At 43.8% G+C, this 72,089-nt stretch overlaps 1 long non-coding RNA gene and 2 pseudogenes across 1 annotated transcript in view; 1 reads left to right on the forward strand and 2 right to left on the reverse strand.

The window, feature by feature from the left end:
* The first annotated feature begins 275 nt into the window (after nucleotides 1-275).
* Nucleotides 276-30,096, forward strand: LOC122907418 (annotated as a pseudogene).
* Nucleotides 30,097-53,058: 22,962 nt separating this feature from the next.
* Nucleotides 53,059-58,103, reverse strand: LOC122907419 (annotated as a pseudogene).
* Nucleotides 58,104-68,733: 10,630 nt separating this feature from the next.
* Nucleotides 68,734-72,089, reverse strand: part of LOC122906970 — a 9,537-nt gene continuing 6,181 nt past the window's right edge. The window contains exon 3 of the long non-coding RNA XR_006384651.1: nucleotides 68,734-68,772. This is a non-coding gene — a long non-coding RNA (uncharacterized LOC122906970). The remainder of the gene's footprint in view (nucleotides 68,773-72,089) is intronic.

The raw sequence follows: 72,089 nt of genomic DNA on the forward strand, positions 1-72,089 counted from the left end.
ATGTAGTTTAGGACAGAAACTTTGAAATAATATTTCAGGGCCTGTGAGAGGAGGGAGTCTGAAAAGGGCCCCGAGAAGGAGTAAAAAAATCAAGAGACAACAGAGCCTTTCCAAAAGGAAGTAGGCAATTCATTTGGGACATTTTTATTGAATATTTCCTATGTAATGGGCACTGTTCTAGGCCCCAGCAGTGAGGGACAAGGCCAACCTTCATGAGGCCATCAGTCTACAAGAGAAGATAGGCATGAATCAAGGAAGTAGGAAGTCCTGAAAAGATGGCAAACCAGTGCCCATTGCTAGCCCCCTTCACCAAGTACAACCTTGGAGATGCCAAAGATCTGCAAGAAAAAGGTATAAAGTTGAACAACTGAAGTAAAGATGGTGACTTACTCTTAGGGAAGAGAGAGGGGGTATTCATTTTGTACAGAGCGGCCTGGTCAGAGGCAGGCATAGTACCACCACCGGAGAAGAGACTAATATGTGTTCCTTTCTCCTCCATAGGACCTGGGTGCTTGATGCCTGCCTTACAGCCCCTGTGATGAGGAAACACCATAGTAAATTTGTGGCAACAATAGCAGCCAGGGGGAAGAGTGGGGGACACACATAACAACCAAGGAAAACTGATTAGCCCCTGAGCTTTCCTGAACCCCTGGCCCTGAATGCCCCACACCTCAAATACTGGGTAACTGCAACAAGGAAGACAGTTGCTAAGAATGCCAGGGGAGAGTGTAGTAAAGATCCATCTGAGACAAGAATGTCTTGTGAGGGACACTAAATGGGTGTCCTCAAGAACTGAACACAGTACCATGAGGTCTCCATCCTAAGGCACACATCACCATTGTAAGCCAGGTTTATCACCAGAAGGACATGAACAGGTAGCAGTTACTAAAACAACATCAACAATCCTCATATTATCTAAAATGTTTGTTTTTCCATTAAAAAAATTACCTGCAGGGGTGACTGGGTGGCGCCTTTGGCTCACATCATGATCTTAGGTCCTGGGTTCAAGCCCCTCCTTGGGCTCTCTCCTCAGCAGGGAGCCTGCTTCTCCCTCTCTCTCTGACTCTCTCTCTGCCTGATCTCTCTCTCTCTCTCTCTCTGTCAAATAAATAAATGGAATATTTTAATAAAATTACATGCTAAAAACAGGAAGTTGCAGTCTGTACTCAAGGGAAGGAACATAGTCAACAGAAACTGACTCAGAGGAATCAGATGTTTGATTCAGTAACAAAAATTTCAAAAGGGCTAGTATGAATATGTTCAAAGAAGTAAAGGAAACTGTCAAATAATCAACAGAAAATATTCTATCAATGACTGTTATGGACTGAATGTTTGTGTTCTCCAAAATGCATATGTTGAAGCTCTAACCCTCAATGTGACTGTATTTAGACATAGTGATAGTGAGGAATCCTGTCATGAACGTTAAATGAGATCACAGGCTTGGGCTGGTACCCATAGAAGAAGAGGAAGAGGCATTCTTCGTTCTTTCTCTCCACCAGTGCGAGAGCTCAGCAAGAAAGCAGCTGTTTGCAAACTGGGAAGAAAGTCCTCACTGGACATCCATCTCGCAGGTCCTTGATCTGGAACATCTAGACTTCAAACTGAGAAAATAAACATTGTTTAGACCACCTAATCTGTGGTATTCTATTATAGTAGCCTGAACATATTAATACAACGACTTCACAAAATCTCAATAGAGGAATAGAAACTATTATAAAGATTTGAACAGAAATTTTATAGTTAAAAAATACAATAACTGAAATTTAAAACTCACTAGAGAGGCTCAGTGGGGATTAGAGTTGGCAGAAGAATCAGTGACATTGAAGACTGATCAATGGAAATTATCCAAACTGAAGAACCGCAAGAATCGATTTGAAGAAAAATAGACAGAGGTTCAAAGTCCAGCAAGGTACACCAACATACATGCAGTGGGAGTCTAAGAAAAACAGGAAAGGAAGAGAAAGAATAGGAAAATTATTTGAAAAAGTAATTGTCAAGTAAATTTTTCAATCTCCAAAATTTTTATAAATATGATGAATAATCCATCAGGGAAATATCATATTAAATAGTGTATTTGCAACTGACAAGAGAGTCTCAAAATACATAAAGAAAAAACTGACAGGACTGAAAGGAAATAGAGACAATTCAACAATTATAGACAGAGAATTCAATACTCCTTTCTCAGAAATTGATTGACCTAGACAGAAACTCAATATGAATATAAAGACTTGAACATTCCTCCCCAAAATATCAGAATTAGACATTCAAATACACATTAGGGATTCTCCAGAATAGACCATATGCTAGACTCTTAAACAAGTCTCAGTAAATATAAGAAGAATTATTTAATAGCACATGTGTTTTCTAGTCCCCACAGAATTAATCAGATGTCAAAAACAGAAAGAAAATAGGGAAATCACCAATAATTTGGAAGTTAAACAATACACTTCTAAGTAACCCTGGATCAAAACAGAAATCACAAGACAAATTTTAAAATATCTTGAATAGGGGGCACCTGGATGGCTAAATCTGTTAAGCAGAAAACTCTTGATTTCAGCTCAGGTCATGATCTCAGGGTCTTGGGATAGAGCCCTGTTGGGGATTTATATTGGGCTTCACGCTCAGCTGTGAGTCTCTCTGAAGATTCTCTCTTTCCCTCTGCCCCTACCTGATTTGTACACTCTCCCTCTCTCTCTCTCTGTAAAATCAATAAATCTTTAAAAAATATCTTGAGGCATTAGAGAGGAGTAGGGAATTTGGGTAAATTGGAAGGGGAGGTGAACCATGAGAGACTATGGACTCTGAAAAACAGTCTGAGGGGTTTGAAGTGGCGGGGGGGTGGGAGGTTGGGGTACCAGGTGGTGGGTATTGTAGAGGGCACGGCTTGCATGGAGCACTGGGTGTGGTGAAAAAATAATGAGTACTGTTTTTCTGAAAATAAATAAAATTAAAAAAAAATCTTTTTTAAATTTTATTTATTTATTTTTTTAATTTTTTTCCAATTTATTTATTTTCAGAAAAACAGTATTCATTATTTTTTCACCACACCCAGTGCTCCATGCAAGCCGTGCCCTCTATAATACCCACCACCTGGTACCCCAACCTCCCACCCCCCCGCCACTTCAAACCCCTCAGATTGTTTTTCAGAGTCCATAGTCTCTCATGGTTCATTTCCCCTTCCAATTTGCCCAAAAGCACATAACCTCCCCAATGTCCATAACCTTACACCCCTTCTCCCAATCCCCCTCCCCCCAGCAACCCACAGTTTTTTTCGTGAGATTAAGAGTCACTTATGGTTTGTCTCCCTCCCTATCCCATCTTGTTTCATGGATTCTTCTCCTACCCACTTAAGCCCCCATGTTGCATCACCACTCCCTCATATCAGGGAGATCATATGATAGTTGTCTTTCTCCGCTTGACTTATTTCGCTAAGCATGATACGCTCTAGTTCCATCCATGTTGTCGCAAATGGCAAGATTTTGTTTCTTTGGATGGCTGCATAGTATTCCATTGTGTATATATACCACATCTTCTTGATCCAGTCATCTGTTGATGGACATCTAGGTTCTTTCCATAGTTTGGCTATTGTGGACATTGCTGCTATAAACATTCGGGTGCACGTGCCCCTTTGGATCACTACGTTTGTATCTTTAGGGTAAATTCCCAGTAGTGCAATTGCTGGGTCATAGGGCAGTTCTATTTTCAACATTTTGAGGAACCTCCATGCTGTTTTCCAGAGTGGTTGCACCAGCTTGCATTCCCACCAACAGTGTAGGAGGGTTCCCCTTTCTCCGCATCCTCGCCAGCATCTGTCATTTCCTGACTTGTTGATTTTAGCCATTCTGACTGGTGTGAGGTGATATCTCATTGTGGTTTTGATTTGTATTTCCCTGATGCCGAGTGATATGGAGCACTTTTTCATGTGCCTGTTGGCCATCTGGATGTCTTCTTTGCAGAAACGTCTGTTCATGTCCTCTGCCCATTTCTTGATCGGATTATTTGTTCTTTGGGTGTTGAGTTTGTTAAGTTCTTTATAGATTTTGGACACTAGTCCTTTATCTGATATGTCGTTTGCAAATATCTTCTCCCATTCTGTCAGTTGTCTTTTGGTTTTGTTAACTGTTTCCTTTGCTGTGCAAAAGCTTTTGATCTTGATGAAATCCCAAAAGTTTGTTTTTGCCCTTGTTTCCCTTGCCTTTGGCGATGTTCCTAGGAAGATGTTGCTGCGGCTGAGGTCGAAGAGGTTGCTGCCTGTGTTCTCCTCAAGGATTTTGATGGATTCCTTTCTCACATTGAGGTCCTTAATCCATTTTGAATCTATTTTTGTGTGTGCTGTAAGGAAATGGTCCAATTTCATTTTTCTGCACGTGGCTGTCCAATTTTCCCAACACCATTTATTGAAGAGGCTGTCTTTTTTCCATTGGACATTCTTTCCTGCTTTGTCGAAGATTAGCTGACCATAGAGTTGAGGGTCTATTTCTGGGCTCTCTATTCTGTTCCATTGGTCTATGTGTCTGTTTTTGTGCCAGTACCATGCTGTCTTGATGATGACAGCTTTGTAATAAAGCTTGAAGTCCGGAATTGTGATGCCACCAACTTTGGCTTTGTTTTTCAATATCCCTTTGGCTATTCGAGGTCTTTTCTGGTTCCATATAAATTTTAAAATTATTTGTTCCATTTCTTTGAAAAAGATGGATGGTACTTTGATAGGAATTGCATTAAATGTGTAGATTGCTTTAGGTAGCATAGACATTTTCACAATATTTATTCTTCCAATTCAGGAGCATGGAACATTTTTCCATTTCTTTGTGTCTTCCTCAATTTCTTTCATGAGTACTTTATAGTTTTCTGAGTATAGATTCTTAGCCTCTTTGGTTAGGTTTATTCCTAGGTATCTTATGGTTTGGGGTGCAATTGTAAATGGGATTGACTCCTTAATTTCTCTTTCTTCTGTCTTGTTGTTGGTATAGAGAAATGCAACTGATTTCTGTGCATTGATCTTATATCCTGACACTTTACTGAATTCCTGTACAAGTTCTAGCAGTTTTGGAGTGGAGTCTTTTGGGTTTTCCACATAGAGTATCATATCATCTGTGAAGAGTGATAGTTTGACTTCTTCTTTGCCGATTTGGATGCCTTTAATTTCCTTTTGTTGTCTGATTGCTGAGGCTAGGACTTCTAGTACTACGTTGAATAGCAGTGGTGATAATGGACATCCCTGCCGTGTTCCTGACCTTAGTGGAAAAGCTTTCAGTTTTTCTCCATTGAGAATGATATTTGCAGTGGGTTTTTCATAGATGGCTTTGATGATATTGAGGTATGTGCCCTCTATCCCTACACTTTGAAGGGTTTTGATCAGGAAGGGATGCTGTACTTTGTCAAATGCTTTTTCAGCATCTATTGAGAGTATCATATGGTTCTTGTTCTTTCTTTTATTGATGTGTTGTATCACATTGACTGATTTGCGGATGTTGAACCAAACTTGCAGCCCTGGGATAAATCCCACTTGGTCGTGGTGAATAATCCTTTTAATGTACTGTTGAATCCTATTGGCTAGTATTTTGGTGAGAATTTTTGCATCTGTGTTCATCAAGGATATTGGTCTATAGCTCTCTTTTTGGATGGGATCCTTATCTGGTTTTGGGATCAAGGTGATGCTGGGAGTTTGGGAGTTTTCCTTCCATTTCTAATTTTTGGAACAGTTTCAGGAGAATAGGAATTAGTTCTTCTTTAAATGTTTGGTAGAATTCCCCCGGGAAGCCATCTGACCCTGGGCTTTTGTTTGTTTGGAGATTTTTAATGACTGTTTCAATCTCCTTACTGGTTATGGGTCTGTTCAGGCTTTCTATTTCTTCCTGGTTCAATTTTGGTAGTTTATATGTTTCTAGGAATGCATCCATTTCTTCCAGATTGTCAAATTTGTTGGCGTAGAGTTGCTCATAGTATGTTCTTATAATAGTTTGTATTTCTTTGGTGTTAGTTGTGATCTCTCCTCTTTCATTCATGATTTTATTTATTTGGGTCCTTTCTCTTTTCTTTTTGATAAGTCTGGCCAAGGGTTTATCAATTTTATTAATTCTTTCAAAGAACCAGCTCCTAGTTTGGTTGATTTGTTCTATTGTTTTTTTGGTTTCTATTTCATTGATTTCTGCTCTGATCTTTATGATTTCTCTTCTCCTGCTGGGCTTAGGGTTTCTTTCTTGTTCTTTCTCCAGCTCCTTTAGGTGTAGGGTTAGGTTGTGTACCTGAGACCTTTCTTGTTTCTTGAGAAAAGCTTGTACCGCTATATATTTTCCTCTCAGGACTGCCTTTGTTGTGTCCCACAGATTTTGAACCGTTGTATTTTCATTATCATTTGTTTCCATGATTTTTTTCGATTCTTCTTTAATTTCCCGGTTGACCCATTCATTCTTTAGAAGGATGCTGTTTAGTCTCCATGTATTTGTGTTCTTTCCAAACTTCCTCTTGTGGTTGAGTTCTAGCTTCAGAGCATTGTGGTCTGAAAATATGCAGGGAATGATCCCAATCTTTTGATACCGGTTGAGTCCTGATTTAGGACCGAGGATGTGATCTATTCTGGAGAATGTTCCATGTGCACTAGAGAAGAATGTGTATTCTGTTGCTTTGGGATGAAATGTTGTGAGTATATCTGTGATGTCCATCTCATCCAGTGTATCATTTACGGCCTTTATTTCCCTGTTGATCTTTTGCTTGGATGATCTGTCCATTTCAATGAGGGGAGTGTTAAAGTCCCCTACTATTATTGTATTATTGTTGATGTGTTTCTTTGATTTTGTTATTAATTGGTTTATATAGTTGGCTGCGCCCACGTTGGGGGCATAGATATTTAAAATTGTTAGATCTTCTTGTTGGACAGACCCTTTGAGTATGATATAGTGTCCTTCCTCATCTCTTATAATAGTCTTTGGCTTAAAATCTAATTGATCTGATATAAGGATTGCCACTCCTGCTTTTTTCTGTTGTCCATTAGCATGGTAAATTGTTTTCCACCCCCTCACTTTAAGTCTGGAGGTGTCTTCGGGCTTAAAATGAGTTTCTTGGAGGCAACATATAGATGGGTTTTGTTTTTTTATCCATTCTGATACCGTGTGTCTTTTGATTGGGGCATTTAGCCCATTAACATTCAGGGTAACTATTGAGAGATGTGATTTTAGTGCCATTGTATTGCGTGTAAGGTGACTGTTACTGTATATTGTCTCTGTTCCTTTCTGATCTACCACTTGTAGGCTCTCTCTTTGCTTAGAGGACCCCTTTCAGTATTTCCTGTAGAGCTGGTTTGGTGTTTGCAAATTCTTTCAGTTTTTGTTTGTCCTGGAAGCTTTTAATCTCTCCTTCTATTTTCAATGATAGCCTAGCTGGATATAGTATTCTTGGCTGCATGTTTTTCTCGTTTAGTGCTCTGAAAATGTCATGCCAGCTCTTTCTGGCCTGCCAGGTCTCTGTGGATAAGTCAGCTGCCAATCTAATACTTTTACCATTGTATGTTACAGACTTCTTTTCCCGGGCTGCTTTCAGGATTTTCTCTTTGTCACTAAGGCTTGTAAATTTTACTATTAGGTGACGGGGTGTGGGCCTATTCTTATTGATTTTGAGGGGCGTTCACTGAACCTCCTGAATTTTGATGCTCCTTCCCTTTGCCATATTGGGGAAATTCTCCCCCATAACTCTCTCCAGTATACCTTCTGCTCCCCTCTCTCTTTCTTCTTCTTCTGGAATCCCAGTTATTCTAATGTTGTTTCGTCTTATGGTGTCACTTATCTCTCGAATTCTCCCCTCATGGTCCAGTAGCTGTTTGTCCCTCTTTTGCTCAGCTTCTTTATTCTCTGTCATTTGGTCTTCTATATCGCTAATTCTTTCTTCTGCCTCATTTATCCTAGCAGTGAGAGCCTCCATTTTTGATTGAACCTCATTAATAGCTTTTTTGATTTCAACATGGTTAGATTTTAGTTCTTTTATTTCTCCAGAAAGGGCTTTTAGATCTCTGGAGAGGGTTTCTCTAATATCTTCCATGCCTTTTTCAAGCCTGGCTATAACCTTGAGAATTGTCATTTTGAACTCTAGATCTGACATATTACCAATGTCTGTATTGATTAGGTCCCTAGCCTTCGGTACTGCCTCTTGTTCTTTTTTTTGTTGTGAATTTTTCCGCCTTGTCATTTTGTCCAGCTAAGAGTATATGAAGGAGCAAGTAAAATACTAAAAGGGTGGCAACAATCCCAGGAAAATATGCTTAAACCAAATCAGAAGAGATCCCAAATCGTGAGGGCGGATTTCTCCCCCCTACGATTGGGTGAGGGATCTCCTATGATTGGGATCTCCTTTGATTGGGATCTCCCAATCTCTTCTGATTGGGATCTCTTTCTGATTTGGGGATAAAAAGAGGTTCAAAAAGAAAGAAAGAAAAAAAAGAAAAAGGAATTAAAAAAAGAGATTGAATTAAAAATTCAATGAAGAATTTAAAAAAGAATTAAGACAAAAAAGATTGAAGAGATTAGGATCTCTTCTGATTTGGGGATAAAAAGAGGTTCAAAAAGAAAGAAAGAAAAAAAATAAAAAAAAAGAATTAAAAAAAAAGTAAATGAATAAAGAAAAGTATAAAAAAGAAAAAAACATATATATATTAGATAATCTAGTTAAAAAACGTTAAAAAAGAAAAGGGTAAAAGTTATAAAAAATTTTAGCAGAAGAAGAGAAAAAAAATGAAAAAGAAAAAAATTAAATTAATTGCAAGACTAAAATATCACAGGCAGAAAGCCATGAGTTCTGTGGTTTGTTTTCTCCTCCTCTGGAATTCTGCTGCTCTCTCCTTGGTATTGAAACTGCACTCCTTGGTAGGTGAACTTGGTCTTGCCTGGATTTCTTGTTGATCTTCTGGGGGAGGGGCCTGTTGTAGTGATTCTCAAGTGTCTTTGCCCCAGGCGGAATTGCACCGCCGTTAGCAGGGGCCGGGCTGAGTGATCTGCTCGGCTTTGCTTTCAGGAGCTTTTGTTCCCTGAGCGCTTTCCGTAGAGTTCCGGAGGACGGGAATACAAATGGCGGCCTCCTGGTCTCCAGCCCGGAGGAGCCGAGAGCCCGGGGTCCCGCTCCCCAGTGCACCCTCAGCGAACAGCTCCTAGTAACTCGCGTCTGCCTAATCTCCGGCCGCGCTCTGAGCTCACCGAGCCTGTGACCCGTTCAAGGCAACTCCGAGCTGCGAGCTCACTGTCGGCTCCGTCTCTGCAGCCGGCTTTCCCGTTCCAATACACGCAAGCTCTGCAACACTCAGACACCCCCGATCCTCTTGTGACCCCGCGGGACCTGAGGTCACACCAACCCCGCTTGGGCTTCGCCCCGGTTTAACCTCCGGAGCGATGTCCCTCAGCGGAACAAGACTTTTAAAAGTCCCAATTTTGTGCTCCGTTGCTCCGCCGCTTGCCGGGAGCCGGCCCCTCCCCCCGGGGTCTAACTTCCCGTCGCTTTGGATTCACTTCTCCGTGTAGATCAAAGAGATACAGAGGGTAAGGTATAGGGAAAGGTGCAGAAAGCTTCCATGCCCTCTCTGAGCTCAGCTCTCCTATGCCACTCTCCGTGTATTCATTCCTTTGGGTTTTATGGAGGCTTCATGCACATAAACACAATTGATTAAATCATTGGCCACTTGTTGAATCTCCAGTGCCTCTTCCCTTGCCTGAGGTGCCTGGTGCTGTGGGGGTGGGGCCCAAAATTTCGAATCTTTTAATCACAGGGCTGGTTCCCCTGGTAACCAGTCCCCATCTTTAGGTTGTCTAGGGGCTTTCCACAGGTCACCTTATTCACAACAAAAGACACCTTTATCAATCTCGTTACTTAGAAAAACCCCAAGGTTTTTAGAAGTTCTGTGCAAGGCCAAAGACCAAATACAGATTTCTTACTATAAACCAAAATATGACACCAAGACATGATGCAACTGAGATAAAATGGAAAAAAAATCCTAGGAAGATAAAATTGCCAAGAATGACTCAAGAACAAATAGAAAACCCTAAAAGACCTATTGAAAAGTAAATAAATAGAATTGGTAACTTAAAATATTCCCACAGAGAAAACCACAGCCCAAAGGTAGTCAATTCTAGTGGTGAATTTGGTAATTTCTGTAAAATATTTAAGGAAAAGGTAATACACATTTATACAAAATCTCCCAGAAAACTGAAGAGAGAACCTTTCCTATCTCATTGTATGAGATCTGTATTATCTATTACTAAAATCAAAGAATTATAAGAAAAGAAAGGCACAAACCAGAACATAGAATTATAAACAAAATATTAACAAATAGAGTCCAATGATATAGCAAACGGATAATGCATCGTAGCCTATTGATACACGTCCCAGGGATCCAAAGTTGGTTCACCATGAGAAAATCAGTTTATGTAATTCACCATATTGGTGGAATAGAGGAGAAAAATCACATGGTCATCCCAACAGATGCAAAAAATTTTTGACAAAATCCAACATCTATTTCTCATTAAAAACAACAACAACAACAACAAAAAGAAACCCAATGAGGAACACAAGGGAACTTCCTCAACATGATAATAGACATATACAAAAAATCCCTAAACTAAGAGTGAGCAGCTGAATGCCTTTCCCTAAGATGAGAACAAGGCAAAGATGTCCTCTTTTACCACTTCTGTTCAACACTGAACTGAAAGATCTAGCCAGAGCAGTAAGTAGGCAAGAGAAATAAATTAAAGGTTTGCTAACTGGAAGGGACAAAATAACGTTTTAATTTTCACATTATTCTATACGTAGACCCTCTATGGGATGTTTTTTCTATTATCCTACATATAGAAAATCCTAATAAATCTGTGAAATGAACTTAGCAGTCCAGCAGAATCCATGATCAACATACAAAAATCCATTGTATTTCCATATTCTATCTAATGAAATTAAGAAAACAAGTTCATTGACATTTTTAGCTGTTTCTGAAAATCTGAAACAAGGACAAATCTGACAGAAGATGTTCAAGGCCTATGGGTTAGTTTTGCTGTGCTGCAGACTATCATAACCTCAATAGCTTAGAAATCTACTCACAGTTCCTGTGGGTCAAGAGTCTGGACACAGCATATCTGAATCCTCTGCTCGGGTCACCCAGGCCATGAGCAAACTGTCAACTGAAGCCGTGGTCTCCTCTGATGCTTGGGGACCTCTTAAAAACTCAATCAGCTTGCAGGCAGAATTTAGTTCACTGCAGCTGGAGACCTCAGGGAAGCCATTGTCCTTGAGGCCAACAGGAAAGTCTTTTCAGTGTTTCATCCTCTTTTAAGAACTCCCCTAATAAAATTAGGGCCATGTAAGATTACATCCTTTTTATTAACTCAGAATCAACCATTAGTAACCTCATTACAGGCATGTAATGGGTCCTACCCACACACTATACTCATGGGTCCTACCTACACTCAAGGGGAGGAGATTACACAGGGTGCCTATCCCAGGAGACAGGAATTTTGGTGGATATCTTTGTTTTTGTTTGTTCATTTGCTTGCTTTAAGATGTTATTTATTTATTTGTCAGAGAGAGACAGAACACAAGCAGGAGGAGTGGCTGGCAGAGGGAGAAGCAGGGCAGGCTCCCCACTGAGCAGGGAGCCTGATGTGGAGCTCAATCCCATGACCCTGGGATCATGACCAGAGCCAAAGTCAGACACTTAACTGACTGAGCCACCCAGGCGTCCCTTGGGGTACATCTTTGAACTCTGCCAACCACAACTTGCACTGTAAAGACTACAAAACATGGCTGGAAGGAATTAAAGACCTAGGTAAACAGAGAGGTATACCATGTTCATGAGTTGGGAGACTCAATATTTGTGAGATATGAACTCTTTCCAAATTGATTTATAGAGTCAGTGCAATCAAAATTAAAATCCCAACAGACTTTCTTGTAGATATTGACAAGTTGGTTCTAAAATTTATATGGACATGTGAAGAATAGCCAAAGAAACCAGACCAGCCAAAATGACTTTTAAAAAAACGATCACGGGTGCCTGGGTGGCTCAGTGGGTTAAGCCTCTGCCTTCAACTCAGGTCATGATCTCAGGGTCCTGGGATCAAGCCCCGCATTGGGCTCTCTGCTCAGTGGGGAGCCTGCTTCCCCCTCTCCCTCTGCCTGACTCTCTGCCTACTTGTGATCTCTTTCTCTCTGTCAAATAAGTAAATAAATTCTTAAAAAAAAATCAAAGTTGGAGAATTAACACTACCAGATTTCAAGACTTACCTAATCCTGTACAAGAGAATGCACTGCTCACACAGATCAATGAAACAGAATAGATTCAAGAAACAGACTCACATACATACATATGGACAACTTCTTTTACAAAGATGCAGAGGCAACTCTGGAGAAATGGTCCATAAAAGAAAAAGGGGTACATTAGACTTTGTCCCAGTTAAAACCTCTGCTTTTTGAAAAAACAGTAAGAGACTAAAAATCGAGACACAGATTGGGGGAAAACATTTGAAAGTCATATATCTGATAAGAAACTTGTCTCCAGAACATGTATTTATTTCTTAATCTTATATCTCAATTTTATTGAGATATAATTGATAAGTATCACTGTATAGGGGCAAGGTGTATAGCATAATGGTTTGATTTACACATATTGTGAAATAATTAAAATACACTTAGTTAACATGTACCATCTCATAGAAATGCTTGAAAAAAAAGGAAAAAATTTTTTTTTCCTCGTTATGAAAACTTTAAGGATCTACTGTCTTAGCAACTTTCAATTAAACCACATAGCGGTGTTAGCTAAGGTCATGATATACATCAGACTCCTGGCACTTATCTATTCTGTAACTGGAAGTTAGTACCTTGGACCACCTCACCCAGATCCAGTTTCCCACCCCACCCTGCAGCTCCCCAACTCTGGTAACCACAAATCTGATCTCTTTTCTATGAGTTTGGTTTCTGGGGTTTTTTTGTTTGTTTGTTTGTTTGTTTGTTTTAGATTCCACATGAGAGTGAAGTCAAACAAGTATTTGTTTTCCTGTCTAGATTGTTTCAATTAGCATAATGCCCTCAAGCTCCATCCATGTTTTTGCAAATAGAATGTATTCTTTTTGAAAACCTTTCAAAATTCAAGAAGAAGAAAAGCACTTAATTTTTTTTTCTAATGGATAAAAGACACACAGATGGCAAAAACCCATGAAAACATACTCAATATCATTAGTCATTACAGGAATGACAAATTAAAACCACAAATGACCAAAGCTAAAAAGACTGATCATGCCAAGGGTGGCAAGGATACAGAGTAACCGGAATTCAGTTTGGAAGTTTCTTAAAAACCTTAACATAGGGGCGCCTGGGTGGCTCAGTGGGTTAAGCCGCTGCCTTTGGCTCAGGTCATGATCTCAGGGTCCTGGGATCGAGTCCCGCATCGGGCTCTCTGCTCAGCAGGGAGCCTGCTTCCTCCTCTCTCTCTCTGCCTGCCTCTCTGCCTACTTGTAATCTCTCTCTGTCAAATAAATAAATAAAATCTTTAAAAAAAAAACACCTTAACATAAACCTACCATATGATTCAACCATTCCACTCTTAGATCTTTACCCCAGAGAATTAAAAGTACTTGCCCATACAAAGACTTATATATGAATGTCCACAGTATCTCTATTTGTCCTCGCCCCAACTGGGAAATTATCCAAATGCCCATCAACGTGTGAATGGAAAAATGAATATAATAATATATCCCTATTTTTAGGTGGAAGGAAGGGAATAAAATATTGATTCATGAAACAACAGGGCTCAGTCTCAAAATAATCACGGTGACTTCAAGAAGCCAGATAAAAAAGTATACACACTGTAGGATTCCATTTATTTAATGTTTTACAAAATGTAAACTAACCTGCAGTGCTCGAAAGCAGATCGATGAGATAGAGAGAGATGAGGGGTGTGGGAACAGAGAATTAAAAGGGGTGTGATGAACCATTTGTTGGTACAGACATGTTCATTATCTTGATGGTGGTGGTTTCACTTACTGGTATACAAGAGCCAAAGCATATCAGATCATGCACTTTAAATACGTGTGGTTTAGGGACGCCTGGGTGGCTGGGTCAGTTAAGCATCTGTCTTCAGCTCAGGTCCTAAAACTGCGGTCCTGGGATCGATCCCCACGTGGGGCTCCCTCTTCAGCGGAGAGTCTGCTTCTCCCTCTCCCTCTGCCCCTTCCCCTGCTCATGCTCTCTCTGTCTCTCAAATACATAAGTAAAGTCTTTAAAATTTTTTTAAAAGATAAATAAATAAATACGTGTGGTTTATTGTCTGTCAACTCTACCTCGATGAAACTATTTTAAAATTGTCAAATTAAACATGGTTGGCAAGAGCGCTCCTGAGGTGGTACAGGGATTCCTATCGCCTCACCACCAGTGGGTACAGACCGTCAGGTTGTTGCTCTGTTGGTGATGCTAAGTGCTGATAACTTGGCAAGGGGCGACTGCCCGATCTTACCATTATAAAGTGCATTTTCCTTTTGCAATTAATGAATGATTTATAGAATGATACATCTGCCCTGTGCAAATACCCTCTTCCTCAGTTCCCCTTCTACAAATGTTTGCAGCACGAGTCAGCCAAGTATTTCTGTGAAGTTCCAGATACTAAATAATTTACGCTTTGTAGACCACATTGTCTCTATCTCAATTATGTGAATCTGCCATTGGACTACAGACGCAGGCATTGGCAACACAGTGATGAATGAGCATGGCGGTGGTCCAGTAAAACCTGACTTATAGGGGTGCCTGGGTGGCTCAGCCGTTAGGCGTCTACCTTCGGCTCAGGTCATGATCCCAGGGTCCTAGGATTGAGCCCCGCATCAGGCTCCCTGCTCAGCGGGAAGCCTGCTTCTCCCTCTCCCACTCCCCGCAGTTGCGTTTCCTCTCTCGCTGTGTCTCTCTCTCTGTCAAATAAATAAATAAAACCTTAAAAAGAAAAAAAACCTTACTTACGGACACTGAAATTTCAATTTGTATAAAAATTTCATGTGTCAAGACGTATTGCTGTCCTTTGGATTTTGTCAACTATCTAAATTTTTAAAAAACATTCTCAATTCATGGGATATACAATATCAGAGAGATGGTGGGCTGGATTTGACAGGTAGAAGGAACTTTCCTGAGTCCATGTTTTAAAGAATTCAGTTATTTCCCAAGCCAATTATTTCACTGGTGTTCACCAAATGGTAATTTTCTCATTCAATTGCTCTTCTACCCATATTAACTGACATTCTTCTGTACAGAATGGCTTCTTCTCAATGAGAAATGCAAAACACTTTCTCCTTAAAAGGCAGGATACATGTTTAATTCTCTCCCTTTAATTACAGATATGTAGAGGAAAAAATTTGTGTAACTGTCATAACCCATGGTGGGAAATGATTTTCTTTTTCTCTTTTTGTCTGTAAAATTATGGAGCCATTGATTTTTATTTATTAAACTATTAACAAAATATTTATCTATTTAATTATAATCAACCTTAATTTTTTTTTCTTCCAGTGCTCAGACTGTCCCAAATTTGGCTATTAGGAAACACCTTCAAATCTGTGTATTTTTGGTACAACTCCATTAATCTTTGACAGATTCCTTACTTTTTGGCGCATGACACATCAAGGTCCCCTTATCCTTCTGCCTAGATCTGAAATCAGCCATATCTCTAAAAGCTCTGGTTCCTTTAGTTAGGTCAATATTAGACTTAATTATACTATACCATCCCATACCATATGACAATTTTCTAGCTTTCAGCCTAATACTGAGAAACCAGTGTCTGGACCCAAATGTGCTCATTGCTAGTGTGTGTCATAGTTTGGGTGCCTTTCAATGGACAAAGCTAGGAAATACTTTTTATTTTTAATTGTGAATTTACACCAATATTATCAGTTCAAAATCAACAAAGAAGGTTTTCTTCCTTAATTTTATATGTGTTTTCTCTCTCCCTGAAAATCTTGACTCATTGCATCCACAGATTTGCCTATTTTATCCTACAATATACATGAGTTTCAAAATTACAATGCCAATATTACTACAGAAAATAAAACTGAATGTAATTTAAGATTTCTCTACTGTTCTTTTCAACCTGAGAATATATTCCAAGGTCGCAGATATGCCACATTTCTAGAGAATCAGAAATGCAACAAGGTCTTCAGAGTAAAAACACAGTAGTCATGACATGGCACAAACAAAGGAGCAAGGGAAGAGAACAGTAATTTCACAGAAGGTCCATGTGTGGAGGATTGTAACCAAAGACATCTTTCACTGTGGTGGTGTTTCAACAGAGGCTCCCCCGCTGAAAATAACAGACGACAAGTGCCCACTTAGTCTAGAGATGTTGGACTACCTACGTCAGACATTGCTCGGAGGTGCCCCCTGACACCCTTGCCGTCTGAGAGAGCAGTTGAGGTAGGGGGATGTGGGGAGGAGAATGGATGGAGGTGGTTAGTGGGAAGGAAGAATTTCTTAGCGGAGAGTTGTCAGGACACTGGTGTCACCCGTCACCCCCATGGAGGAGGAGAGGTGGTCCTTACCCCCACAGTTCTAGACAAGCAAGCGGACTCTAGCCTCAAGACCAAAGCAGGAAGTAATGCCAGAGGGAGTGGTAGGACCCAGAGGAATGTGAGGAAGCTTTGACAGAATAGCTGAGAGGGGATTATCCCCTCTGCTTCTACCCACACCCCAAAAGCTGAACAATGGAGTGAGCAATGTGAGACCTGAGAGAGCTTTCCTGGCTGCGATCCTTTTCTGGCTCCTCCAGTCACTCCTGTGGGATAAGCCTGGGTGGTGAGGCCAGTCGTCAGCATCCTGCCCCACTCTCCACCTCTCCTTCTGCCCTTCCTGCTTTGTGCAGCTTCTCTCGGATTCTTAAAACTGTGTGTCCAGGGAAGGGAGGAGGCCGCTATGACCTGCCATGAGAAGAGCTCTGCGCTCGCTCTGCTCCCTTCAGTGAGGGATTTGGTGGCTATTCCCAGGGTACTCCTCACAAACCTTAGCACATTCCCTCTGGCTGCAGAGCCCAAGGCTCCACACTCTGACTGACTGAGACCTTGAAGCAAGGGGGACATCATTCACAGAAACAAACACTGGATGTCAGGAGCCCAGAGGAGTCACTGGTCTTGTCCAGATGTGGTATGTGGCCCCCCTTCTCGCACCCAGCCCTTCAGATGTGTTGTTTCTCTTGCTTGTAACCTCCCACCTGTTCCACCACACCCTCCGCTCTGCCCCTGTTTCCCCAGGATAACCCCCCGCCACCAGACATGTACAGCCCACCAGCGCCAGCCCGCACTTTGAGCTCACACTTCTGACCCTGCTGCACTTCTGGAGAGTCTGCCCAGATCACACACCTCTCTGACGCGTTTTCTTGAATCATCTTCGGTTCGTTTTGTGGGTTCTCTGGGTTTGCAGTGCCTGCCCTGGTGTCTTTTGCTGACTCTGCCAGCTCCAGGATCTTTTACATTAGAAGCTCCAGGTCGATAGCTTCCAACATTAAAAAAAAAAAGAAATAAAGAAAAAAAAAAGAAAAGGAACATTTGTGTATGTTTGGGAAACCACATAATAAAAAGTAAATAAATGTGAGGTCCTCAGAAGTTTAACCCTGGCTCAGACTCCCCCACCCTCGCCTTGCCCCACACCTCATGAGTCACTCACGGCCATGTGGCAAGATTACTAAGTCTAATTAAGTAATGCAGCTGAAAAACCACTTCCAAATACAGTCCATTGTGCTTTCTCTTGATGTAGGTGTTCCTAAAAATCACCAGACTAAGCAAAATTAAACAGCTCAGGGCCAGGGGAGTCAATGTGATTTCCGCACGATTTTAAATGCCATCAGTGACACCAAGAATTCTTCCAAGAAAGAAGATGGGACCCGAATAAAAACAGGGATGGTTAGAACATGTGAAGTGGTTCATAAATAACAGAAAACATGACAGTGAATAGGGCACTTTCCCTTGAGAAGGACCCTGAGGTGTACTTGTAGAGGAGGCTCGGAAGGGTTGTGGCATGTCTGTGATCCTGAACAGTGGAAAGAGCATTATTTGAAATTGATCAGAAAGAGGGAGCACCCTTAATGATGGGTGGGTTTATCGCCCTTGGTTTCCCTTGGCACCAAATATCAGAGGTAACCTTCTGTAACCTTAAATCCTGAGACATGTTTTTCTGCCTTTGAGATTCAGGTCCCTTGCAGCATGTGTTTCTGATAAATACTGGTTTCATCAAAAGGGAAAATCGAATCCAACATTATAGACTTCTTTTACAATTTTCTATCACCGTTTCTAATTTTTCTCATCTGCACTCAGTGCTTTGGAAATTGTAGCAATGCTTGCTTGAAACCACGAAATGAGCCATTCCTGGCACTGGGACGGAGTCACTTCTGCAGGACTCGGCAATTGCCGTTAAGATCTTCGTATATAAATAATGCTTTCCTCACCGCTGGGACTCTTTGGGGTTTGGAGCAAGCGGGCTTAGACATGTTTGGGATGTTGGATGAATATTTGTTTGCTGTAATATCGAAGAGCTCGCATGTGCAAAAACATCACAAAGGATCACCTTCTGAGAGAGTGCACGTGGTGAACCGAGGTAGCTAGTAGCTGAGGTGTGAGCGCGTGTGTGTTCATGTGCACGTGTGCACACGTGTGCACGTGTTTTGTGTGTTCCTACCCAACTCAGTTCAGCTGGGTGCAGATCACTGTTCATAGGCAAACACAGAATGCGTGTAATTTTCCATTGTTCCCTAATCTATCAATTGCTTTGAAACAAATTCACAAGTGCCATAGCTGAACCCACTGTAAGTGAAAATGACTGTTCCCACAGAGCTTTCCTTTCTACTGAACACCATGGTGTGTCATTGCACTGGAGTATTTATTGATTTTGATCTCCTTTATTTCATAAACACAATACTCCTGAATATGGGTTTCATTAACCAGAAAAAAATAGACATTAAAAATCTTTTTAAAAATGGGGGCATCTGGCTGCTTCAGTTGGTAGAGCATGTGATTCTCTTTTTGTTTTTTGGGGGGTTTTGGGTGGGTTTTGGCTTTGTTTGTTTGTTTGGAGAGAGAGAAGGCAGGGGGAGGAGCAGAGAGAGAGGGAGAGGGAGAATCTTAAGCAGGCTCCATACCCCTCACGTAGCCCAACAGGGACGGGGCTCTATCTCAGGACCTTGAGGTCCTGATCTGAGCTGAAGTCAAGAGTTGAACACTTCACTGACTGAGCCACCCAGATGCCCCCTAGAGCATGCGATTCTTGGTCTCAGGGTCATGAGTTCAAGGCCCATGTTAGGCATAGCTTACTTAAAAAGAAAAAACAAAAAAAAAAAAAACTAAAAACCCACAACTTTAAAAAGTGGAGAAGAGCATGAGAAGAGGAGGAGGAGGGAAGGGAGGAGAAACACCAAAGGAGAAGCTGCATCTCCTCTGGAAGCTGGTACACGTTTGGGGGGGCGAGGGAGCGTGTATTTATACACCCTTCTTAACATATCTAGGCTTAATTCCAGAAAGTCCCTAGAAGCTTGGAAAATGTTCTTCATATCAATAGTGCCCACATTAAAGATATTAAAGACTACATCAGTAGTGTCTGGAATACGTTCATTTGTATCAGGCTAAGAATTCTTCTAAAGTCATATTTGATTTTAGCCCTCAAGTTACCAACTCAGTAAGTAGAGAGCAGAGACAGAACCTAAGTGGCTCCAGAGAAAAACCAGCCGCCCAGGACAGAATCCAGCCCTTAGGAAATGCTGTCTCCTTCCTGCAGAGGACACACTGGGGAATGCTTGGCCCAGAACCTCGTGACCCACCCATGCACTGGCCTTCCAGGCTGACAGGTGCACAGATGTGGCTAGGCTCAGTGACTCTCTTCTGGGGCTGCTTTCTATCTCAGAAAACAGCACCAGCTGCCATCAGAGTGGAAGGTGCAGGAGTGGAAAGCTGCCCACCTCCGGATGTCCATTTCCATCAGATGCTTCCCCTCTGCTGTCTCAGATTCCCTCACCAGCCCCCCACTCTGTTAACTGCCTCCGTGTTGTTATGCTAATTACACTGGTTCCACACTCTGCCTGAAGATGGAGGGAAAACCTGCAGCTCAGAGGAGCCCCTGGCTGGCTCAGTCAGGGGAACCTGCAACCCTTGATCTCAAGGTTGTGGGTTTGAGCTCCACACTGGGTGTCAAGATTATTTAAAAATAAAATCTTAAATAAGAAAAAAAAAGGCAGCTCAGGTGAATTTGTCTCCAGAAGCCCCATGGTGGTCACAACAGCAAGAGACAGGGCATGGAGGAGAAAGGGGAGCCCTGGTGTAATGAGATAACCCGACACAGTGTGTGAGGTAGACACATGGGGGAGAGCCACAGAGAGGGAGAGCAGACAACTACGGAGAGCCTACTGCAGGCCAGGCCGAATGTCCAGCACTGGGAATCAAATAGGGAGCCCGGCAGACCCAATCCCCCTCATAAGAGCCAGCAGCTGGGCTAGGGGGCCCTGGGAAAACGCAGGTGAGCAGCGACAGGGTGGGGCAGGGTGATTCCTGTACCTCAGGGGGGCCAAAGTGTCTAAGTCCTCCGAGCAAGACTTCCTGAGAGCACCCACTTAGGGGAACGAGGGTGGGTTTGCTCCGCCTCTCCATTCCCAGAATTCACAGACTGCCTGCCTCTTGCCAGGTCATAGGAGAGCATCCGGTCAGTCATCACAGAACTTCTGGATGGTGAGACAGCAGAGTGCACAGGATGGGCCAGGAAGAACCCGGAAGAAGCTGGCAGGTGGAAAGTCTCAGGGTGTGCGGCAGATGGGAACCGCTCACCAGTGAAGGATGACTGACTGTCCAACGTGACCTAGCCACACATTTCAATACTGTGCAATGGTTTAAGAAAAGCTGCTCTGAGTTTTTACAACAGGAAAAATGTTATAATAGAGTATTAAGTCTTAGGTCAAGAAATAAAATTGTATTATATTCACACACATTTACACATGAAGACCTGGTTATCATAAGGCTACTTAGCACTGTGAATTATTTTTTTCCCTTGACATTGGAGTCATTCATTCATTCATTCATTATTGAGTATCTATTAGGTACTAGGTTCTAGGGATACGAGAAAACCGCCTCAGCCCTCAAGGACCTCCTAGCCTTCTGGGAGAGCTAGGAAAGTTAACAGGTGATTATAATAGTACAGCTGGGACACCACTGACAGGTGTAAGAGAAGGATGTGTTCTTCAATTTCGGATTGCTTGTGTTTATAAAAACACAAGCACTTCCTTTTGCCAAACTCTACATCTCTACTTTAGAACTAGAATTCAGAATTCTCTACTTCACACTCGTGTGTGCTCCTCCCAGGGCTGACATCTGGCTGTTGTCACCCCAGGCTGGGTAGGCCAAAGGTTTGGGCATCTGGAAGCTAAGAGGAAAGCCCGGGTTGGTTCTGCAAACAGCACATGTGGCCGGGAGTCAACATTCTTCTTCCCAAATCGGCAGTGCTCACCCAACATGCAGGCTGACACGTCACGGAGAAGCCCACTGTGCTCCGCCAATCCCCCGCCCTGGCAACTGTGGAGAGAGAACATGGCAAAATAGTAAAAAGCCAACGATGGAGAAGATTTAAAGCAACTCTCAGCCAAATAAATAAATAAATAAATAAAATCTTTAGGGGCACCTGGGTGGCTCAATCAATTAAGCATCTCACTCAATTTTGTCTCAGGTCATGGTTTCAGGGTCCTGAGATGGAGCCCCTGTGACAGGCTCTGTGCTCAGTGGGGAGCCTGCTTGAGATTCACTCTCTCTCTGTCTCCCCCAAAATTTTTTTTTAAATCTTTAAAAAAATAAATAAAACATTTTTAAAAAGGGGTGTCTGGGTGGCTCAGTGGGTTAAAGCTCTGCCTTCGGCTCAAGTTATAATCCCAGGGTCCTGAGATCAAGCTCTGCATTGGGCTCTCTGCTCAGCAAGGGGTCCGCTTCCCTTCCACTCTCCCTGCCTGCCTCTCTGCCTACTTGTGATCTCTGTCTGTCAAATAAATAAATAGAATCTTTAAAAATAAATAAATAATTTTTTAAAAAACGAAGCCCCTGTCTTCCTCCTTCGTATTTATTTCTGCAGCAACAACCTTAAATTATGCGAGTTGAAAGTCACTTCCTGCCTAAGCCGAGGCCACCCTTTACTACAAGGTCTCAGTACAAAGTCGTCCCTTGTTTGCACCTCCGGTCCCTGGAGGTGCCTGGACCCTCACCTCTCCACCAAGGGGGGTTGTTGCCCCTAATAGAGGTTAGAGCAGAGTGGGTCTGTCCAGCCACAAAGGTGGTTTTCTGGCAGGGGGGCTGTTCGGTCCCCTGTGGGCAGACCCCAAAGGGCCACGGCAGTCTTTCAGCTTGCAGCTCTCCTCTCCTTGATGGCAGGAGCTTGCCATCGACTCTGCGGACTAGAGGGGCTTCTCAAGCACAGACCTTAGCATTGGCAAATAAATGACTAACCTATGCAACCAAAACAGACATCAGGCCCTGACCCAAGAGTAGACCATCTCTTCTTCCTTTGTTCTGCAAGTGCCTTTCAGCAGCGAACGCCAACTTTAGCTACCTCTCTCAAACAGAGCATCGTCAGCCAATAAGGAACAGAAACTTCCAAGGCTAACTCAGCACCCCCATACTCCACCACCCCACCCCAGGGCCTTGGCACAGCTCTGCCTTGAAGAGACTGGAGTTCTGTTTGCAACCTGGAGGCAGATCGCCCCACCCACCGGGCCCCCTAGATATCCTGAGGCTGCCCATCCACCCCTCCCGTGTTCAAGGAAGGCCTTGGCCCCTGAGCCCATAACTCCTCCCTTGTAAGTCCCACCCCAGGGCTGTCACATCCAGCAGGCTGGTCCCAGAGCTCTGGCCCTCCCCCATTATCCCTCTCTCCACCACCCCCTATCTCAGCCATTTTTCTCAATATACCCACGATCCTGTGCCCTCATCATCCCAAACTTTGGATTCTGCCTAGCTGGCAATTTTCCAAAACTTTAAACACTCATTCCAGCAGCAGGCACCAAATTGCTCTTTGACGGCACTCACTAGCCCGTCTTTCTGTGCTCTTCATGGTGATCCTTCCTTCCTGGGTGTTCCTGGGAAGCCCATACTTGAACCAGTGCCACCAACTGCCCCACTCCCTGTCCTCCTTGCAAACCTACCTGGCCAAAGACACGGTGGGCTCTCTGTGCCATGCTCTCTCTTTCTCTCTCTCTCTTTTACACAGACACAGGCTTAAACTATCAGAGAATGTTCCCCAGGCATGAGTTTGGTGTCACTACAAATCTGTGGCCTGTAGCCCCCAGCGACCTCGGTGCTGCTGGCAGTTTTTCTCCAGGTCTCGAGTCCCTTTTCTAATTCTCTCAGAAGTGATTTCACACTCTCTTTAATCTCCCTGTGGGCGCTTTCCTACCAGTACCCGCCCCTACTCCTCACCCATGACTCCTTTCGCACACTTCCCCGGATCCCAGTGCCCCCCACTCCTCCTCCAAGTGATAGGCTCCCTGCTGCCGCCCACCTCATGCCCCCACTTGCACCTGGGATCCCTCCAAGCCCATTCTTGAAGGATTGTGGTCCTCTGAGTAATGGCCCCCAAAGGTGACAAGTCCAGATCCCTAGAAGTTGTCAATCTGACCTAGCTGGAAGGAGGTCTTTTCAGAAGTGACTCCATGAAGGATTCTGAGGTGAGGAGACTTTTTTTGGGTACCCGGTGGGGCCTAAATGTCAGCATGTGTCCTTGTAAGATAAAGGCCAGGGGAAAGTTCACAGAGAGACGAGAGGAGGCCATGGGACCCAGGCAGCAGAGTTTGGAGATATGTGACCCCAAGCCAAAGAACACCTGGAGTTTCCAGGAACCAAAGAAACAAAAACCAGATTGCCCTCTAGAACCTCCACTAGACAGAGCATGGCCTCACCAGCAACACCTTGATTTCAGACTTCTAGCCTAGTGTCCTAGTCAGGACACTGGGACATAGGAGGAAAGGCCGGCAGGACAGGTGGGACTGAGGAAGGAGAAAGTCCAGTCCGTACGCAGCATGCACCACGTTCTGCTGGGGCTCAGCCCTGGAATGCAAAGAGGAACAAGAGCCAGGCACTGCTGACTGGCACCCCACAGCCTGGGGCACAGTGCCTGTGCAGGGAAGCAGACAGGAAGGGATCAAATGTGCAAGGAAGTGGGCAGGAAGGGATCAGACGTGCCTAAAGGAGATCTCTGAGTAGAAAGGCCTTTGACAGGTGTTTGGGCTTTTCAAGACTGCCAGGAACGTGTCACTTTAGGCAAGCAAGGGGTTCTTCTCTGTAGCTTCTCTGGAAAGCTGGAAAAAGAACAACAGAATGAAAAAGACCCAAGGAGCCATAGGAAATAGGCGGAGTGGAAATAATAGGGAGATCACAATGGGTGAGAGGCACTGGGTTCTAACCCTCCGTTCTGCTCCTCACGAGTGAGAGGGAGAATTCTCCAGGCTCAGACTGTCTCAGCCATGAGAAGATCTGTCTTGATTAGGAATAAGCCCAAGGAGCAAAGGGCCTGATGCTGAAGGGGCCGTCACTGGAGGTGGCTTCAGTGTCACCAGAGTCACGAAGGTCCTCAGGCTCTACTTCTGTACTGTTTGGTAGGGGCACTGGGCGCTCCAAGCATTCAACTTCAAACTTGCAAGTGACCGACTTCAATGCTGCCTCAGAGTCATCCCCAACAGAGATGTAGTGAACTAGCTCAGCCACACAGATCACAACTCAGGAGAAATCCGGCCCAAAAAAGGTGGAGTCCATTGGTACCAAAGGACAGCAGGCATTTTTGCTGTTCTCCCTAGGGCTTCTTTCAGAATTAAGGAAGTATTTCAGCTTTTACCAGCTCCACGGATTTACGTTGGTCTGATTAACACTGATATTCACCAATGAACATTCAATATGAATTTTTAGCTAGAGGCAGCGACCTTAATGGTGGATCATAAACACGTTGGGGGAAAGGAGCAGATCTCCATACACTGTATGTCAGAAGTCAGTGGACGTTGGAGGCAGGTGCTTCCTACCTCTCTTCAAAGATGGAGTTGCTGCAGCCCCGTCCAAGCCTATACCACAGGCTGCCCATCCTGGAAGCAAGCACTTACCCCTCCTCTCTATCACTTCACACCCCACCTTGGGTCCCAAGTGGGGTATATGACCTACAGGGGAGAATTTAGTTCTATGTGGCTGGGAAAAACACAGAAGGAACGTCATGGAATGTTCTACTTAATGGACCTGTGAACCTTCACAGCCTGTTTTTCTGCCCTTTTCTGTTTTATAGGCTTCTGTCAAAACTCTCTCCTGCTGTCACCACCTGCAGCCCTCAGGCCTGGACATGCCTTCTAACATTTCCCCTGCCCTGTTTGTACAGGTCCCTTGCACACTGGTCCCTGCTTATCCCCAACAAAGGCCAAAACAGGTTCTTGTGATTTTATGTCAGCCTGAGGAGTGTAGGTACTTCCCCTATAAATTCAAGACAGAGAATAAGGCCTAAGGCTGACTGTTAACCTGCCAAATGATTTCTAGCTATAGACAAGAGGCATGCAGGCTTAGTCTCTTCTCCAAGAACTCAGTCTTGCAAATATGACGGAGTGATAGCAAGGGGACAGGTGGAGAAAGAAAGTGACAGAGTGCACAGTGAAAGGGAATCTGGGGCCTTGGGTGGAGGTGAGATTTTGAAATCATGTCTGTAGGTTCAGAAAGAAAATATATGCTTATTCTTCTCCTTCCCAAAGATTGTTTACTGAGCCGACAAGCATGCCTGGCCATTGAGACCAAAGCACAGGAAGCCTGACAGAGGTAATGCATTTGAGGGACTTTAAGCTCTAGATTGGATTTAAGGTACATGAAGCTTACTTACCCTAGATGGCGGGTTCGCACTGCCAACGTGAAGATCACGTGGACATTAAAAGAGCCTCACCTGTGGTTATATGCATCGTACTTAGTCCTATGTGCGTCCAAGTTCATGGTTTATTCATTCATTCAACAAACAACTCCGAGCACTTATTATGGATTGGGTAGATGAACAAAACACAATCTCTGTCCTTAGGAGCTCATTAGGCTACGAAAATGTGAAACACATTCTCTTATGACAGACATAATGTGATGGGGATAAGAATTGAAGAGTGCTCAGGGGCTCCAGCCTGTTGGTCAGAGGGCTCCAGGAAGATGGAACCAGTGGGACATCATATATATTATAGGAGTACTGGGTAGAGAGAGATAGGCCTGTTATAAGGCATTGCCTTGAGTGATTCTAGAAGCTGAGAAGGACCAAGATCTACAGTGGGCAAGCTGGAGACCCAGGAGAGCTAACAGTATAATTTCTAGTCCGAGTCTAAGTCCAAGGGCAGAAGAAGACTAATGACCCAACTCAAAGGCAGGCAGAGATACCAAATTCCCTTTTTCAGCCTGTTTGTCTAGTTAGGCCTTTCGTGGATTAGACGAGGACCACCACATTGGGAGGGCCATTTGCTTTATTCCATCCACTGATTCACATGTTAATCTGATCCTGACCCTTTTCTAGAAGGCCAACTCCCTCACAGTAATGCCCAGAATGATGCTTAATCTAATGTCCGGGCATCCCATGGGCCCATCAAGTTGACAAATAAAATTAACCATCACAGGTAGGCAGAAAGGATAGAGCCTATAAAGCCAGCAAAGGGGAGGCTAGAGGAACAGGAGGAAATTAAAAGAAGGTGGTAGGAGGGAAGTCACAGGGAGGGAGCCCTTCAATAAGGAAAGAGTGGCCAACAGGGATGGAATCTTCAAGAAGGCAAGTACAGTAGAGACAGAGATGGACGCTGGGTAGGGTGTAAGGTTATTGGTGGAGAGGGGATGGGGATGGGGCAGAATAGAGGTTATAGCAGGTTGTGGAATAAAAGGACATGAAGTGGACACAGAGAACCCAAACAAATTTTTCTAGAAGTTTAGTGGTAGGGGGTAGAAAGAAGAGGAGGTGGAAGGGAATGGGCTCCAAGAAGAGGGTTTAGTTTTCGGTTCTTTTTCCTGAGAGACTTGCATATATTTCTTTGTGATGGGAAGGACCTGTAAGGGAGGGAAAGGCTGAAGACAGAGCCAGGCCAGGAGGATAGACCCTCAGACTGGTAAGCTGTGCCTCTTCCTTTCTCACCAATCAGAAACGGGAAGGACGGGAAGAAGCAGAGGGAAAGCCATGGGATTTGGTGGTGGGAGCCCAAGGACACTCCCATCTGACCCACGGCCATTATGTCCTGCCAAGGAGGCTGGGTCTACCCAGGTCCACTTCCAGCAGTTGGAGATCAGGTTAGTGACATAGCCTCTCTCTGCCTGTTTCCCCATCTAAAATATGGGACAATGATACCAACCTCAGAGGGTTATCGTGAGAATTCATTAAAACCCTGCATTTAAGCATGTTCAGTAAATGTTGGCTACTGTGCCCAGTAATTATTACCATGAACGCTATTATTAGTATAGCTATCTTTAGTTGTAAGAATTAATTATCAAGTCTATTCTCTTGGTCTCCCTGGGTTTTCCTTTTCAGTTTTTAGAGACAAAAAAAGGTAGAGCCAGTTGTTCCCTGGTGCCATGCCCTCAGCCTAGAGGATCAGCCCACACCCACCCTTGTCCAAAGCAACCAGCTCTTCTGCAGGGCTACCCTCTTCTGCCGAGAGCAGCGTGACGCATCTCACGACTGCAGTACTTAAAGAAGAGAGGACACTTATTGGTTGGGTGTACAGCTGAGCAGATCTGGAAGGTTTTCACTTGAGAAGGGCGCATACGCATATGATCTGCTGGACACTCACGCTCAGATGGGAGCTGAGACACTTCAGGTCGGCTCCATTCCAGCCCCGTGGGTAAGTCTGGATTCTAGTGTATCCCTGCCTCCGGTCTACTGGGGAGCCTGCCTCTTGGTTAAAATGTTTAGGTTCCACTCACTTCATAGTAACAGGCTGGGACCTTCTGAGTCCCACTCATGTCCTGAATGCCATCCCATCCCAAGGCATCCAGAACAGAGGCACGGCCAATGAGGGCTGAGTCACTCCACTGTCATGAATGCCTTCCCATTTTCAAATATCTTCTTCTAAAAATACAGTCTGTAAACGCATCACCACATGGAAACAAGAGACGGGAGCCTGGAAAGTTCAATCTCAGAGCCTGAAACTTCCTCTAAACCAGCTACAAAGCCCAAACACATTTTTGACCTTCTAGAAAAGTGTCAGTGTGGAGCGGAGGCCTGTGTTCTGAACCTCACTGACTACAAGAATTTCCTCCTTCTGGCCAGCATATTTTCAAGAGCCCCTAAGTTTCCAGCATTGATGCGATTTCCTCACAGGAGACCTGCGTGCATCTTTTCCGTGTCCCTCTCTGCCTTCGAGGTCCCTCAGGGTGGCTCTCTAAAGTGGCCCACCCCAGCCTCATTTGGGGAGGCTCTCCTGCCGTGTGTTCTGGAAAAAGGGAGTGGGCCTGTCTAGGAAAGATTCCTCTCAGTTAGCATGAGTTCTGAGTCACATCCTGAGACGGCTGACGGGGAACCAAATTTCTCCATTGCAGTTCGTTTCTGAGGAACTCCAATCTAGAGTGAGTGACCATACCTCTCAGCTGGCCCAGGATGGTCTGGGTTTCTGGTGGTTGTTCAGTGCGCATATTAACAGCACTCCTTGCCATTCTCAAGTGCTCTACATTGGCAACAACTTTACATGGCTATCCTCGGTCTAGCTGATGGCTGTGACACTTTTGAACTTCTAGAGCCCCGTGGCATTGGCAGTTGGTTTATTCTTGAGTTTTCCCCTGGGCTGAAGCCTAATGAAGATCTTGTCACTTTGAGGAGAAAGAATAAGGGACATTTGGAGGCATAAAACTCATTTCATACCACCTTCACACTGGAGAGATCTCAGCCGCTTTCGGATGGCATCTCCCAGTCATAAGTCTTTCTAGTTCGTAGGACCAGAGGACTTTTCCAGAGCAAGAAATGTCTATTTCAGAGGGTTCTAGCTTTTGAGGAGAGAGAGGGGTCTGAGGGATTAAGAAGCCTTAGTATCTTGCTCTCCCCTGCTAACTGGCTGAGGCCTTCCTGGTCAACTCAGGCCCCCAGAGAGCAACTTGGGCCTTTCAAGGATGGGAGATTTTGTCCAGTGTCCCTTGAACAGGGACCAGGAACCTCAAAGAGAAGAGTCTGAATGGACCCCAGTGTCTGCACACAGTAGGCACTTCATAAGTACCTGCTGACTAGACTGAGAAGGTGGTTCTTGTCCATGTTGTGTGTGTGTGTGTGTGTGTGTGCGTGCGTGCATGCACAATTGAGTGAGTGAGTGTGGGGGGGGACTGGGCTTTTTGTCAGGGAGGTGCCCCCCATCCTTGGGAGGGAACCCTAGAAAATGACCCATAAGGACGACATGACCTTGAGATGGAGAGTGACAAAGAGCAACCGAGGTTTCAATCTATGGCTGACAAGCCCGCTCATCATAATTTCCCAGAATGAAAACATAGGGAGCACATTAAGAAAGCTTTCCCAGTTTGCGGTACTCAGTACCTGTCACTCCAAGGACAGAAGGCGTCCCGGGCCCAAGTCCTAGACAAAGCCACAGAGGACATCCAGGAAATGTGAAGGAAAAACCACACACACCAGGAAGACACTGATGACCTCACAGCAGGATGTTCCTCTGGAGCAACAAGTCCATGCACTGGAGACGGTGAGGTGCAGTGCCCAACTTGGCCAACCACCCCTCCTCAGACAACAGCTTCTACCCCAATGCCAAGGGCAGTGCCATCTCTGTCTTTGCCCAAGGCTCTGACTCTGGTTTGGGGGCAGGCACGGAGCCCCAGAGCAGGGAGGAGCTGCAGATGGAGACAGCTAAGCTCCAGCTAAGGACCATCTCCTCCATGGTCCCAGTCACCTGTCAGCTCCTCCCTAGAATCCTCCCATCATTTAAGAGACTTTTTTCCCCCTCTTTTTTCTCAAACTTGATCTTCACATGGAAGCTCTTGGACAACAGCTCTCATTCTCCTTCCCCATCTCAACAATTTTTTTTTTTTTATGTTTCCCTGCAAGGATTCTCTGTCCCCACCAGGAATTTTTAAACCAAGACACCCCAACTTGGCAGCTTTTGTTTTGGAGGACAGATGGCCGGGCCTCCGACCGGCTGCCAGCTCCTCCACTGCCGCCCCTCTCCTCACCCCCGGCACATGCCCCAAGGACTCCTGCCCCTAACAGGCCTTTCCTCCAGGGGCCCCCCTCACCTCCGTTTGATAGACTTGGTGAATCTGTGGACTGCTCTACTTTAAGAAGATGACTGGTTTGGAGTCATCAGAATTAATCCCCCTATTTTTTGAGGATTTTTTTTTCTTCTAAAAAGCTATTTACCTTCCTATTGAAAGGCTAGATCCTTGAAGAATTCTGTGGTATAAAAACAAATGGGGACAGAGTTGCAGCACTGTCATCGGCCTGTTTCACTCCTGCTTCTCTCAGCCAGCCTCGGGGTGGTGCATGACACTCGTGTGGTATGTGTGGGGGACAGCAGGCAGCAGTGAAATGGTAGCCGCCAAGGGAGGGTAAGGGGTGGGACAAGGAGGGAGGATCAGGTCAGGGAGAGGTTTTGGATTAGGGGCCAGTGACAATGTTTTGATATACTTTCCTGCTACTGAAACTTGTATCTGAGTGACTTGTCTCTATTTCTGATGATGTCGGTATTGCAAAGTGGCAAATTCATAAAGCAATGATCAGATTTTCATTTCTTTCCTTGTGCATTTCTAAGAAACAGAGCTAACTGATTTTGTATGTAAATACTAAGAGCAATTGACCGGATACTAAACCTGTCCCCCAGAGCAGACCCCTCCCCACCCTCACCCCACTCCCCTGCTACCTGTCCTGGAACCCGATCCCAGTGTGTGACCAGCCCTGAGGCTGGCTTCTGTCAGCAGATCCCAGTGAAGGGGTTTTTGTGTGTAGGCCATATTTCTTTGTCTTTTTCCTACTCCATTCCTGGCATTTGCTGATTTCCAGCATGTACTGTGTAGTCTCAGTCCATGTTTGATTCCCTCACGTGGAAGTAAAAGGTACGTTGTACATACTGCCCAAGAACTGTCTTGCAAGTTAAGTCTTTCCCCTTTTCTATAAGACTATAAATAAAAACTTATTTTATCCTTTAAAAAAAATTTTTGTTGATTGGATAAGTACGTCCACAAAGAAGAGAATGACAAATTCAGAAATATCTGGAGTTCTATTGTGGGCTGGCAGGAAGTACATCCTCGCACACACCTGAGAGCACTCAGGCTCTCCCACTGGCCACAAACCCCCCGGAGCTGCAGGGTGAACAGATGAAGACGCCGTGTATGCACACAGCTGAGTTTCCATGTTCCGATCCCCAGTCTAGCAGGTGTTCTGATGGGAAGGCTGTCCTCAAGGCTGTACTCCTCCTCCGTTGCCTCATTCCAGTGCCCTCAAGGCACTGAACTGAGGATCCCTCAACTTCCTTGAGCACAGAGGGGCTGGGTGGTTCACTGGGGAGTAAGCCTTATTTTTCCCTCTCCAGCCCTCTTTGGTCTACTTGTATCAGCTTCACTTTGCCTTGGGCTCCCTTTCTCCCAAGATCCTGGAGGCTACAAGGTTAGAAGTCCAAAATAGACTTTAACGCAAAAAGCATCAACAGAGACAACTAAGGTCATTTCCTAGTGAAAAAATAACATTTGGACAATTTCCCATCTGGGGCTGTGGTTCAGTGTCATTGGCAAAGCATAATGCTCTTAGAAACATTCTTGAACCTCCAAACTGTTTTGAATACAATCAATTCACCAAGAAGATAGAACAATTTTATGTATCTAATAACATAGCTTCAAATCTAAAAGCAGAAGAACCCCAACAAAACACACATGGTAAACAGACAAATCCACAAACATAGTGGGAGGTTTGACACATTTCTCTCAGGAATTAACAGAGAAGAAACAGCAAGGACAGAGACTTGGACAACCCAAGTCATCTTTCTGGAAAACAGTTCGGCACTATCTCTAAGATTATGGATATATGAACCCAGAACTTCCAATTCTACATGCACACTGCAGAGAAACCTGGGCACATGTGCACCATGACTCCCACATGAGTCCTCCCCCTACCCCTAGGTAGCCTAGGGCACAGTAGCAGACTACAGGTCTGGCTGGGAAGACTTCAGACTCTGGCTACTCCCCAGTGTGCAGGCCTTTCCTGGGATGCCTACTTGAAAGTTTCTAGTGTGGGCTAGGAGGGAATGTCCACTTAGCCCGTTTTGACTCTGGGCCTTAGGCCTGCCTCCAGCCCAGGAAGGAGGCACACTCCACATGGGCCAACACTAGGTTATAAGGGTCTACATTGGGCTTTGTTGTCATCAAAAGCACATGTTTGCCTTTACCTCTCTTTGTTGGGCACCTCAAAAGGAGGAAGGGCTGTGTTGGGGCAGAATTCAAGCCTGAAGATCAACCCCCTCTTTCATCTGTTCCCAAAGGCCAGTCAGTACCTAGGGGTAGAGGCAAAAATGGTGAAAAATTAAGGCCAGACCAGGTCTTTAGGGTAAAATTTCAGAACCAGGCTCCATCCATTTCCCAGCCAGAAAGATCCGATCCTCAAAAGTGACCCCGTACCTGGACATTTCCAGTCCATTCTGGGGGCCCAGCCAGGTCCAAAGGCTGCCAGGAACTTCTTTCTCTCCAGTCAGATTCTGATGCCTATATATAAAATAGATTCCCATAAACAGACATTTTTCAAAAGCTTAAAAACCACGGAGAATCTACCTAAAGCCTGAGAAATGTAAGTCTTGAGCTTATTTTCCCTCTGACATGGGAACCCTGCCCAGTAGCATTCCCTAACAGTGACTGCCAAAAATGGGCAAGATTAGCCCCCTTGGGCAGCAGGCCATCTCCCTGATACTCTGCAGACCCCACTGCAGGCACCCAGATCCCTCCCTCTCCCCTCCAGTCAAGTCTGTTGCAAAGACAAACAAAAGCAGGCTTCTGTGGGCTTCCTGAGTCAGTCCTCCCCATAGGAGGGAGAAGAAAACCGGAAGAGCAGAAGACAATAAGGAAATAGCTCCTAAGTCAGGCCAACTGCTTCCGATGGTGAAGGAAGCCAAGTTCCGCCTGGTTGTCTCCCAGCCGTAAACAAAGCCATCTCTGCTAATTCTCTGGAAGCTCTGCCTCCCCGCAGAGGACTCTGGGAGGCCTGCGGGGCCACTTCCAGGTTCCTTCCCGACAGCCTCTTACCTGCCCCTCTCCGGGGCCCTTCTCTCTCCAGCCCTTGTCTTTCCTGCCCTTTCCCTTCAAGCCACTCGAAAGGGCTCAGACTCCCCGGCGCTCCTTGCAGTGGCTTCTGGCCCCTGGTTCCCCCGAGGCTTTTCCCCTGGCCTCACTGGGCCTCCAGAGCACCTTCCAGTCCCACTGAGCCCGGGACGCTGCCCCAGCTCGGCTTTCTGGGAGCCGGTCTCCACGGGCCCCCGCCCACATCGCGGACTCTTCCTGTCTGCCTCATTTGCAGCTTTTAGCATCCACTCTTGCCCCTCATTGCCAGTTCTCTTCACAGAGCAGCAGGTGTACCTTTTAAACAGAACAATCACACCGGGCCGGTCCCCTTCTCAGAAGCCCCCAGTGGCTGCTTCTCAGCTTCAGAGTCACATCCAAAGTCTTCCCCAGAGTCCCCAACGCCCTGGATGGGACTAGGGCTCCCCTCACCCCTGGGCTCTCCCCTTCCAACCTGCTCCTCCAGGCAGACTGGCCTTCTTGCTGTTCCTTAAATATGAGCTCAGGCCCAGCTCGGGGTTTCAGCCTCATTGGCCCCTCTGCCCCTGGAGTCTTCCCTAGATTTCCACATGGCTCCCCTCTGCCCACGGAGTTGAATCTCCACTCTGGTTCCTCATTGGCAAGGCTTGTTCTGTGACTGCCTGTCTACCCCATCATGAATCAGTTTACACTGAGTTCACAGATGTGCATCGCGGCATACATTACCTATAGCCTATAAGTCGCCGTTGGCCACCATCTCCTTCACCAGAATATTCATTTGTGGGCAGGGACTTTGTTGGACTTATTCATTTCTGCAGTTCCAGAACCTAGAATTCTGATACACAGTAGGCACTCAATAATATATGTTAAATGATGAATCAAGGATGAAAATATATACTTAAAACATATATTTCTGCAGCGCCTGGATGGCTCAGTGGATTAAAGCCTCTGCCTTCAGCACGGGTTATGATCTCAGGGTCCTGGGATCGAGCCCTACATCGGGCTCTCTGCTCAGCAGGGAGCCTGCCTCCCCCTCCCTCTCTCTGACTGCCTCTCTGCCTGTTTGTGATCTTTCTGTCAAATAAATAAATAAAATCTTTAAAAAAAAAACAAACATATATTTCTTTAAAGTAAACTTTACGTCCACGTAGGGCTTGAACTCAACGCCAAGGCCAAGAATCACATGTTCTACCAACTATGCCAGCCAGGCGCCCCTATTTGCCAACATTTTGACATAGGACCAAAGCCTTTTCTTTGAGCCTGGTGCCCTCACTTGGGATCCTTGCTGTTTCTTTTTTTGCATAAATCACACCTATAAAGTGTTATCCACTGTTTTAAATTTCAACTTCTTAAGAGTTGGCATGAAATCTTAGAGTCCTGAAAAAGACTTCCAGGACAGAATTCTTCCATATTCTTCTTATTTTCCCCCAACCTCCCCACACTTAAAGGAAATCTTTAAATCAATTTTCCTTTATTGAGTCTTTCCAAATAATTTCACTTAGTTCTCAAAGAAATAGCCCTTTTTTTTCATACTCATTGTATCGGTTGACATAATATTAAGTTGGTTGACATAGTAGGTAACTAAATCACTTAATTACTGTAACATGTACTGTGGGCATAAACTGTTTTAGGAACAGACACCACACAACTCAAAGGGGTGTGAGCGAGCTGGAGGGCTGCCACGTTCACTGGGCCTGGCACATCGACTCAGAGGAGGGTGGAAACTAAAGCCTGTTCTGCTGTATAAAACTCCTGGCACAAGCACATGGCTGCTCTGATGGAAAGTAGTGTGGACCCCACCGAAGAGAATGGGCAAAGCAAAATTAGGTCAGCTCAGTACAACAGGGATCCAAACAGAACGGGACAAGAAATTTCCTTCTGCTTCTCCTGGCCAAGGAAATACCCAACGTGCAAAGGAACTGGAGTTTGCTTATAGCCATGATGAAAGTTTGGTTTTGATAGGTGTATTTATCTCGTATCATCAGCTAATAAACAGAACATAGTTCTCACTCTCTGGGAAGAAGGACAGAACAGTGATTCTCGATCCTGAATAAATTATTCCCTCCAGGTATGTAGACTTCTGAACCCAGAATGACCGTAATATTGGATTCTTGCTTTCTTCACCTGGTAACATTTTATACCAAACCCAGATGTCTCAACAACCCTATTGTTGTGCCCATCCATCTCCCCTGTGCTGATGCAGATGTTGGCCTTGGCTATGGACCTCTTCCCCAAGCACCCTCACCATCCAATCATTCACTGAGATCCTCTCCCTACTGGTGAGAAACTGTGGGATCAGTAATGGGCTCTAAAAGCAACATCCCATGTTTATGATCCCGCAGGCGTTTCAGCTACAGCTTTCAAATCCTCCTGTGGAATGTGAAGGATGATGGTCAAAGCCAAAATCCTTTCCTCTGGGGCACTCCCACGCATGTGTATGACCCTTGCATTCATTAGACCATAGCTGAGGTTCACACCCTGCCCTCTCTGGTGCATTGGCAAGTCAGTTTGTTAGATGCAGATGTGAGCCAGTTCTGCTGCTCTGACTGACATTACAGGGCCCACTTTGGAATGACCTGAGAATGGTGGCAGGCAGGGGAACCTCTGAAGCCCACAGAAAGGGTTGTTCCAGTGGCAAAACCTGGACGTGACCCATAAGCCCCATTCACAGGTGAGAAGGGGCTGCTACATGGGAAGATAGCGCCTCCAGCCTGCCTGGAGGGCACAAGCCCTTGCTGGGACCTCAACACCAGATGCCAGGCAACATCTAATCTGTGTAACCACTTCCTGGGCTATGAGTCATTTCTCCATCATTTGGCTTCCTTTGGAGTTTGCTTAAAGGGAGAACATGCTCTGTTTGGTAGGTATATTTTCAATGATAAATTAGGAGCCTCTCCGTTTCCCTTTCAGCATGTGTCTGAGTCCCATAACCTTGAAGGTCTAATAAGAGGGTTTCTGAACTTGTGAGGCTGAAGGCCAGACCCCTGATAAACATCTCTGTGAGGCTTCCCCACGTGTGGTCTGCCAGCCCCAGCGATGAAGATGTGGGCTAGGTTCTCCGACTGGCACTGCGAGGCATCCCAACCCCCAGCCTCAGCTCAAATCAATTAGAAGCAGAATCTTTGGGGGCAGGACCAGGATAGTAGCCTTTCTTAGAAGACCCCCGGGAGATTCTGAGCTGCTGGAGCTGAGAACCACTGGCTATGTGTCTCTCTCTTTCCAAGATTAAGACAGAGCCCTCAGGTTTTGGAACCGATTCAGTCTTTTGATCTGTATTCTACTAAGCACTTGTAGACTTACTAGTTACTATAGACTGAGGCCTTAATGTGTGCCAGATACTCTGTCATGTACGTCCATATACAGTACCGGAAACCTACAAATAATCCCGTAAGGTAGATCATTGTTATTCTCATTTTTAAGTGTTTTATTTTATTTTTTTAGCTAAGAAGACAGATTCTGAAAGGTGAAGTTGAACAAAATTCACACAGATGGGTTAGTAAAGAAGCCAGTATCTCCATCTAGGTTTATCTGATTCCAAAGTTCAAGCTTTCCTCATTAGGCCATGTTGTCTCTCAGCCTTCAGTGACTGTAAGAACTATCGGGCAAATGTTTGGATTTGAAGTGCTTTTTTCCCTAAATTCCATCCATAGAGAATCTGGGCCTGGGAAGACTATTCTTCCGGAGGCTATTGACATGAGAATTACTGTCTGTTCAAGAGGCTCAACACAATTGCTAGCGTAATCTAATTTTGGAGAACAACAAGCTAGAGGATGATTTTGAGATAAATTACATTTGTGTTTTCAATCAAGGGGTCAATGTTATTGATTATGTAATAACCCATCCTCTTTGCTTATTTTAATCCTTGAGGAAATGGTAACCTTACCCATTAAACTCCCTCTGGCCCTGATTTTGGAGACTTATTGCAAGGCCTGGATCTGACCACCTCAGGCACGGGACAATGGAATTAGGACATAAGCTATCGAAACAGAGAGCCCTTCTAATTGCAGACGTAACTCCCCAGGGATGAAGAATCCATAGAATTACCCTAGAAGAACTTGTGGGGAGAGGCTTCCCTTCACTCTCCACACCCCCGGATTGACAGCCCTGTTTGGGGTCACCCCAGGGTTGGCCACACCAGCTCTGGGTTCTATAACAATTGTGACAAGACCAAAGAGCCGAGTTGAGTTACGCAAACACCAGCTCATGTAGAACTTTGAAAAAAATCACACGTAGCTTATGAAGATAACATCCCCTTGTAAACTGGACAAGGAAGTTCCACAGGCAGGGTCAAGGAGGAACACGATGTTGGCAATATTAGCCCACTCTTGGGGTACTCCCAGCCTGAACCCTGAAATACTATTCTATAGAAACAACTGATAAGTATAATGGTTAGCATAGTTCCTGGAGCTTCATGGGAGGTCCATAAATATTTGCTGAGTAAATGAGGGAGTTGGGGACAGAGATGACATCTCCCCAGGATTTTTTGTATTAATAGAATTATTGCATTGTATAAATCTCACAAGGATTCCCAAATGAGGAAACTGAGCTGCAGGGAGCACAGAGCTAATACATGGGAAGCAATTTCCAAATCAGTTCTGTCTGCCTTCAGGCCTCATGCTCTTCTCTGTATCACCTACAAGAGTATCACGAGAGACGACATGTCATCTGTCTGGCATGAGGGCTCCAGCTTTCACCCAGCCATCCTCCCTATACAAGGTCTCTTGTTTGGCCTCAAAAGAGAAACCCAGGCAGAGGCAGTGACATGCTCAAAGGCCCCAAGGAGGAAAAGCTCAGGACCTGGGGGGGAGAGGGGAAATGGTCCACCATGCCACGGACCGACTCCAAACCTGCTGCTTCTGGGTCCAGATCTCAGCTTTGCCACTTCATTCGTGGTGTGACTCTGCCAGTGAGAGCATTAACTGTCCACACCTTCATTTCCTCACCTGTACAACGAGAAGTCATCTGCCTCCCTTCAGGCTTGGCACACGATCTTCCCTGTCACTTATGAACAAGCTGGAGCTTCGCAGAGGAGAAAACCATCCCATGGCAGGAAGGTAGGATGAGACAATGCACGTGGAGGGCGAGGGCCAATGCTCCACAAATACTGGCTCTTATATTTAGCATTGGGGGGCCCATCAAGCAGTCCAATTTGACTGCAGGTAGGATATGGACAGAAGCATCTCTCTGTTCAGAACACTTGTCACTGCTTGGTATCTATTAGACATCCATTAGAACACAGCCCCTTAACCTCATGGACCCTTCCCGGTAAAACAGAGGACACAATAGGTAGGATTACAGGAGATGAAACAACCGAAAGCGTGCTGTACAATGCCTGACATGTGTAAATGTTGTACAAACCTGGCTTCTTCCAGAGGCAACTCCAGGCCTGCTGGTCCTTTCCGAAGCAAGGCAGTATAAGCTTAGTATTTCCCAAACTGAGGTCCAGGGAACACAGGCATTCTGTGGGATGCTAATATTGTTCTAGGACAGCCTGTCAGAAACTCAAACCCTAAGCACTGCTGTGTAGTTGTCTATGCTGGTTTTCAGGAAGGCGCCGCTAAGACAGCACAGAGATTCAATCAGTACAGCCCCAGGATCAGGAGCAGAGAGGCAGATGGACGAAACCAAAGAGAGGGTCCCAAGGAGCCTACAGGTTCATGTGGAATTTCCGTACACAAATAGAGATTGTGTTTTATCAACTCGATGGGGAAAAGACATTTTACTCAGCAAACGGCACTGAAAAAACTAGCTAGCTCTTTCATTTCCGCCTTTCATTCCACACATAAAAGATTCTACAATGTACACGGAAAACAGATGTAATGATTTTTAAGTCATTTTCGAAATCCCCATCGAGGGACCATTCAAACTTCCACGCTCAGCAAAATAAAAAACAACAACAACAACAACAACAACAGAAAAACTCCTCACTGTTTAAACACAGCAGTAAAGCAATGTGTGTTTAGGGTTCCCGAAGAATCAGCCGCATGACCTCCTTCTGCCCAGCATTCTTGTTCCATTTCGGAGCTTGTGTGTTTGCCAGCTGCCCCAGGGGCCGGAATGCTCTCCATCCAGCCCCGGCATGGCTGACTCTTTCTCACCCTTCAAGTTCAAGGCCTCCTCAGAGAGGCCTTGCCTGTCACCACCTCATCTGTGGCGGGCCTCACCCAATTCAGTCACTGTAACACGCGGCCCCGTTCATTCCCTCCCCACACATCGCGGTGTCTAATGCTCTGTCTTGTTTGCCCCCGTTAGAGCGCACACTCCTTGAAGGCAGGCAGTCTCATTCACTTCTTTATTGCTTGAAATAGTGCCACGGACAAACTACCTGCTTAACCGGATTTCTTGAATGAAGCAATGAATGAATGATCCCTTCCTCAGTTTAAGTATCTGTCCAGTATCTGAGCAACAGTCTCTTTTAAGAAAGCTGACATGTTTTTCTCTTAACCATAATAGAATCCCTATCAATACATGTTTTCAATCTTCTGCTTTATTTTTAAATGCCTGCCCACCTGTGCTTGGTTTCTCTCTCGTATCTCTTGAGTTGAAGAAATTCTACTTATTGGAAAACTAGGTCTTTTGAAAAGGCATTGGTTCATAACTTTGGCAACTAATGTGTTAGCTGATTTTATTTAATACTTTGACACCAAAAGATGACAGATACTGCCTCCAAACCATTCTTTGTTCACTTTCTGATGCATGCTTAGCCTGCTGGCCCCACATTCAGGGGTTCATGGTGGACTGTCATAGGGGAAAGGGGCTCCATTGGTCAGCGTCCTGTCTACACAGACTGCAGAAAGGACATGCCTGAGTGTGCTGCTATCTATGTGCCAGACAACATGTCCTCTCCCTGCTTCTATGTCGTGTGCCCACAGCAGCATCAGACCCAGACACGTACCCGTGAGAAGACTAATCTCCTGTGGCTGTGAACCCCCCTTACATGATGTGACTTGCTCCCAACACCTTTCCCTACTGGCAGCTCCAGGCCTAGAATTCCTTTCTTCCCTTTTCACTCTTCCTCTGGACCTTGAACATCTGCCTGACTGAAATGCTTTTCCTGAGTAAATATGCACTCTAGACGATAGTTCTCCTCAGCAAATTCACTCGAAGAAATAGGAGAGTGACTGTGGCTGACCGGATTTCCCAAAGATGGCCACAGTGTCTCCCATCTCACCTGCTCTCCCTGGGGTGTGACGCTGACATTCCTCCTGCCACATGATGTACTTTATATCCACTTCCCTTCCATCTGGATGATGCTGTAAGGCCGAAGAGATGCTGGGTGACTTCTGAGAAGAGATCACTAAAACACCATATACTTTTGCCTTGCTCTTTGGGGATGCTTCCTCACGGATCCTAGCTGCCATGTTCTGAGTTGAGTTTGAGGTGTGTGTGGACATCACTGGAAGCATGTAGGTTCCAGGTACCCCGGCTAGAGGTGAGACTCTGGTAGCCACTGGTGTCAGGTGCTGACAAACGCTGTCCAGAATTGTGAAGAGAAGGGAGTGAATGACCTAGAAGAGAACCCTGGAGAATGCCCCCTCACCCCCAGGGCCCAAGCAGAACCCTTCCCCCACGCTGACTTCCACAGCTAATTCTTCAATCAGGTCCCTTAGATTCTAGCCCCCCACCCCCCACCTCCATTTTGAGGCCACCTTGTCTGGGCTCTGGTGACTTCTTGATTGGATTACTACAAGTTTCTCATTGGTCTTCCCCTTCTAATCAGGACGGATTGACGTCCACACTGCAGCTAAACGTCATTCTGAGAAATTAGTCATCGACTTGAAATCTTTCAGAAGTCCTCTATGTCATTTTCATAAAATCCGAACTTAGTAGCTTAATAAATCAGGGCTTTGGGATTTAGAACTCAACCTTTCTTGCTCCATGTCACCCAACATAGTCTGCTGTAGCCACACAAAACCCACAGTGCTCCGGTATGCAGGGTTCTTCTGCAGGTGCCCTCCCCCATCTCCTTTCTTTAAACCTGATGCCTCCTCCTCTCTCCTTTCCTGGATCCGAATAACCTTACTTCTTGAAAGCTCCATTCAAGTAGCATTTCCTCTGGGAGGCCTTCCCTGCCCAGCGTTCTGATTTAGATGCTCTTCTTGTGTTCCCCCATTATCTTATTTATGTACCCATATGGCTCTCAACACTCTGCATCATTGCAATTCATTTTTGATGGGTCTTTTTCCTTCACTGACCTGAATATACAAAGTCTCATTCAACTTTGTGTTCTCGGCAGCTGGCACATAGCAGTAGACATGTAACTACGCACCAGATTAGGACATGATTGCTAACATTTATTGAGTGCCTTCAAAGTCATCCTTGCTCCCTGAATCCTCGTCTCACTATGTGTGAAGTGGACACCCACAGAATTTCTCTATTCTGACAGGAGTCTCCTCAAGCGGGGCTGTGAAGGGGGAGTTTGCCTGTAGAACCCTTGCTCTTGACCACACCACGTGACCTCTGGCCTCCTTCTGGACATTTTACTTACATTTCATCTTGTTTTTTTTTTTTTTTTCCAAAGAACTTTACATTCTGCATTGGAAGCTCCCTGAGCACATGAGTCATGCCTTCATCATCTTTATGTCCCTTGCAAGAACGAATACGAAGCTTTTCCCATAATGCCTCCTTCCCCTCAGTCATGACCTACCTAAGAAATCAGTGTGGGGTTTCATACCAAGTTTCTAAAACAACACTATTAGAGCAACTGTGACCCTGAAGTGTACCAAATGTATCTCAAGTCCGTTTCACAACCTTCCTATGTGATACTGTTACATCTGCCATTTTGTGAATGAGGAATGTGGGCTCAAGAGGCTAGGAGATGGGAAGCAGTATGGTCACCAAGGGACCAACAGGGGCTGGGAAAGACACCAAGACCTTGGCCAGAGACACTTAAGGGGATTCTCCTGGAGACACACACCACGTGGGACTGAGTGTTGGAAGCCCTCTGAACCGCGGACGAGACAGCACCCCCTGCATCCCACAGCCAGCCGTGGGGGGGAGGGGTGGTCTTCAGATCTCTCTAATCCAGGATTTCATCTCTATGCCTGCATTACATTCACTTCACAAAGCTTCTTTCCACAAGTTTTCAGGAGGACCGGCATTTTTTTAACTTAGTCTCAGGTGTCTCCAGGATCCTTAAAATGGATCAACTTTCCATAAAGGAAAGGAAGCTTTTTGAATGCCAGAACAAATGATACATTTTTTTCCAGTAAAAGCTTTCAAAAGGGCCCAGCGTTCTTCAGCATGAGGTGTACATTTTCTCTGTCTGTCCTCAGTTATTAAATGCCTCAAAATCACTGCAGACTCTAGGAGACATTCGGTGAGTTCACCCAGAGTAATTACCCCAGAAGTACAATGGTCGTTTCAGCTTTCTACCAAATCTTCACATCTGAAGTCACAGCTTTGGACGTGGGGCACGTGGGGTACAGTTTGAGCACAGGAATTTCGCTTCCTCGGCTGGGCCTGTCCACACTGCCTGGCAGTGTCGGCCTATTAAGAGCAAATGCTTGTAAAATTGTGGTACCTCCATACCATGGAGCACTGTGATCTGACCCCTCAAGCCTGGTCCTCTTCGTAGGCTCCCAGCAAAAGGCTCCTCTCCTCCTGGTTGTGTGAGCTAAGTCCTCCTGACACTCCCCTTCCTGTGTCCCCAGCCAGCTGACTTGGTGCCAAGTCCTGTCCCCCTGAGGCCTCATAACACTCACTCTGGCTCCTTCCACACCACAGCCAGGAGCACTTTCTGGGAGGACAAATCTCCCCACCTCTCCCTGCTTTGGCAGAAGTTCATAAACCTGATCTCAGTTTGTAACTAACTTTGCATTCAGTCAATTAATGTAATTTCACATCAGTTCTAATCAGTAGTTGTATATGGAGTATACAGAGCATTTATGATGTCCAGAAATCAGAGAGTACATGGCCCCTACTGTGTTCATGACAGGAATTTTTTTTTCCAATTTATTTATTTTCAGAAAAACAGTATTCATTATTTTTTCACCTCACCCAGTGCTCCATGCAAGCTGTGCCCTCTATAATACCCACCACCTGGTACCCCAACCTCCCACCCCCCCGCCACTTCAAACCCCTCAGATTGTTTTTCAGAGTCCATAGTCTCTCATGGTTCACCTCCCGTTCCAATTTACCCAAAAGCACATCCCCTCCCCAATGTCCATAACCCTACCCCCCTTCTCCCAACCCCCCTCCCCCCAGCAACCCACAGTTTGTTTTGTGAGATTAAGAGTCACTTATGGTTTGTCTCCCTCCCTATCCCATCTTGTTTCATGGATTCTTCTCCTACCCACTTAAGCCCCCATGTTGCATCACCACTCATGACAGGAATTTAAAAATACATCTGTTGAGGGGCACCTGGGTGGCTCAGTGAGTTAGGCCACTGCCTTCGGCTCAGGTCATGATCTCAGGGTCCTGGGATCGAGTCTCGCATCGGGCTCTCTGCTCAGCAGGGAGCCTGCTTCCATCTCTCTCTCTCTCTGCCTGCCTCTCCATCTACTTGTGATCTCTCTCTATCAAATAAATAAATAAAATCTTAAAAAAAAGAAAATAAAAATACATCTGTTGAACACAGTGCAACAACCGATAAGATTTTTAGGATGATAAATCTATGGAACACTGGGAAAATGGGGAGCATACCTGTAGTTATATTCTCAAGCTTCCATTGTTACATCTGATAATCTAATCCACTGACATGTAATTTTGCAAGTTTACCTTCCTTATCATTCTATCATCTCCGGTTTTTTTTCCTTAAAATCCATGCAAAAACTCTGGCAGGTTAAACAAAACTAGCCACAGAACTCCGACAAAGAAAATGTTCATTTCTGCAGCCGAAAATCAACACAGTTTGGAAAATGGTTTCTACCTGAAGGGAAAAGGCTCCTGGCAAACAAAAGTTTCAGTTAAAAACAACACAATCATTGCGTTTGTTCCAAAATGTGCACAGGCGGCATGATTTCACTGTTTTCTTTCTGGGCCCTGCAGGGAATGGAGAAAGACTTTGTAATGACACGGCTGAGTATAGGAAAATCAAGATTGTACTTTATTCTTCTGCAATTTTCCTTATTAATGACCTAACATGCGATTTCCCAAATTTGTTGGGTGAGCAGGGTGTCCCTCATAGAAGGGGAGCAGGTCACACCTCAGTCCATTTTGAACATGTCTTGTTATCAGCCACAATTCAGAGTTCCCTAAATCTGAAAGACCTGAAGGTTCCTCAAAAGAAGTATTTGGGGAGACAGTGGGAAGTGCTGGATTTATGACGTTCGATTCGCCCAGGGCATCTCTCTGCTCCAACAGAAGGAAAAATGAATTCTACAACTGCCACATTTGAAAACTCGAGACTGCTATGTTTTATTCAACCCACCTCCCTCCTTTTGAGCCAGTGACTGGGGAACAGGCTGCTTTCCATCCTAACCATGAGAGCAACCTAAATCCTGCCCCCACTAAATGATGACCCTCTACGTCCAATTATGTGTGGATAGAGAGAGCTAAGTATGAGCCCTGGAATACAAAATCCAGCCTACTGCTCGTCCTCTGGCTCCCTGCCTCATCTGCAAAGAAGCACAGGGTTCTCTAGTACAGCCCCTGACCAGCGAAGAGCCCTACCTACAAACAGTCAATGGCATTAGAAGCTTCGCTCTTCATTTCTTAGCTCGCTGGCTGCTCTCATTGCTGAAAAACCAGAAGGCTTTTCCTTGTACTTAATATGGTCTCTGCTCTCTCTGACTCTCTGTCCCCGTTATACCACAATGGCAAAACATCCTCCAGATGGCAACCTTTCAAATGCTGTAAAGACAAGTGCCCATCCTCTCCCCTTCAATTTCCCATGATGGTTCCTGAAGTAATTTGTTTTATTGAGAATGCTCCAGGTCAACTCCAGTTTGGCAGAGACCTTACAGAAAAATGATACTGAACTTGGGAGGAGTTCTACCCTAGGGAGACCCGAACCCAGGTGATAAGAATCACCTGTGAACCTTCCAGAGCATCAAAATTGGGGATGCCCGGCATCTGAACATCTGTGCAACTCCCCAGTGACTCTGCTTATCACCCAGGTTTGGGAATGACTCATTAAGTCATGGTAGTGGGACCGTTTTTCCTGATTTCAAGCGGAAATTTTCTTATTTGAAAACAATTAGGAGGCAACATAGGAACATTTAATTAAGTCTTCATGTCAAGGGCAAATCATTGACAACAGGTGAGGAAATTCAAGAAAGGAACCAATTTTTTAGGTGAATTATAATAAGCAACATGCTTCAGGATGCCATAAGCTGGTTTCTTTGGGAATCAGGTCTGTAGTAGCTGCCTGGTGTGTTCCTGAGAGTTAAGTTAAGAGACTCCCCTTGGAGAACTCGGGACTGAGAGGGAGGGGAGTAAGTATTTGAATCAAGCTTAGAAATTCTATTACTGGAGAGTATTAGGAGTTAGTATTCTTTATTTCTTATTACACTTAGTATCTCCAATCCCTTTGACTGTTTTTGATTTCCTGATCTCTCTGTGGGGCTCTCTCTGTAGGCCTAATAGTCTGACTGCATCTCTGTGGGTGTCAATATCTTTCTACTCCACCTTTCTCCACCTGTTCTGTAAAGCTGTGTGTATGTTGAAGCGTGCAGCTGACTTTCCAAGCAAGCCGCTTGACTCCTTCCTAGGTGGTAGATTCCTCAAGGTCAAAGACTATGCCTTTGACTTTCTTAATGACCCACGGTGAGCATGTAAGTGTTAGTTATTTGTAAAAATCTTTGATCTTCTCCAAGTCTCCCAAAACGTTGAAAAGGAGGGAATACTTTCTAACTCATTCTATAAGGCCAGCATTACCCTGACACCCGAGCCAAAGATCATTCAAAAAACTACAGACCAGTATCCCTTAAAATATTCATGCAAAAGTCATGTACAAAGTACTGACAAAGCAAATTCAGAAGCATATTTCAAGGACTGTATACTAAGACCATATGTGACTTACTCCCAAAATGCAAGGATTGTTCAACTTATGAAAATCACTATAATACATTAGCAAAGCAAAGCAAAACAAAAAAAAAGAGAGAGAGAAAGAAAGAAAGTCTTTTCACAAAATTCAATACCTTCTCTTGATACAAATACTCAAACTACAGATAAGAAATTTCCTCAACATAAAAGCCACCCATGAAAAACGCCAGCTAACATCACACTCAGAGGTGCAAGGTTGAAAGCTTTTTCTCTAAGATCAGGAACAAGGCAAGGATGCCTGATTTCACCACTTTGATTCAATGCAGTACTGAAAGTTCTAGCCGGAGCAATAAGGCTGTTGCCTTCTTATATAAGAAATAAAAGACATACAAATTTGAAAAAGATGAAGTAAAATTTTCTATTTGTGAGTAATGTGATCTTAGATGTAGAAAACCCCAAAGATTGCCCCACAAACTGTCAGAATAAACAAACTCAGCAACGTTGCATGACATAAAATCAACACACAAAAATCGGTTGTTTCTCTATACACTAACGATGAACAATCCGAAAAAGAAAATTAACAATCCATTTAGAATACCATCAAAACAATAAAATACTTAAGACTAATCTTAACCAAGGAGGTGAAAGATTGTTACTTTGAAAACTATAAATAAATATTGCCGAAAGAAATGAAAGCAACACAAATAAACAGACATCTTCCAGGAAGACAGATTCAATGCAATCCTGCTCAAAATCGCAGCAGAAACTTTTGCATCTTTTTTTTTTAAGTCCTAAAATTCATATGAAATTCCACAGGACTATTATTTTAGCTGTTCAGCTAAAACAATCTAAAACAGCTAAAATAATCTTGAAAATGAACAACAAAGGTGGGGGCCTCATACTTCCTGATTTTAAAAATTACTACAGGAATAAAAAGTGTCACAGTGGCATAAGAACAGACATATTGACCAGTGGAACAAAATAAACCCTCACATATATGGCCAATCGACTTCTGATAAAAATGTCAAGATCATTCAATGGGGAAAGAACAGTTTTTTCAACAAGTAGTGCTGGATAAACTGGATATCCACATGTAAGACAATGAAGTGGGACCCTTACCTAATGCCATGTTTTAAAATTAACTCAAAATAGATAAAAGACTTAAATATAAGAGCTAAAACTCTAATAAAACTTTTACTAGAAAACAGGAGAAGTTTTGTGACTGGATTTGGTAGTGATTTCTAGGATGCGACACCAAAGGCAAAAGAAAAAAAAAAAAAGATCCACTGGACTACATCAAAAAGGATACGATCTGTAACACAGTGAAAAGGGAGAAAATATCTCCCTGGAATGGGATGAATATTCAGCACTTAAAAAGAACCCCTACAAAGAATTCAATTTTTAAAAATACACAACCCAATTTTAAAAACAAAAAGCTTGAATAGACATTTCTCTGAAGAAGTTTTACAAATGGCCAGGGAGCCCATGAAAATGTGCTCAACATCACTCGTCATCAGGGAAAGGCAAATCAAAACCACAGTAAGATCCCCTCACACCAGTTGGGATGGCCACTACCAAAAACATTCCAGGGAAGTGGAGACAATTGTTGGCGGGGATATACAGAAACTGCCATGCTGGGGCATCACCAGTGGGGAATGTAAAGGCGTGTAGAAAAACAGCATGGAAAAACAGTTCCTTAAAAAGCTGGAACAGGGGCGCTGGGCGGCTCAATCGGTTAAGCGTCTACCTTTGGCTCAGGTCATGATCGCAGGGTCCTGGGACTGAGTCCCACTTCAGGCTCCCTGCTCAACGAGGCATCTGCTTCGCCCTCTCCCCCTCCACCCATTCATTCTCTCAATCTTTCTCTCCCTTACCCTCTCTCTCAAATAAATAAAATCTTGGGGGGTGGGAAGGTAAAATAGAATTAAGAGGTCCAGCAATCTCTTGTATTGACTTGAAAGAGCTGAAGTCAAGGACTCAGATATTTGTCCATCTGTGTTCCTAGCGGCTTTACCACCCAAATGTCCAAGAGATGAATGGATAAAAATGTGGCATGCTATGAAGTATTACCAAGTACTAACAAAGGAGGTGCTGACACGTGCCTCAACATGAAGCTTAAACCCGTTACATAAGTGCAATGAGCACAGTAAGTGCAATAAGCGAGACATGAAAGTACAAATATTATAGGATTTGAATGAGTGACCTACAGCAGGCAAAGTCATAAAGACAGAAAGAAGAAAAGGAGTTACTGGGGCCAGGGGAGGGAAGGTATTATTGAATGCATACAAAGTTTCTGTTTGGGAAGATGAAAAACCCTAGAAATCAATGGTGTTGACAGTTGCATAACATTGTGAATGTGCTTAATGTCACTCCACTACACTTTAAAATGGTTAAAATGGGGGCACCTGGGTGGCTCCGTTAGTTAGGCGTCTGCCTTCAGCTCAGGTCATGATCTCAGGGCCCTGGGATCGAGCCCCGCATCAATCTCCCTGCTTAGCAGAGCCTGCTTCTCCCTCTCCTGTGCCCGCTGCCTTCCCTCCTTGTGCTGTCAAATAAAATCTTAAAAAAAAAAAAGGTTAAAAGCAAAACTGTATGTCATGTGCTTTTTCCACAATAAAACACTCTGATAATGACAGCCACAGCGAAGGGCTGGGCCACAAAGTTCTACCTACTTGAAATCTGGATCTACTACGTTCCAGCTGAGTGACTGCGGGAAAATGCCTCCGCCTTGGAGAGTTTTAGTTTCTTCTTGTAAAATGAGGGTTCCACATATCCATGGAGGTCATTGTCAAGATCGAAAGTAAAATGCTGAGTATACCAACAGCCTCTCATGCCATCAACCAACAAATGATGGGTTGTTATTGCAGCAACTCTGGAAATAAAAAAAAGTACTATGTTATCACAGAAAACATAAACGAGGGGCGCCTGAGTGGATCAGCTTAAGTGACTGCCTTTGGTTCAGGTCATGATCCCAGGGTCCGGGGATCGAGTCCCACATTAACTCCTCGCTCAGTGGGGAGTCCGCTTCTACCTCAGGTCTCTTTCAGTCTCTCCCTCTTTCTCAAATAAAAATAAATAAAATCTTTTAAAAAAACACACAAATGCACAAAGTTTAAAAAAAAAGCTTCAAAAGAAGAGAAACAGGTACTGGGTAACGAAGGAACTTGAATAAAGGGAGGGGAAGTCTTTGCTTTGCAACAGTTCACGAGAAGCTCTCGAGAGTGCAGACGATTTCATTTATTAAAGTTTCCACACAAGGTGTGTGATACAGATGTTTAAAAGAGAGAATGCCATCTAAGGTCCCCAGTGATGATCTAGGTCACCCATTACTGCGCTCCTTCAGATAGATGACTACACAAGAGTGTTTCCGGGATGGTCACCCAAGAGCGAGGGAGGTGGATTTCACAGAAAGGCAGGATTAGCGCCTACTTACTGAGTCAGTGAGCGGGGGAGCGGGGCTTCGAGTACTCCAGCACAGGGGGAATACCCCCAACATACCGATTTTGCTACACTGGGAGGGGCAAGGAGTGCTAAAAATGCTGCCCTTTAACCTATTTGCCCGTCTCAGATTCTGTGATCCTAAATTTACATTTTTAATCTTGGGATTTGGGGAAAGACAGTGCTACTATGGAAAGATGGATGCGAGGTACGCGAGGATCACACGTGACTGCGCGTGCTGTTTTACACGTGCTGAAGGCTGTTCTGGGACAATCTCTTCGGGTAACAGAGGGAGTAAGTTCGCACAAAAGCAGTAAGGCCGTTCTCCAAGTGTATCCAGTTGAACTGGAACCACCCAGGGGTAAGGGGCACCATGTCTAGGCAGTCGAAGAAACCCTAACTTTTGACTCTCCAAAAACTTAACTATTATGAGTCTACTGTTGTCCTGTTACCGATAATATCTGCAGGCCATTAACACACAGTTTGTATATGTTTTATATACTTTGTTCTGACAACAGAGCTAAAGAGAAAATGTTAAGAAAAATCCGAAGAAAAACCACGTTCATAGTACTACGTTTATCGAAAAAAATCCACTTAAAAGCAGACCCACACAGCCCAAACTTCCGTGTTGTTCATGGGTCAACTCTTCTTCTAATTCACAAAGATATTTTAGGCAGAAAGAAAAAAACACACTCAAAGGCCACAAGCACAAATAAACCAACTTTAATAGATATTATTTTGTATTTATATAGTGCCTTCTTCAAGAACCTTAGATGCTTTACAGACATTATATCTAATTAATCCCCACAACAACCCTGTGAGGTAGGTATTACTCCCATTTTACAAGATAGGGAGACTGAAGCACAGAGAGGTTAAGTGACTTGCCCAAGGTCACACAGTTAAATTCACTGAAGAGCCAGGACCTGAGCACCTTAGCCTCCCAGCTCCCAGTTAAATACCTCATGAGAGAATCTTAAATGAAAAGCATCATTAAAGAAAGTAACAGGAGTAGTATGTTATGAAAGTGAGGTCTTTCTACTGCCATCACTAAAAAGAAAAAACCCGATACTGATGGTTAGAGGCAACAAGACCCATGTATTACACATGTCCTTTTTTCCCTTTTCCTGAAATCTCATGGCTCCTGTCTTAAGCAATCTTCTAAAGGTAAAGTTTCCAAGACAGAAGCCATAGGACTTAGCAGTGAGACTTAATTTAGAATATTTACTTTCAGTTACGATAATTTATAGAAATTTTTATTCCAATATACAAAAAATATGGGACAGCCATCCCAACTAACATGTACATGGTTAGAGAGCAGTCAGCCACCCTTTACAACCTACCCCTGCCCCTCATTTCAATCACAGTCAACCAACACACAACCTCACAATGCTTTCTAGATGGGTCATTTTTCTTACTAAATACCTGCATTCCCCCCCCAACCCTAACCCTTTGTTTTCAAAGTATACTGAGTTTCTGATAAGCTTCAAAACATTTTATGTAGATGCAGCTGTACTAAGAGTAAAAAGGAAACTGAGAACCATCACCCCACAGTCCCTTCCCGGACAAATCATACTATTAAATATGCTGGAGATGTGAACAGTGTGTGACTACCAAAGAACTCAATAAAAATGCTAGAATTTGCTTTAATAGGAGATTTATCCTTGCTTTACTGTATTTCTTAAAAATGCAAAATGTAGAAACAAACACAGCGTAGTATTCCAATGCTGTACCTCTATGCAAATGACTTCATCTATCTCTCTTATCCATGCTGTGGCCTGACTCAGGTGAAGACTGCCTCAGCCTCACTTTACGTCTCTCTGCGCTGAATGCTGCAGAAACACAGCCTCGAGTTCCAAGACAATTTGGTTTAAGCCCTCAAAATAAAAAAAATGTAACCACTTCCACATCTGTGACCTTCCCCAAATTCTCAGTCATGATTCTCTGAGCAATGTAGTCATCGGGCAGGCTACATAATTTGTACAAACCCACTCCAGCCAGCGTAAGGTTTTAGCAACTATAATCTTAAAAAGCAAGTTGTCAAAATACATCATTTTCTCCCAGCATATTTGTTGAAACAGCCCGAGTAGCCGAGTGACCTTGTTCAAGATCAGTTCATGGAACGAGTAGGTGAAGTCATTTCCTGAGCTAAAAGATACAGATAATGTTAATCAATAGCAGCAGACAAAAAAGTTTTTTTTTTTCATATTCAACAGTATTAGTCAAAGAAGTTTAGAAAATTACAGCAATTAAAAAAAATTACTTCCTAAAGGGACTTAAAGAACATCCAAGGCCTGATCGCTGTGATTTGGACTCTGTATTCAATCATCTCCTGCATGTTACGTTTGGCCACCGTCCGACAACTTAATGATGCGTGGAAAAGTGTCGACCGCCATGGTTCACGTGCACTTGACATGACATCTATTACTTCTTCAAACTCCCAACAGAAGAAAGTCTTAACAAATGCAAAGTGTAATCTCTGAACACTCTTCCAGTATGGTTTGTGAAGATGGAGAGAGGGGGTGGGAGGAAGAGAAAAGGACTTGCTCCGTGTGTTCCCCGCCTGCGCCACAAACACTTCATCTTCGTCGGGTGTGTGCAGCGAGCCTCGGGGGCTGCTGGGGTTCTGACAGATGACTTCTTTCCCGGGTAAAGAATGACGTTTGAGAAGAACATAACTGCTACGACACCAATTTTCCAAGCACGGCCTCATCTTGAAACGTCCGAGAACTTGAGAGTGCTCAGGACTGGTGCGCCCCCACGGGGCCACACCTTCCTTCATCGTTCCAACTGGGACAGGGAGATTCTGACAGTTTTTTATGGTGCTGAGATTAAAGCTGAACAACTGATTTATAAACTCTAACAAAAGGACAAATATTAGCCAGAGATATCAGTTCCTCCTGAAAAAGATTATTTACCTCCTCTCCTTGCAAATTTTTCTTAAGGTATCCTAGGACTTTAAAATAGAGTTTAAAATTCACCTTCAAAATAGAAACAAACAAAAGGACTAGTAAAACTGACAAAAACTAATAAAAATATGCCCAAATTTACTGACAGAATGATGGGCACTTGGCAAAATACTTAAGACTACCAGTTTTAAGTAAAATAAATAAGAAAAAAAATTATAATTACAAAGCCAGTCTTTCCCCTTGGGGAAACAAAAAGCCACTTTTGACCAATTGTTCCTACATATACATATGCTGTATATTATTATAAGCTTCTTCAGAGAAGCAAAACATATTTGCCTTCCTGACACTGAATTCTAGTGATCTGAGTTCTGACATCAGGAAGGCAACCGCAAGTATTGGGCCCAAATGCAGTTCTGGTTTACACTTGAAAAGACCACCAAATATTCCTTCTGTGTGGCTTCAACACGGGCAAATTTATGCAGTGTGTTCAGTGTGATCTCCTTACATGATCAATACAACCTAGCACAGATTCCTAGTCTTTCTACTGCACCCCCAAGGAGTTCAAATCATTACTGGTGCAATTAATAAAGAAAAATGCATATCAATTACTGGAAGGCTGTTTTACAAGAGGAGCTGCTATCTCTGATTTCACTTCCTTGTTGTATGGAACTGCAGACAGCATGATACCTGAGCAAATCAATCAACTACCATGATAGGAAGAGCGTGTTAATCCATAGTCTTTGCTTTATTGTGTGCACAGTGTGCTACTGCCCCCTGAGCTTCCTGCATTTCTCTTGTCTTGAAAAATCAGTGCTTGATCCTTTCCAGAATAACCAGAGAAGAAATGTGGCAGAAAGCATCTCTTCATCACGATCCCACTCAGTCCCGAGACTGATAGAAAAGGATGTAACCAGACTCTGAATTCTTTGAGATATCTGATGTCAACCCGTAGAATTCTTCAATAGCTTGTGCATCTATTTTCTGTGAGGCAAAATGGAAATATTAGTACAGAAATGAGCTCTACAGTCCAGTAAAGTCTTCCACATTTCTTAGAATCGTGCCTCTCATTTTCCTGCTTATGTTTATAAAACGGCTCTGCACGAGAATGGCTTAAGTTAAAAAGACTGATCATGCCCAGTATTGGTGAGAAAGTGCAGCAAACAGGGCTCCCACACGTAGCTGGCAGGAAGGCAGAATGGAACGGAGACCTTGGGAAAATGTTTAGTATTATCTTGTAAGGCTGAACACACAACTAGCCTTCGATCCAGCAAGTCTATTCCTAGGGAACAGAATTACCTGACCCACTTGAAACCACCAATTCCCAACCATTTGTGACCTATGAAAATGGCAATTTCTTATGGTCCTACCTAACAATTACCCAAGAAAAATGAGTGCGTATATCAGCATCAGATAGGGGTGATTGAGGCAGTTTTATTGATAATAGTCAGGCAGGGATAAAAAGGAAAATTTCTACCTTTTTATATTCTTACAATGAGAAATTACAGCGCAATAAAAGAAAACCACTACTATAGGCAGTAAGAGTGAACTGCTAGATACAAAAGAAGTCACACTGGAGGAGTCTGTTTATAGTCAAACAGAGGCAAAACTAATCATAATGATCAGTCATCAATAGTGGGTTCAGAGGATGGTGGGGAGTGGGAGGGAAAACTGTGAAGACTGACCAGGAAAAGGATAAGGGGGCTTATCGAAGGGTGTTACAAATGTACTCTCCCTTGATCTGAAGAGTGGTTACAGAGTGTGCATGTGCACATACATATCTGTGTATGCAAACCCACACATAGAAAATTCAAGTGCTGGGGCACGTGGGTGGCTCAGTGGGTTAAAGCCTCTGCCTTCAGCTCAGGTCCTGGGATTGAGCCTTACATCGGGCTCTCTGCTCGGTGGGTAGCCTGCTTCCTCCAATCTCTCGCTCTGTCTGCCTCTCCGCCTACTTGTGAGCTCTGTCAAATAAATAAATAAAATCTAAAAAAAATAATAAATTCAAGTGCTGTTTTAGATTCATATACTTTCTGTACATGTATTATAGCTCAATCATTTTTTTTTAGACAATGAAAGACTTTTTAAAACTAGTTCTCTTGTGGAAAGCTTTTCTTTGTTTTACTCTATGCATTTTGAAGATCACCTGACCATTCAAGCATTGGGGTTGGCTGTTGGGGAGTAAGAAGTAGGAATCTGACTACAGTCTGAAAACTTCAACAATTATCCAATATTCATCACCTGTCATATGAAAGAGAGGCTGGGAGAAAAAAAACAGAAGAGTAAAATACACACACAACTTTGAATAAAAATAAGAAATTCAGGAACTACTTACTTCTACAATGTCGTCATCAAACAACAACCAAAAATCATGACTCTTAACTATTGCACTATAATGTCCTCAGTTGGGACCACTAAAACAAAGAGAAAGAGAAATTAATTATATACAATGTTTATTAATACCACTCTTCTATGCCCTTGACGTCATGTTCTATAAACGAGAATAACTGAAACCGATGAAAATACTCCTTATCTATTCTTCCCCAAAATATCAAGCTACACTGATGTGAACTGGCATTCAATTTTATAATCAAATAATCAGTACTCTACTTTGAGAGCTATAACCAGCATTCTATTTACATAAATCTATGCTATTAAAATTTTTGTTGTCTTTGTAATAATTTTTTAATTATAATGTTTAAAATAATTTTCAAATTTGCTTCTCTGAAAAATTTAAATATATTTTTTAGCATTTGGGAGAGATAGAGGATCAAGGGCCAGAGCCCCCTGAGTTAAACTACAGAACATACATAGAATTTTTTCTAAGTTTTATTCCCTTGGCCATCGTTTTTCTCTTGAGGAAAAATACCATGTAATGCCTAAAAAAACACATATCACATCTATAGTTCTAAAATTAAGCTTGACCCTCAGAAACTTCTTTAAAAACAAATGACATTTTGCTAGTATTATTAGTGCTATTTTTAAGTACCTGGATCTTAGTCATTATAATTCTTGGAATTGCCTCTGCAGCTCATTTTAAACAAGTCTGGAATAAAGAAATCTAGAAATGCATTAAAATGCAGGTGGTTTTTTTGTTTTTGTTTTTTGTTTTTCAAAAAAATCTTTTGCTTTATAAAGGACATGGCAAGGATTTTAACCTCTCGCAGATTAAGTATGACTAATTATAAAAGCTTCTATATAATTCTTTAAGTTATAATTCTATTATAATTATTATATTATAGAATTTGAGATAATTTTCAACACAAAGTGCTGTTTATGGTGAATAGCAACATCAGATAATCAGATAATAGAATAAGAACCCTCCCATGTGTCCCTGCCTTGGCTCCTCTGATTATTAGGTGAGACGAGCACCTCAGGTGACAAAATGACAAAACAACAGTACTGCTCTTTCTCCATAGAAGAAAATACCTCAGAACATTTTTTTAAGGCTTTTAATACAGGAAAAAACTAAAACAAACAACAAACAAACAAACAAAAAAAACCCAAAAAACCTACCAAAAAACAAAAACAAAACTTCCCCATTCCTATAGGACTCATCTAGAGTCTTTTGTTTTATAGTGAGATGATAAGAATTTTTTTTTTTTTAATTTTTAAGGTGGTGAACATAAAAAAAAATCTCAGAAAGGCAGAGGAACAGAGCCAGAGATGAAAGGAGGCGGGGGAGATGAGGACCCTTGGGTGTGAGACTGAAAGGGTAGCAGCCTTTTCCTCGGGCAGAGAGGCAGTCTGAAGGACAAAAGACAAATGTGCACTACAGAAACTAGTAAGAGAAGGAAGGCTGGTAAACTTCGCCCTACAAGAGCCGTGGCTTAGGGATGTGCATCCTGAACATAAGACACGCTCAGTGCAGTATGGTCTGAATACATCACGTGTGCTAATAACTGCTGGTTGCTGTGGGGCTCAGAAAGGCACCCACAGCCTCCTGGCCCGAGGACACCGTGAGTACAGGAGAGAATTCTCCAGGAACACCATACGGGGCCCCATACGATATAAAAGCGGAGTTGCAGGGGTAGTGCAACCTACGGGCCTCACCCAGGAGAGGGGGCAGCTGGGAGGAGGAGGGCTGAGGAAGTTGGTGACAGTGGAGCGGGGCCCTGAGACGGAATGAAAGGATCACACGCACGAAGTCCGGAAGCACCTGTCGGAAATCCGCGAGATGCCAGACACGCAGGAGCAGGACCACGGGAGCTGGGCAGGCACAGGCCTGCTGCAATGAGCACCACCCGCGGCAAGGATGCGGCAACGTAAACCCTTTACACTCTCGTATGAAACGTAACTACGAGTAAATCTTGTAAGTAGAAAATAAGATTTGAAAAGGTTTTCAATCTTTTGTTAATGGGAGGATCACTTCCTGTTTTAAGACGTGCCTGTTCTGCTAACGGAGACGGCCCTCCAAACTGATAAACACACACCGTACCGAGCAGTGAGTTACTGCGGGCAGGACACATCCAGCAGCTGGGTGGACACAGAGGCCTGGCACCAAATGGAGCAGGGCTGGATGAGAAGGGCACCCAGCACGGCTTTCAGAGAGGTCTGAGGAGGCCAGGGGGGAAGGCGGAAGGGGGAATTGCAGTGAGAGAAGAGGAGTAGAGTTGGGGAGGGAGCCCAGCTGTGACCAGGAATCTCAGAGCTCACGGTCTTGTGAGCAGAGCAATTCCAGGAACCCCAGCATCATCTAAGCAGAGGGAAACCTAAGAACTGTCCCCGAATTTGAAGAGGCTACGGCATAGTTAAGTTAGGATGTGAAAAGGTACTATAAGGGCGTCATTATTGTTAAGAACACAGTAGCAGCAGCTAAGTAATTTGCATTCCTCCTTTAACAGTAACACTGTGGCAGGTTGTTAATAGGACTGCATTTTGCGTAGGAGAACGTGGACATTCAGGGGGTACTGTATGAAGCCACGCCAGGCACAAATGGCAGGCACAGAACATCCCGCACGCCTGCCCCACGGACAGAGATCCTGGCCCGCGCGGCCCACGGCTGGGGTTACCTTCCACACTGAACCACCACAGGGACAAGGTCATACATTCTGTCAGGACTGGTCGCATCACCAGAGTTGTTAAACAGACGAAGTTCTAAAGGAAACACTACCCGGTAAGACAGTTTTGTGTATCGATGAAGCAGATCCAGGTATTCAAACCTCTTCAGGTGCAGAGCCAGAATCATGGGAAGTTTTTTAACTTTCTTCCTATTCAAATAAACACAGAAACAAAATTTCAGGAAAGGCATTCAGACCACGTCTTTAAAAGAACTCTCAAACTTTCTGATTCCATTAACAAACAGGTCACGGAAAGTGTGAGTAGCCCAGCACTGACCACTTTTGCTACCCGTTTTCCTACCCGTTATTTTTACATCGGTGAAGCAACATTCCGAATGTCTTGCGAAGATCCCACCCCACCCACCATCACCAAACAATGTAACAGGACTTTGTACTCCATACAGCTTCAAAACAGATGGCCTGGCCTCAGACCTTTGATCAGAAATCTGTATTCTGAAATACAGGCCCCCAGGATCGGGCTGACTGCACAGGCGGCCGAGACGATGGGTGGAGGAAAAGCCGTTCCTCACAGCTGCTGACTCCTCTGGATGTGCGTGGAGACCGAGAGCTGCTTGTTCCATCGGTCAGTAGAACTCACTAACAGGTGGAGGACAGGCGCAGTGAGAAAAGCATTACTGAAGACCATTCTGTGAAAGGTGTTTGCCAGAGGTAAATAGCTCCAGATGAAGAATGAGGACTACATGTATTCTAGAATGGGAGTTAAATGACCTGCAAATTTAGGAGAAAAGATTTTTTTCCCCCAATTTACTTATTTTCAGAAAAACAGTATTCATTATTTTTTCACCACACCCAGTGCTCCATGCAAGCTGTGCCCTCTATAATACCCACCACCTGGTACCCACCTCCCACCCCCCCGCCACTTCAAACCCCTCAGACTGTTTTTCAGAGTCTATAGTCTCTCATGGTTCACCTCCCCTTCCAATTTACCCAAAAGCTCATACCCTCCCCAATGTCCATAACCCTACCCCCCTTCTCCCAACCCCCCTCCCCCCAGCAACCCACAGTTTGTTTCGTGAGATTAAGAGTCACTTATGGTTTGTCTCCCTCCCTATCCCATTTTGTTTCATGGATTCTTCTCCTACCCACTTAAGCCCCCATGTTGCATCACCACTTCCTCATATCAGGGAGATCATATGATAGTTGTCTTTCTCCGCTTGACTTATTTCACTAAGCATGATACGCTCTAGTTCCATCCATGTTGTCGCAAATGGCAAGATTTTGTTTCTTTTGATGGCTGCATAGTATTCCATTGTGTATATATACCACATCTTCTTGATCCAGTCATCTGTTGATGGACATCTAGGTTCTTTCCATAGTTTGGCTATTGTGGACATTGCTGCTATAAACATTCGGGTGCACGTGCCCCTATGGATCACTACGTTTGTATCTTTAGGGTAAATTCCCAGTAGTGCAATTGCTGGGTCATAGGGCAGTTCTATTTTCAACATTTTGAGGAACCTCCATGCTGTTTTCCAGAGCGGTTGCACCAGCTTGCATTCCCACCAACAGTGTAGGAGGGTTCCCCTTTCTCCGCATCCTCGCCAGCATCTGTCATTTCCTGACTTGTTGATTTTAGCCATTCTGACTGTTGTGAGGTGATATCTCATTGTGGTTTTGATTTGTATTTCCCTGATGCCGAGTGATATGGAGCACTTTTTCATGTGTCTGTTGGCCATCTGGATGTCTTCTTTGCAGAAACGTCTGTTCATGTCCTCTGCCCATTTCTTGATTGGATTATTTGTTCTTTGGGTGTTGAGTTTGCTAAGTTCTTTATAGATTTTGGACACTAGTCCTTTATCTGATATGTCGTTTGCAAATATCTTCTCCCATTCTGTCACTTGTCTTTTGATTTTGTTAACTGTTTCCTTTGCTGTGCAAAAGCTTTTGATTTTGATGAAATCCCAAAAGTTCATTTTTGCCTTTGCTTCCCTTGCCTTTGGCGATGTTCCTAGGAAGATGTTGCTGCGGCTGAGGTCGAAGAGGTTGCTGCCTGTGTTCTCCTCAAGGATTTTGATGGATTCCTTTCTCACATTGAGGTCCTTAATCCATTTTGAGTCTATTTTTGTGTGTGGTGTAAGGAAATGGTCCAATTTCATTTTTCTGCACGTGGCTGTCCAATTTTCCCAACACCATTTATTGAAGAGGCTGTCTTTTTCCATTGGACATTCTTCCTGCTTTGTCAAAGATTAGTTGACCATAGAGTTGAGGGTCTATTTCTGGGCTCTCGATTCTGTTCCATTGGTCTATGTGTCTGTTTTTGTGCCAGTACCATGCTGTCTTGATGATGACAGCTTTGTAATAAAGCTTGAAGTCCGGAATTGTGATGCCACCAACTTTGGCTTTCTTTTTCAATATCCCTTTGGCTATTCGAGGTCTTTTCTGGTTCCATATAAATTTTAAAATTATTTGTTCCATTTCTTTGAAGAAGATGGATGGTACTTTGATAGGAATTGCATTAAATGTGTAGATTGCTTTAGGTAGCATAGACATTTTCACAATATTTATTCTTCCCATCCAGGAGCATGGAACATTTTTCCATTTCTTTGTGTCTTCCTCAATTTCTTTCATGAGTACTTTATAGTTTTCTGAGTATAGATTCTGTGCCTCTTTGGTTAGGTTTATTCCTAGGTGTCTTATGGTTTGGGGTGCAATTGTAAATGGGATTGACTCCTTAATTTCTCTTTCTTCTGTCTTGTTGTTGGTGTAGAGAAATGCAACTGATTTCTGTGCATTGATCTTATATCCTGACACTTTACTGAATTCCTGTACAAGTTCTCGCAGTTTTGGAGTGGAGTCTTTTGGGTTTTCCACACAGAGTATCATATCATCTGCGAAGAATGATAGTTTGACTTCTTCTTTGCCGATTTGGATGCCTTTAATTTCCTTTTATTGTCTGATTGCCGAGGCTAGGACTTCTAGTACTATGTTGAATAGCAGTGGTGATAATGGACATCCCTGCCGTGTTCCTGACCTTAGTGGAAAAGCTTTCAGTTTTTCTCCATTGAGAATGATATTTGCAGTGGGTTTTTCATAGATGGCTTTGATGATATTGAGGTATGTGCCCTCTATCCCTACACTTTGAAGGGTTTTGATCAGGAAGGGATGCTGTACTTTGTCAAATGCTTTTTCAGCATCTATTGAGAGTATCGTATGGTTCTTGTTCTTTCTTTTATTGATGTGTTGTATCACATTGACTGATTTGCGGATGTTGAACCAACCTTGCAGCCCTGGGATAAATCCCACTTGGTCGTGGTGAATAATCCTTTTAATGTACTGTTGAATCCTATTGGCTAGTATTTTGGTGAGAATTTTTGCGTCTGTGTTCATCAAGGATATTGGTCTATGGCTGTCTTTTTTGATGGGATCCTTATCTGGTTTTGGGATCAAGGTGAGGCTGGCCTCATAAAATGAGTTTGGGAGTTTTCCTTCCATTTCTATTTTTTGGAACAGTTTCAGGAGAATAGGAATTAGTTCTTCTTTTTTTTTTAAAGATTTTATTTATTTATTTGACAGAGAGAGATCACAAGTAGGCAGAGACGCAGGCAGAGAGAGAGAGGAGGAAGCAGGCTCCCTGCTGAGCAGAGAGCCCGAATTAGATCTTTAAATGTTTGGTAGAATTCCCCTGGGAAGCTGTCTAGCCCTGGGCTTTTGTTTGTTTGGAGATTTTTAATGACTGTTTCAATCTCCTTATTGGTTATGGGTCTGTTCAGGCTTTCTATTTCTTCCTGGTTCAATTTTGGTAGTTTATATGTTTCTAGGAATGCATCCATTTCTTCCAGATTTTCAAATTTGTTGGCATAGAGTTGCTCACAGTATGTTCTTATAATAGTTTGTATTTCTTTGGTGTTAGTTGTGATCTCTCCTCTTTCATTCATGCTTTTATTTATTTGGGTCCTTTCTCTTTTCTTTTTGATAAGTCTGGCCAGCGGTTTATCAATTTTATTAATTCTTTCAAAGAACCAGCTCCTAGTTTCATTGATTTGTTCTATTGTTTTTTTGGTTTCTATTTCATTGATTTCTGCTCTGATCTTTATGATTTCTCTTCTCCTGCTGGGCTTAGGGTTTCTTTCTTGTTCTTTCTCCAGCTCCTTTAGGTATAGGGTTAGGTTGTGTACCTGAGACCTTTCTTGTTTCTTGAGAAAAGCTTTTACCACTATATATTTTCCTCTCAGGACTCCCTTTGTTGTGTCCCACAGATTTTGAACCGTTGTATTTTCATTATCATTTGTTTCCATGATTTTTTCAATTCTTCTTTAATTTCCCGGTTGACCCATTCATTCTTTAGAAGGATGCTGTTTAGTCTCCATGTATTTGTGTTCTTTCCAAACTTCCTCTTGTGGTTGAGTTCTAGCTTCAGAGCATTGTGGTCTGAAAATATGCAGGGAATGATCCCAATCTTTTGATACCGGTTGAGTCCTGATTTAGGACCGAGGATGTGATCTATTCTGGAGAATGTTCCATGTGCACTAGAGAAGAATGTGTATTCTGTTGCTTTGGGATGAAATGTTCTGAATATAACTGTGATGTCCATCACATCCAGTGTATCATTTAAGGCCTTTATTTCCCTGTTGATCTTTTGCTTGGATGATCTATCCATTTCAGTGAGGGGAGTGTTAAAGTCCCTACTATTATTGTATTATTGTTGATGTGTTTCTTTGATTTTGTTATTAATTGGTTTATATAGTTGGCTGCTCCCACGTTGGGGGCATAGATATTTAAAATTGTTAGATCTTCTTCTTGGACAGACCCTTTGAGTATGATATAGTGTCCTTCCTCATCTCTTATTATGGTCTTTGGCTTAAAATCTAATTGATCTGATATAAGGATTGCCACTCCTGCTTTTTTCTGATGTCCATTGGCATGGTAAATTCTTTTCCACCCCCTCACTTTAAGCCTGGAGGTGTCTTCGGGTTTAAAATGAGTTTCTTGGAGGCAACATATAGATGGGTTTTGTTTTTTTATCCATTCTGATACCGTGTGTCTTTTGATTGGGGCATTTAGCCCATTAACATTCAGGGTAACTATTGAGAGATATGATTTTAGTGCCATTGTATTGCGTGTAAGGTGACTGTTACTGTATATTGTCTCTGTTCCTTTCTGATCTACCACTTGTAGGCTCTCTCTTTGCTTAGAGGACCCCTTTCAGTATTTCCTGTAGAGCTGGTTTGGTGTTTGCAAATTCTTTCAGTTTTTGTTTGTCCTGGAAGCTTTTAATTTCTCCTTCTATTTTCAATGATAGCCTAGCTGGATATAGTATTCTTGGCTGCATGTTTTTCTCGTTGAGTGCTCTGAAAATATCATGCCAGCTCTTTCTGGCCTGCCAGGTCTCTGTGGATAAGTCAGCTGTCAATCTAATACTTTTACCATTGTATGTTACAGACTTCTTTTCCTGGGCTGCGTTCAGGATTTTCTCTTTGTCACTAAGGCTTGTAAATTTTACTATTAGGTGACGGGGTGTGGGCCTATTCTTATTGATTTTGAGGGGCGTTCTCTGAACCTTCTGAATTTTGATGCTCCTTCCCTTTGCCATATTGGGGAAATTCTCCCCAATAATTCTCTCCAGTATACCTTCTGTTCCCCTCTCTCTTTCTTCTTCTTCTGGAATCCCAATTATTCTAATGTTGTTTTGTCTTATGGTGTCACTTATCTCTCGAATTCTCCCCTCATGGTCCAGTAGCTGTTTGTCCCTCTTTTGCTTAGCTTCTTTAGTCTCTGTCATTTGGTCTTCTATATCACTAATTCTTTCTTCTGCCTGATTTATCCTAGCAGTGAGGGCCTCCATTTTTGATTGAACCTCATTAATAGCTTTTTTGATTTCAACATGGTTAGATTTTAGTTCTTTTATTTCTCCAGAAAGGGCTTTTAGATCTCTGGAGAGGGTTTCTCTAATATCTTCCATGCCTTTTTCAAGCCCAGCTAGAACCTTGAGAATTGTCATTTTGAACTCTAGATCTGACATATTACCAATGTCTGTATTGATTAGGTCCCTAGCCTTTGGTACTGCCTCTTGTTCTTTTTTTTGTTGTGAATTTTTCCGCCTTGTCATTTGTCCAGCTAAGAGTATATGAAGGAGCAAGTAAAATACTAAAAGGGTGGCAACAATCACAGGAAAATATGCTTTAACCAAATCAGAAGAGATCCCAAATCATGAGGGGGGATTTCTCCCCCCTCACCATTGGGTGAGGGATCTCCTCTGATTGGGATCTCCTCTGATTGGGATCTCCCAATCTCTTCTGATTAGGATCTCTTCTTATTTGGGGATAAAAAGAGGTTAAAAAAGAAAAAAAGAAAAAAAAAGAATTACAAAAAAGAGATTGAATTAAAAATTCAATCAAGAATTTAAAAAAGAATTAAGAAAAAAGAGATTGAAGAGATTGGGATCTCTTCTGATTTGGGGATAAAAAGAGGTTCTAAAAGAAAGAAATAAAAAAAGAATTAAAAAAAAGAAAATGAATAAAGAAAAGTATAAAAAAGAAATATATATATATATTAGATAAACTAGTTAAAAAAACATTAAAAAAGAAAAGGGTAAAAGTTAAAAAAATTTTAGCAGAAGAAGAGAAAAAAAATGAAAAAGAAAAAAATTAAATTAACTGCAAGACTGAAAAATCACAGGGATAAAGCCATGAGTTCCGTGGTTTGTTTTCTCCTCCTCTGGAATTTGCTGCTCTCTCCTTGGTATTGAAACTGCACTCCTTGGTAGGTGAACTTGGTTTTGCCTGGATTTCTTGTTGATCTTCTGGGGGAGGGGCCTGTTGTAGTGATTCTCAAGTGTCTTTGCCCCAGGCGGAGTTGCACAGCCCTTACCAGGGGCCGGGCTGAGTGATCTGCTCGGCTTTGCTTTCAGGAGCTTTTGTTCCCTGAGCGCTTTCCGTAGTGTTCCGGAGGATGGGAATACAAATGTCAGCCTCCTGGTCTCGGGCCCTGAGGAGCCGAGAGCCCAGGGCCCCGCTCCCCAGTGTGTCCTCAGCGAACAGCTCCTAGTAACTCGCGTCTGCCTAACCTCCGGCCACGCTCCAAGCTCACCGAGCCTGCGACCGGTTCAAGGCAACTATGAGCTGCGAGCTTCCTGTTGGCTCTGTCTCTGCAGCCAGCTTTCCCCTTCCAATATCCGCAAGCTCTGCAACACCCAGACACCCCCGATCATTCTGTGACCCTGCGGGACCTGAGGTCACGCCAACCCCGCGTGGACTTCGCCCCGATTTAGCCTCCGGAGCGATGTCCCTCAGCGGAACAGACTTTTAAAAGTCCTGATTTTGTGCTCCGTTGCTCAGCCGCTTGCCGGGAGCCGGCCCCTCCCCCCGGGGTGTATCTTCCCGTCGCTTTGGATTCACTTCTCCGCCAGTCCTACCTTTCAGAAAGTGGTTGTTTTTCTGTTTCTAGAATTGCTGCTCTTCTTCTCTTCCATCTGCCGATGGATTTGCAGGTGTTTGCAATCTTTAGATAAGCTCTCTAGCTGATCTCCTGCTAGCTGCATTAGTCTCAGTCTGCTACTTCTCTGCCATCTTGACTCCTCCTCCAAAAGTTTTTAACTGTAAAACAACTGGCCATCTTCCACATTCTGGACAATCTTTAGTATGCCCTTCAGTGCCATTTCTCCCTGGCATGACCTCTGCACTTCTACCTCATCTAACGGAAGTTTATTCTTCTGAAGGCTCAACTCACATTGTAACCCCTGGCATCAGTACCTCCTCCCTTCAATCCCCCATCGGCACTTCGCGGAGTCACTGTGGGCGTATATGGTTTATTACACCATAAAATATTTAGATGACTGTGTGTTTTTCTCTTCTAGGATCTGAAATCTTGACAGGTAGAAACCTTGTTTTTCCCCCCATTTTATTTCTCTACCGAACAACACGCCTCACACATGACAGATAATTGACAAATGTAGCGGAACCGAATTTTGTATGTGTTCAATGAAGCAAAACACTTTTCATAATTAAAAAATGAAATTTACTAAGCCAGTATTCCTAATGAAATGAAAACAAGAATCATTTTGTAGCATTATAGTAAATCTGCATCCTACAAATCTTAAATGTGGTGGGCAGCTTATTATTCCAGAAACATTTACTATTCTACCATGACCTTTGAAAAGGATTAGTAAGAATAAACATAAACAGATAATCATTCCTGGAAAGAAATCCAGCAGTGTAAGAGTCTTTATGGTCTTTGCCTCAGTAATCCCACTTCTAGAAGGGAAATAAATCATCTCAAATACAAGACTTCTCAAAAAAAATTTCTATAGTTATATTGTGAAAAACTGGAAATATCCAGGAGACAGGCGTTACACAGAGATACTGTGAGTTCAGCTTCAGACCACCACAGTTAAGTATCGCAATATAGCCAGTGAAATGAAATTTTTGGTTTCCCAGCACATACTAAAGTTAGATTTATACCATACTATTACTATTAAATGCGCAACAGCATTATGTCTAGAAAAACAATGCAGATATGTTAATTAAGAAATACTTCATTGCCAAAAAAGGCAAACCATCATCTAAAACTTTAACGAGTCATAATCTCTCTTTTGGGGATGAGGTCCTGGCTCCCTGCTGATGGTGGCTGACTGATGAGGGCGGGGCCACGGCAGGCTGGTTGGGGCTGTGGCAAGTTCTTAAAGGAAGACAAGAAAGTCTGCCACATCGACTGGCTCTTCCTTTCATAGAGGATTTCTTTGTAGCATAGGATGCTGTTCAAGTGTTTCACCCATAAAATTTCTTTCAGAATCAGTCCTCTTAAACCCTGCTGCTGCTTTCTCAGCTAAGTTGATGTAAGATACTAAATCCTTTGTGGTCATTGCAAGAGCCTTCACGGCATCTCTACCAGGAGCAGATTCCAGCTCAAGAATCCACTTTCCTGGCTCATCCACGAGAAGCAGTTCCTCGTCCGTCCAAGGCTGATCATGAGACGGCAGCAGTGCGGGCCCATCTTCTCGCCCCACTTCTAACTCCAGTTCTCTTGCTGTTTCCACCACCTCTGCGGTGACTGTCTCCGTGGACACCCTGAACCCCTCCAAGTCCTCAGGGACGGTGGGAACTAACTTCTTCCAAACGCCAAACAAATGTGGATATTTTGACCTCTTCTGATTGTTCTTAATAGTATCCCATTCCAGGAAGCATTCAATTGACTTTGCCCGGATCCATCAGAGGAATCACTTTCTAGACAGCTAGAGCCTTATGAAATATATTTCTTAAAGAATAAGTCTGGAAAGTCAAGATGACTCCTTCATCCGTAGGCTATGGAACGGATGCCGTGTCAACAGCCATGAAAACACTCATCTCATTGCACATCTCCATCAGCGCTCTTGGGAGACCAGGCGCAGTATCAGTGAGTGAGCAGCAGTATTTGAAAGCATTTTTTTTCTGAGCAGCAGGTCTTAAACAGTGGGCTTCAAATATTCATTGTAATCAGACGTGCTGTCACCCAGGCTTCATTGTTCCATTTCTAGAGCACGGGCAGAGTAGGTTTAGAGTAATTCTGAAGGGCACTAGAATTTTCGGAATGGTCAGTGAGCCCCGGCTTCAGCTGAAGTCACCAGCTGCACTAGCTCCTAACGTGAGAGTCAGCCTGTCCTCTAAAGCTGTGAAGTCAGGCACTGACTTCTCCTCTCTAGCTCTGAAAGTCCTCGATGGCATCTTCTTCCAGTAGAAGGCTGTCTTGTCTACACAGGAAACCTGCTGTGGTGTGTAACTGCCTTCATCACTATCACAGCTGGACCTTCTGGAGAACTCGCTGCAGCTTCTCCCCCAGCCCTTGCTGCTTCACCTTGTACTTTCTGTTACGGAGCTGGTTCTTTCCTTCAACCTCATGGACCAGCCTCTGCAGCTTCAGACTTCTCTCTGCAGCTTCCTCACCTCTGTCAGCCCTCCCAGAATCACAGAGACCTAGGGCTTTGCTCGGGGTCAGGCTTTGGCTTAAAGGAAGGCTGGGGCTGGTTTGTTCTTCTCTCCAGACCACTAGAACTTTCTCCGTATCAGCAACAGAACTTTTTTCACTTTCTTATCATTCATATGCTCACAGGAGTAGCCCTTTTAATGTCCTTCAAGATTTTTTCCTTTGCACTCCCGACTTGGCTGATGTTTGGCACAAAAAAACTAGCTTTTAGTCTATGATGGCTTTCAACATGCCTTCCTCCCTAATCTTAACCATTTCTAGCTTTTGATTCAAAGTGAAAGACATGTGACTTTTCCTTTCACTTGAGCACTTAGAGGCCACTGTAGGGCTACTAACTGGCCTCATTTCAATTTCGTTGTGTCTCAGGGAACAGAGGGGACAGAGGAAAGGAGAAGAGGTGGGGGAATGGCCAGTGGATAGAGCAGTCAGGACACACACATGTATCAGGTAAGCTCATCACCTTATATGGCATGGTCTATGGTACCCCCAACAATTACAAGAGTGACATCAAAGATCACTGATCACAGATCACTGTAACAAATGTAATAATAATGAAAAAGTCAGAAATACTGTGGGAATGACCAAAATATGACATAGAGACGTGAAGTCAGCAAATACCATCAGAAAAAGGGCATTACTAGACTTGCTTGTCTCAGGGATGCCATAAACCTTCAACTTGTTAAAAAAAAATGCTGTATCTGTGAAGCACAATAAAGTGAGATATGCCTGTGCCTACACCCACCTTACACAAGCCCCTTTATGCAAGAGGGAACCATCACCAACTCATTTTTATTTTATTTATTTTCAGTGTTCCAGCATTCATTGCTTATGAACCACACCCAGTGCTCCATGCAGTACGTGCCCTCCATAATACCCACCACCATTCTCACCCCAACCCCCCTCCCCCTCCCCTCCAAAACCCTCAGTTTGTTTCTCAGAATCCACAGCCTCTCATGGTTTGTCTCCCCATACTCCCATTTCCCCCCCACTCACTTCTCCCCATCTCCCATCTCCTCCATGTTATTCCTTATGCTCACAAGTAAGTGAAACCATATGACACTTGACTCTCTCTGCTTGACTTATTTCACTCAGCATAATCTCTTCCAGTCCTGTCCGTGTTGATACAAAAGTTGGGTATTCATCTTTTCTGATGGAGGCGTAATACTCCATAGTATATATGGACCACATCTTCTTTATCCATTCATCTGTTGAAGAGCATCTTGGTCCTTTCCACAGTTTGGCGACTGTGTGGTGGAGTTATGGACATCGGGGAGGGTATGTGCTATGGTGAGTGCTGTGAAATGTGTAAACCTGGCAATTCACAGATCTGTACCCCTGGGGATAAAAATATATTCTATGCTTATAAAAAATTAAAAATTAATTAAAAATTAATAAAATAAAGAACAGTGACATCACACACACACACACACACATACACAAGAAAGAAATTAAAAATAGAGCTTCCCTATGACCCTGTAATTGCACTACTGGGTATTTACCCCAAAGATACAGATGTCGTGAAAAAAAAAGGGCCATCTGTACTCCAATGTTCATATCACCAACTCATTTTTGAGACCAGCATGAACCTGACACCAAAACCTGACAGAGGTTTAAGAAAATTACAGACTAATGATACCCCTCATGATATTTCAAAGATATGAAAATCAAGAGAATATTATCAAACTGAACCCAGTAACATTTAAACCTCAGTTGGTGATGATGCCATAGTTTTAAATGCAATGATGTTTTTTCCTCAGGTTCTTTCTAAAGACCAATAACTGTAAAAATGCAAAGACTTCTTTATATTCCTAAATTAGCAAAATAATAATAATAAATACGTAAGGGGCATCTTAAGATAATAGATAGCATCCTTCTCCTCCTGAAGAAAAGAAACCTTGACCCTACTTAAATTTTACAGAAATTTTACATCTTGGCAGAAAACGTATGCTTATCAGCAATGTGATTTTTTAAAAACAAGTATGTCCTCTTCCAACCTAATCCAAATATTTTTCTAGAAAACCAGGGAAGGGCAGACTTATTTTCTTGGCAAAAATGCACTGCCCACATTACACACCAGTCACAAATCAAACCACTGTAAGAAGAGGCAGCAGTCACATCCTTCCTATTCAGGGTCTAATTAGCCAGAAGCAGACCCTGACCGGAGGGAGCCAAGAAGGAAAGGGAAGAAGCCAGCTAAGGATTCAGTCTCTGGAAAAGTGGCACAGAGGGCAGCTTCAGCTCTGAGCTCTGAATTTCTCTACTCTGCACGGACAGCAAGGTAACTGGGTTTTTGCACTCTCATCTCCATCCACTGGTCAAAAGCCACTGGGGGAAAGAAACTCTCGGGAGCTTCCTTCAGCAGCAGACCAAGGGGAGTCCCCCCGAGAGGAGCCAGAGTGAGAGCATCCTACAGGAGTGGGGACGCTGGAGAACGGGCACTGTCTGCCACCATTCCCGGACCGGAATATCAGCTACTCCACTGAGGCAACAGACGGCCCCAGGAACGCAGGTGCCAGGTTCCAAAGCTGTCTGCTGTTCTGATTATTCACCCCTCCCCCCAGAAGCCACTCTTTTAAAGTGTATCTTCCCATCTGTATAAGCCCTGTGAGCCCAGCAAAGAGGGCTGTATGGTGAATATGGGCCAAAGGACACTAATAGGCAAACTCTGCCAGACAGAAGTTAATATCCTAGCACAAGCACCTAAGAACTTAATAAAATTCTTTGGCAGAGAAGTCTTTTTTTTTTTTTGAAGATTTCTATTTATTTGGCAGAGAGAGAGAGAGAGAACGAGGGAGGGGAGCAGCAAAGGGAGAGGGAAAAGCAGGCTCCCCGCTGAGCAGGGGGTGGGGGGAATCACAGGACCCTGGGATCATGACCTGAGCCAAAGGCAGACACTTAACTGCCTGAGTCACCCAGGAGCCCCAGCAGAGAAGTTACGACCACACAGAAGAGTTTAGTAGTTGTACACACATGAAATCCCATTATTCTCATATACTATCCCATCCAGAAGGCCTACCTGGGGTAGGCAGGCTAAGGAGTGAGAGGGGAACAGAGGCTAGAGCACAGGTGAGGAAGACACCATATGACTGAGTTGTCAGCACTGAGAGGAAAGTCAGCCCCCGAAAGTCCCAAGAAGGTCCCATGTTCAAAACCTAACGTGACGGTACTAGGAGGCGGGGCCCCGGGAGATGCTTAGGTCATGAGGTTGGAGCCCTAAGGAATGGAACTGGTATCCTTATAACAGACACCCTAGACAGTCTGCCAGCATCCTTCCAGCACGTGAGGACGCGGTGTGAGAAGGCACCTTAGGAAGCAGGAAGAGGGCCCTCACGGGCACAGGGCACGCTGGCGCCTTGATTCGGGACTGCTAGCACCCAGAACTCTAAGGACGCCCCTGGCGCTTGTAACGCACCCAGTCTATGGTATCCTGTTACAGCAGGGTACATGCCAGGAGTGACTGGGCATGTGGCCACGACCAGGCTGCCAACATGACACTAGCCTTGACTAGGACCTGCACATGGAAGAATCGGATATGGAGCTGGTTGTGAAAATGGAGCAAAACGGAAGAACTTGCCCTCAGAAACAGGAAGGACCTCAGTGACTAGACCAGAGTAGACGGGAGACAGAGGGCATGACACCTTGATGCTGCTGACCTGGGCACCGCACGGGTCTTCCCCAATGCCTCACACGGCCGGCCCCAGGCCTGGAAGTGAATGAAGAGTGAAGAGAGGAAGGACGCATAGCAGAGAACCAGTCAGGCCGGCTCAGCCCCCGGTGAAGCCACTCACTGAACCCTGCTCTGAGGCAGAGAAGACTGACAGCAGAGCAGCTTCCACCCCCACGCCCAGTGGACAGGAAAACAACTCTGGAAGCAAAGTCATGGGAATCCTAATCCTCACATTCCAGTTCCCTGTGGGAAAGCACTTTGCTTTTCCGCAGGGGCTTTATCCTCCCCCTGGTTATCAGCTTCTGGCTGTTCACCTACATCTGCCAAGCCCGTGTATACAGCCCTATACAGTTCAACAGGTGGGCCATGTAAAAGGTGTCCCTGCGCAGATAAATTCTGCATAAAGCTAGATATAAATTTCTCATATTCTGTGAGTTTTCTCAGAGTCTGTAATATGAAGCATGAATAAATAATGAAGAGGAAATTTTATTATAGAGCAAATTTATTTGATCATGGAATACTTCTTTTATGGTAACATCTCCCAAAATCATTCTTCGGGATTCCAGTACTGAAACCTTTGGTTTTGAGGAACACATTGTCTGCATATAGGAACATATATAGTCTGAATGAAGGCCAAACCACATGCTTTTTTCTTCTGTGGTTAAAAAACACGTAACATAAACTGCACCATCTTATCCCCTTCTAAATGTATAGTATAGCAGTGTTTCCAATTAGCACCATTGTTGTGCAACAGATCTCTAGAACTTTCTCATCTTGCACACTGAAACTCTACACCCACTGAACAACTCTCCTTTGCCCCTCGAGGCCCCAAGGCCCTGGCAACCAGCATTTTACTTGTTGCTAAAAATGTGACTACTTAGAGTCTTCATATAACTGGAGTCATCCAGAAATTGTCTTTTTGTGATTACAATGTGTCTTTTTGGCTTTTGTGATTAGCTTATTTCACTTAGCATAATACACTCAA

This window comes from Neovison vison, chromosome 5, assembly GCF_020171115.1.
Source record: "Neovison vison isolate M4711 chromosome 5, ASM_NN_V1, whole genome shotgun sequence".
Lineage (NCBI taxonomy): Eukaryota > Metazoa > Chordata > Mammalia > Carnivora > Mustelidae > Neogale > Neogale vison.